The 72,089-nt window shown below is 35.0% G+C and overlaps 1 long non-coding RNA gene across 2 annotated transcripts; it reads right to left on the reverse strand.

Moving 5' to 3' along the window:
* Positions 1-1,466: 1,466 nt before the first annotated feature.
* Positions 1,467-47,890, reverse strand: LOC138820801 (uncharacterized). 2 transcript variants are annotated; one of them, XR_011369986.1, is made up of 4 exons: positions 47,729-47,890; positions 9,773-10,156; positions 6,631-6,721; positions 1,467-1,595 (listed from the first exon to the last, which is right to left on the reverse strand). It is a non-coding gene; the product is annotated as an uncharacterized lncRNA (long non-coding RNA). The 2 variants fall into 2 exon arrangements; XR_011369985.1 differs by lacking the exon at positions 47,729-47,890 and having other exon boundaries at positions 9,773-10,192.
* Positions 47,891-72,089: the final 24,199 nt, after the last annotated feature.

The following is a 72,089-nucleotide window of genomic DNA, read 5'->3' on the forward strand; positions in this document are numbered from 1 at the left end:
GAAAGAATTACAGTTCAAGGCCAGCCTAGGTTAACTGAGGCTAAAGCTTTGAGCTTAATAGGCAATTGCCCTATTGAGCCATACCTTCAGTTCTTTTTCTGTTAGTTGTTGATTTTGTTTTTTATTGTTTGTTTGTTTTTGAGGTAATATCTCCATATATTTTCTGAGTTTTGTCTTAAATTGTCATCCTTTTACTTCTACTTCCTAAGTAGCTGTGATTATAAACACCATACCTTAACTAATTCAATTAAGCTTTTTTTTTTTTTTTTTTTTGGTTTGTCATGGGGCCTGAACTCTGGGCATAGGCACTGTCTCTGAGCTCTTCAGCTCAAGGCTAGTGCTCTACTACTTGAGCCAGAGCACCACTTCCAGCGTTTTCTGCTTATATGGTGCTGAGGAATTGAACCCAGGGCCTCATGCATGCCAGGAAGCACTCTACCACTGAGCCACCTTCCCAGCCCCCAATTAAGCTTTTTAATAGCTAATACACTGCTTAAAATTTTTCTATTTGTGTTTTTTCAAACATAAAGAGCTTTAGACAAGTTACCACTTCATAATAACTATACTTGTTTACTTTTGGTATTTTCTTAGCCTGCCTAGACTCTTCAGAAATTTGATATTTTTGTGACACAGTTATTACTGTCATCACACATTGCATTAGGATGAGTACACTGAGTTCCTCTCATGAAGAAAGAATGGGATGTGTTTTGTTAGACACACAGCTTTTTTAGTATAGGAATCAATCAAAAGCCAAATACAGTCCTGTGAGCCAGGACTGCGAGATGAAGAAGCTTGTTTATTACCAAAAATTATAAACTATATCCTTTAATAAGACATGTTCAAAAATATATTTCAACATGTCAGTAAATTCTTAATGAAAACTGATACAAAGTTTTATTTACTTCCTTAGTTTACTTGGAATTGTAGTGACTATTCTTAAGTCTGAGCAACCTGACAGTGGAATTTCTAGACTGTCATCATTTAGTAGAATCAGATAACCATGTTTCTGCATTTACTAGCTGTTTACTGAAATGTACATAGCAGTTTTTAGGAGTGATTTTTCCTCATTGTCTATATTTGCATAATGTTTATTTTCCAGGGAAGTTATTTAAAAGCAAGGAAGTTTGAAGTTTGGGTGCTTTTTAATCAAGTATGGGGTTATACTTTCGAATCACTGGTTATTCAAAAAAGTCTCAGTGATTTTCTGCGTATTTGTTGTGATTCTGATTTTCTGTTAATTTGCTCCAGCAAATTATTCCCTCCCCCTAAAGAAAAAAAAAGGAAAAAAAGAAAACACTTGAGTATAGGATAATACTCCTTTTAATTTCTAGTGTATAATGCATTATTAGGCAATTGCTTTATTGGAATGAATGATAGTTACATTGTAGAATATGACTTTCTATAGCATGATTATCACATACAGAGGCAGGAAGATATTTGGAACAAAAATAAAAGACATTTCAGTTTGTTTCTTAATTTATTCTCTGGAAAATATCGGCAAAAATACAAATTCCTTTGCCATCTGTAATCCAATATGCAAACAGAATGCTGGTGCTGTTTATCTGATGTAAAAGAGTTGATCATGCCTTGAGTTTCTGAAAATGAAAGCATTATGCAGAGCTTTAAACAAATCCATGCGAGTTCAAATATATTATCTCATATAGAAGGAATTCTAGTGTTTGTCTCCTTTTATCATTTAACAGATTTTCATTTGTTTTTATTTGAAAGGAAACAGAATATTAAATACATTATTATCATTATGCTATATATCATATTGCATGAATAATAAAGGTCTAAAATATAACTATATAATTCATATTCATTAAGTAAAGACTACATATATTTATTGATTGATTAATTTATTTAAATACATCTTGGAGGAGTTCTTCCACAATTTGCAAACTTGTTCCTAAAATCTTTCCTCTGCTAAGGAAAGGGATCTTTTCTTATGCAGCTTTAGCTCCTGTTAGGCCTGACAGGAGGAAAGCCGATTGACTATGTGTGAGAGAATTTTTATGTTGTGGAAATAAAGAAGAGTACTGATTGTGAATAGCAATGTTAAGCTTTATTTTTTAATTTAATTTTATTGTCAAGGTGATGTACAGAGAGTTTACAATTATATACATAAGATACTGAGTACATTTCTTGTAAAACATTGTTACCCCTCCCTCATTTTTTGCCCACTCTCCCTCCTTCCCCAACAACCCCCCAAATTGTAAAGTTCATTTCCAACATGTTGTCTTATGACTATCACTGTTGCATTAGTTCACCCTTTGTCCTTTGTCTCACCATTTTGTTGTTCCCCTTCCCTTCCATAATTCAGATAAATGCATATACAATACACAGGATACTAAAATTAAATACAGTGACAACAAGGGATAAATCATAGGAGGAAAAAAGAAAAAATGCAAGAAAAAAAGAAATAACTTCACATAGTACATTAGAAACAATAAAACAAAGAATTTCTTTGTTTGTACCTTTCAAACTTCCTGCTGACCATAACCTTCAGGATATGTTTTACTAGTGAGTGTTCATGTTGTAGAATGGTTTTGTTCTGTATCTCTTTGCTTTGGTCAAAATGGACCCAAGAAATGATAATTGTATTATTCTCCCTTATTGTTTTCAAGACCCCCACTGGCTGCTTAAAATTGCAGATAGTACTAAGTCCTAAATGTGCTGTATTTTTACCTATATATACCTATGACAGAGTTTAATTTATGCCAGGTAACAACAGTAACAATGAAAATAACAATAATATACTGTAGTGTGTGCGGGAACTGAATGACCCTTAAAGGCTCATTTGCTAAAAGCTTGATTCTCAGAGTATCCCTACTGGAAGTGGGTGGATCCTTTAAGAAGGTGGGACTCAGTGGGAAGTCTTGAGATTACTGAAGCCTGCCCACCAAGAGTACTGTAGCATTCCAGCCCCTCCTCTCTCTTGCTTACTTTTTGGCCATAGGATGAGTGGTTTTGCTCTGCCACATATTCCTCAAGTCTGTGCAATCTCTCCACAGACAAAAAATGATAGGGCATACTAGGCATAGTTTATAATCTCTAGAATGCCTAAAGAAATTATTTCTCTTCATAAACTGATTATCTCAGGTATTTGTATTAGGGTCAGAAAGGTGATGAACACATACTTAATTAAAGTTATTTGATGTTTACCCCTGCCCCTCATTTCCTTTTCTCCTGCTGTCTCCAATATGAGAGAGAGAGAGAAAAAAAGGATGAGTCAAGTCTTGAACAATTGCTTGAACATGCTACTCAAATGATGCATAATTTAAGCAGGGTGCTGGTGCTGACACCTGTAGTCCTAAAATCTTCAGCAAAAACAGTGCTGGGATCATGACTCAACTGTTAGAGTGCCAGCCTAGCAAGCATAAGGTCCTGATATAAAATAACAGAATTACCATAAAAATAGTGCATTTTGAAACTTATTTTTTAGTTTGGCATAGATTGGAGTTGATTGTAATGGAAAACAGGTCAAAAGAAACCATTTCACTATGTCTTGTCCCTGTAATTTTAATTTTTCTTTCCAAAAGCTGAAAACACTAGTGAACCTAAAACAGAAGCCAAACCAACAATACATATGTGTACAGTTTCTTGAGCTACAAAACTACTAAACATTTCAACTTTCTCATAAGTCATCTCATTTTTTCATATAACTCCACCAATAAGCATGTATTTTCTATATTTACATACTCAAGAATTTAGCTAGGTTTGTGATTATATTTACTTTGAATTTAAATAAACAATTTGCTGTCAACTATACTATTTTGTATAAAAAATAACCTCAAATTAAGAAGTAAACAGTTTGAAGTGGCTAGACCTCTTAAAACAAATCCATGGAAATGTCAGGAAATCACTTTTATTAACATGCATTTTATTAGCATACATGGTAACATTTTTTCATGTGTGCATACAATGTATCCTAATTAAACTCATTCCCTCTATCCTTCTCCCTTATCTCCTCCATCTTTAAAGCAATTTCAACAGGCTACTATTTTCATACAATCAAATAAACTACTTTGAACTCTACTTTCTTCTGGACAAGAGAACAAGTCAGAAACTCTACTATGAAACAAATGGAGTATAAAGTGTCCTCACTTAAATCTCACAGTTTCTAAGTAGATACTGTCCAAGTTCTTTTAATTTTCCAAATGAAGGGTAATAATGCCTACATTTGTATTTTTCAACTGTTCTAATTACCTCTGACAATTATAGCTTTCATTTTCAAAGTTTAAACTAATACTAATATAAAACATTAATAAGTATTTCATTTTAATTCCACAATTAACCTAAATGAATAGAAAGGACTTTGCTAAGCAGGTGAATGAGGAGATATGCCAACTAAATACCTTTAAGTCGAGTATCCTCTCCAAAATTGGCATCTATGAAGTATACTTTTATGCTCATTTTCTGGGCTGTCAAATCCAGTTCTTCTCCATCTGAATACTGAATCACCTTGGTTATTCTCAAGGAAATGAGAAGTAAAAGCACTTCCCAGAACTTGTAATCATGTGTGCCTAGCCATAGGTATTATGCACTATACACAGGACAGGGTGACAGGAGGTTTTGACAATAGGGTCATCATTCTTACACCTGCTATTTTTTTGGGGGGGTCCTGTCGTGGGGCCTGAACTCTGGGCCTGAGCGCTGTCCCTCAGCTCTTCAGCTCAAGGCTAGCACTCTACCACTTGAGCCACAGTGCCACTTCCGGCTTTTTTCTTTTTGCTTATGTGGTGCTGAGGAATCGAACCCAGGGCCTCAGGCATGCAAGGCAAGCGCTCTACCACTGAGCCAACTTCTCAGCCCCTACACCTGCTCTTTTTATATACATTCCTTTCCTCTACTTCTGCTGAAGCCCAGTTATGAAAGCTAGCTCTTTGCATCAGATTCCTCCTTTCATTCTCAGACATAATTTTTGCTCTCAGACACCTCATTCTATGTCATTAAAATTTGCTTTAACCAGCATCTCAGGCACATCAGCTGATACATATTTAAAGGCCGAGGAGAATACAACTCAATGATTTAGGCCTTAATTGCACTTGGCTAGATTTTTTTAAAACTTACTAATAAGAATTATTTTTTGTATGTGTACAGCTACAGTTTTCTTTGGAATATTCTGTGGTTATGAATGATTTAGGTCAAACCTAATGTTGACTTATGAGTGCTATCTGAATCTTAACATAATTCTCCAAATAAATCAATGTTATTTTTACCTTTGTTGCTCAATAATATCACCTGCAAATCATAATATCTATTTGTGACTTGGTTCCCAGTCCTTTGGAGATAGGATTGAAAATAAAAAAAATTCCTAGGTGATGCCAAGGTAAAGACAGGGACAAAATACATTAACACAGAAAACTTTCTTGTTGGTATGTTGTGGGAAGGATATCAAACACTGAAATGTCACTCTCCCTTCTGAATGCCCTTACATAAGTTCAATATAAATCAATATCATATTTGTTGACCATTCTCAGTATTAGAGACAAAGATAAACAAGCATGGCCCCTAAGAATAAAGAAGGAACATTCCTGACATTTCTAGACAAGTCATGTCCCAATTTAGCTTGTTCACATCCAACCTCATTGTTGGGTATCCACCACTATGTTAATATAAAATCTTAATAAGTTATTTCCTTTTAATTTCTATAATTAACCCAATGAATAGAAAGGACTTTGCTAAGCAGGTGAGTGAGATATCTCAACTAAATAACCTGAAATCTAATATTGTCTCCTGCCTTCTAAGAGAAAGCAACATTATTTGACATAATTTGTAGCATTCTGAAAGATATTTATCATCAATCATTTTAATAACATTGTTGCAAATAGAATTAAAAAAACTATTTGCAACTCATAAATATAGTATTATGGCTACCAAGAACAAAGCCTAAAAGGTATTGGACTCTGGACTTGCCTTCAGTATTGTTATATATGTTATATAGTATATATATTATACATATATATATATATATATATATATATATATATATATATATATACCACCTTGCCCATTCCAGACAGATTTTCTTTTGAAATGTTCCAACAGTGCACTTCACATTATAGCATATAAAAGAATAGTGGTAAATCTTGACCACCACTTTATTTTATATTCATTTACTTTAACCTAATCTAATTTTATTTTATTAATATTGTACTGGAACCTGAACTCAGTGCTTTATGCTCTCACTTTGCTTTGCTGCACAGAGGACATGCTTTTTATGGATTACTTTTTAGATAGACTCTTATCTGCCTGGGATGGCATCATATCATATCCTCCATATTTCATCCTTCTGAGCAGCTAGAATTATAGGTGTGAGGTTGAAATGACATTGACCACCATTTAATTGCTATAGTTGAAGTTTCTTCTAGTGAAATCTCCTAGAGTCCTTTTCACTCTTCAACCAATGAGAATTGCCCAAATCTGTTGCTCTAAAAGAGATACATATTTAAACTTAACTATATGGCTAAGACCATAGTTATTTTTTGTTTCAATTTTATTACAGCATCTTTCAGAAGATTTGTGGGGAGCCACAATCCACAGCCCAGGTTGTAATAAATAATTTTAGCTAGGTCTAACCCATAAAGAAGAGCTATAGTAACAATTCAAAACCTATTTACATTGTACCTGAAGTTTCCATTTAGTCTGTATACAGCATGTGATATATGACTTCTCTAACCACAGAAGCAGTGTCCTTTTCTTCAGTCTTGCTCAATGGCTAGATTTTAGGTCAGAGAAGGACATTTTTAGAAGATAAACACCAACCTGTTCTATTAGAAGATCAATAAGTTACTTCCTATATCCATAAATGCTTGCAAATGATAAACTCATGAATCTTTATATATTTTTATATTTTTATTGTAAAGATACTGTACAGAGGGATTAATCTCTCTCTCTCTCTCTCTCTCTTTCTCTCTCTCTCTCTCTCTCTCTCTCTCTCTCTCTCTCTCTCTCTCTCTCTCTCTCTCTCTCTCTGTATACATATTTTTTGGTTGGTCATAGGGTTTGAACTCTGGGCTTGGGTGCTCTTTAGCTCAAGGCGAGCACTCTACTGCTTGAGCCATAGCGCCACTTCCGGTTTTCTAGTGGTTTATTGAAGAATCTCACGGACTTTCCTACCCGGGCTGGCTTTGAACCATGATCCTCAGATCTCAGCCTCCTGAGTAGCTAGGATTACAGGCATGAGCCACTGGCACTCGGCTTAATCTCTGTATTTTTAACAGACCTTAATCACACCAAAATTAATGGGTCTACATTCAGCCAAAGAGACTGAGTTTAAAATACACAAAATGACAGCACCTCCTGCCAGGTAATCCTTCCAAAGAAAGCATACACCCACCCTTAAGTAGGTAGGCAGTTGATTATCTGTAGCACAGGGTTGTGACCTTTCTTAGCCAAATACATGGTTGGGAAATTGTCCAATTTGAGTATAAAAATGTAAGTGCAATTGATCATTTTTATCCCTAATTCTTGTGATTCTTCCATCTCACTGAAAAGGCTAGGAGATTAAAACCTAGATGATTCACTGTACAATAAAAGCATGAGGATGGCAGTGGGTGTAAGTTCCATTTTAAAGCAATGAGTGTGAGTAGGCGAGCAGTACAATTTCCCTGAATATGAAGCACCCCCAGAGCCACACCTGTCAATAAAATCTGCTTTAAAATGTGCTTTCAGACGAAGCTTTACTGGTTTAGCCTGTACCAAGAGGGCTGTTATTAACAGTGGATGATGGAAAATAATCTCCATAAAGTATTTGCTTTTCTACTTGATATGTATTTTGTACTTTATCCAACCTGACTGGACATTGCATAATTCTCAGGCCTTCCTAATTTCATTATGTTGTATATATTTACAGGGCTTGCCAAAGGATCTGATGGTATATTCAGATTGTCTTGCAGAGCAGGTAGTCTGATTTATTCTAGTTTATTTTTAGTTAAGAAAAAAAAGTTCATTACAAGTGATTTTCTCTCCAAACCATGAGCAAGAAGCAAATAATGGCCCAGAGCATGCCATGGAAGTGGCAGTGGAGTATGCTTCATTGTGCAAAACAGAAAATGCCCTCTGATGTCCATAGTACAGACAGTATAGACCCATGTCACATGATTATTACTCATGATTATTACTGTCTGTGGTTTTGATTACTGTCATCATCACCTGAGGCTATCACATACATTATGGGGCATCCCACAGGCTACACTGCTGAGCGAAAGGCAAAGGGAAGACCTGGAGTTAAACCAACCATGTGATAACTCAAAAATAAAGTTGGAAATAACACATTAAATTTTATAGTTTATTTGCAAAAGTCAGTGTCATGAACATCTATGAAGTATAAAGGATAGAAAGGGCCTGTAAGAGAAGCAGCACATATTTTGAACAAATAATGCCTTCTTCTCCTTGGATCCACAGCTTTGCTATTAAGATCAGTGAAACCTGAACTCAACACTATGATCTTAAAGGAGATAATATATGCAAAATATAATCAGGCACTTATAAACTCTCAATGTTAGCTATCGTTATAATAAAAATCTGTTTAAAGTCTTTTAATGCATTTGTCTACTTGAACATTATAACAGATTTTTAAATATGCTTTTAATAATAGTTATAGAACTAAATGTTCCCAGAGGCCTAATATAAAACTACAGAATTCAGTTACTATTTGCATACTTTATTGCTCTTCATATTTTAACAAAAATAATGAGAAAGATTCGGAAATAATATACATTATTTTATTTATAATGAGCATAAAAATTAATCACTATAAGCCTAATTCAAAAGTTCTGAATAGGGCTGGGAAGGTGGCTCAGTGGTAGAGTGCTTGCCTTGCATGCCTGAGGCCCTGGGTTCGATTCCTCAGCACCACATAAGCAAAAAGAAAAAAAGTCAGAAGTCGCGCTGTGGCTCAAGTGGTAGAGCGCTAGCCTTGAGCTGAAGAACTGAGGGACAGTACCCAGGCCCAGAGTTCAGGACCCTTGACCAGACTCCCCCCCCCAAAAAAAAGTTCTGAATACATGATTTTCTCACCTCTATGAGAATTCATAGGAGAGCTTCTCCCTATTCTCTTATTCCTTGTAATTTAAGAAGTTTTAAAATCTAGACTCTCTTTTCACTCTAAATCATTCATTTTAGCATAAAATAATTCAATTATTAAAGAAATATTGAATCCAGTGTCAGTGGTTCCTGACTGAAATCTGTAGGATCATAGTTTGAAGATACTTATAAAAAGTCTGTAAGACTCTGTAAGTGGTAGAGCACTAAGAAAACAAGTGATCCAAGTAATAATATTGAAAAAAATTCCAGAATATAACATATGATGATAAACCCATAGATAGCATCTGAAAGTTTTGTTAAATGTCATAGAATTAGTTCCAGAAAATATTTTAGTACTGGTAAAATGGTAAATTTTTAATAATCAATATTCATAAATTTCTTTGGCTGAATTTGACACAAATGATTGAAGAGTTTTTATTTGAAATATTAAAGGTTACAGTTAGAATAAAAGTATAAAGAAACATAATATTTCTCATAACCAAAAAATACCATTGTCATATTTAAAATTCATAAGCAAAATTTTCATAAAAATCTGGCACATCTGCCTGGTGACATTTGAGTTAGATTTGGCCTCATTTCAGGTTCACTGATTAAATATTCAATGTGAAAAGTCCCATGCATCAAAATAAAATAGACTTATCTGAAGCAATTAGTTTTGTGTCCTTTAAACAGTTCCCACAGAAAGTAACAATCAAGTAAACAAAAGAAAGTTTTAGCCTACCTTTTAAAAGCTGGAATTCATAAGCATAATATTTCCAGTTAACATACAATAAATAAAGAAAAGAACACATATGTTCCTGTCTGATTCAAACCATCAGCATTCAGGCACTCAGTCATTAAAAAACATACATATAGGTCTCTTGGTGCTGGATGTTCTTCAGACTGAAAAGTATGAGTTAATTTCTTCTGTTCTATGGTTGACTTCCCTTTGGCAAACCTCTCCAGTACTGTTTCCTATTCCTCAGTTGAAATGTTATCAGTAAGTCTCTCTTTTATTCACTCATTTCCATCTATCTTGGGATATAAGAAGTGACGTCAAGTTGGAAAACCCCATCAACAGAAGAATAGTGAAATGGTAGAGCTGTCAACAGGAGTCATTGGACACCTGGCAGAAAGAAAAGGAACAGTCTTGTCAGGCAGTAGAGAGTATGACCAGCACAGCATCAGAATCTGGCCTTCACTTGAATTCTCTACATTATGGGGTGGTAGAGAACGTTTAGTATTTTCTTAATGTCCACATTCTCTCCCAGAATTAAGAATAAGCAAATAAATGAAATCACAAAGTAGTAGTCCAACCTCAACACATATTACTCGTGAACAATTAGTTCTGAGATCTGGTCACACAAATGTAATACAAGGTCATATTCAGAGCCATCTTATTAGGATAAGAAATAAAAATTTGAGCATAAGTACTCTAATTAATGGAGAATTGAAAGAGGCATCAAGACATACAAAATAAATTATTCATTTTTAAAAATAATGTTGATATAACACTTGTAATAATAGTAATGATACAGGCTATGTCTGAAATGTCCTTTTTTGGATGGTGTGACCTTGTAAGCCATTCATTAGTGTAAAAATAGTTTTCAGTAGTAACCTTGTGGATACTTACCCTTAAGGGAAGAAAGACAATAAACCAGATATTTTGATATATGAGTCCAATGGTGTCAAATGCTATAGGAAAAAAAGAAAAGAGAAGGAAGCTCAGGAACATTTGTGTCAGGAACATATTGTGTTCTTGGGAGTGATTTATCTTAGACTTGCAAAACAAAGTGTGAAGCTATGGTCCTAGGACAAACATTCCTTCAGCAAAAGTGGAGGGAGAGGGAAAGGGAGAGAAGATGGGAGAGGGAAGAGGGTAAAAGGGAGAAAGGAGAGGAGAGTGGGTAGAAGCGGGGAGAAGGGAATAGGGAGAGGGGAGAGGAACAGCAGTGTGTATAAATGACAAAGCACCTACAGTCATAGGGACTCCGTATCATGAGTCTGACCTAGTTCTACGATGAATACTGGAGAAAAATCTTCTCAGACGTCTCATAGTGGTAGACTTTTCTCAGGGCCTAATGGCTCTTCTGCCACTGAGAAAGGGGGATCATGGACGCCAGACATGCCACTAAATCTTTTTGGAGTTTAGAGTTACTCAGGAGACATCCAGAGTGAGTGTCTGTCTGTTTCTGCTTCGTTTGTATGTTTTTCTAGTATCTGGTGATCAATCCATCGGAAACTGAAGAGCTAAGAAGAGCAGATATGCTCAAGAACATCCTTCTACCTCCCACACTGAGGAGGTAAGAAGGCTCTGCCTGGGCCATGGTAGGGTGAGAGACCACTGGCATCTGGCTGTGGTGGTCTGTAGATCAGGCCACCGAACTTGTTTCTGTCTTGTGGATCCTTGTTTTTATTGTTCATTTGGACATCTCTGGGGGAATAAAAGTTCCAGCCTCTGGCTAGGCCTGTTCACAGACCTGCTATGGCCCCCAGTCAAGAGTCGAAGTGGCAGTCAAGAGGTGAGGCATGGACCACTGTGAGCCTGGTTCTGACATCTAACTGATCCTGACACTGTAAAAATTTGCAAAAGTGCTCTTGTCTAAAATTGGATAAAAGACAGTCAGGCTGATTTAGTTTCAGGTGGCTGCCACTCAGCCTTGCTCCAACTGAAGTTATTTAAAGGTCAATTGGTATGTTAATGCCTTGCTAAACAAGCAGGCTCTGGAGAAATGAGGCCCAGCTAAAGTGCTTTGTTAAGAACTTGTAAGAATAAGAGATTCTGCTTGTTTGTTTGTAGATATACATATGTATATATACATATGTATATATGTATATGTATATATGTATACATACATACATATGTATATACTATATGTACAATACATATATATATATATACTCACACATATATATGAATATATACAAACAAGATATATATATCTTGCCACTAAAATTCTGGAAAATGTATGACTCATATTCATTTTTAAATGCTTTGACATCTTTGTGCACAAGCACGCGTGCATGTGTGTGTGTGTGTGTGTGTGTGTGTGTGTGTGTGTGTGTGTGAACATGTTGAAGATCAAAATTATTAACCTGTTTTGAAGATGAAGTGGGCGAGTTTAAACTTAAACCACAAAAGTGAATGGGTGGATTTAAGCTTAAACTCCAAAGTAAGTCATCAGGCTTGGGCATTACCAAATTTCTCAGTGAATTATTACATTGCTTTAAAAAGAAACTTTAGTTAAAACATTTTATAAAAGATTTTTTAATGCAAATTAACAATGAGGAGTGGCTTTGGAAAGGGAATTAAAAAATGGCATACCTAAAGTTGTTAGCACTATAATCAAGAAGTACCTGGCTTACCAAAAATTATAAATCTCTTGAAGACTTAGGGTTTATTTCCCTCCACTGTTAAAACTTTGGGACTAAATGTAGGTATAAATGTAGGTATAAAGGTTTATTTATCACTATTAAAGACATTGTATCTAGATTCATTGTATGTATTATATACCAGGTGCTGTTGACTCAGACCCATAACCCTAGCTACTCAGGAGGGTGAGATCTGAGAATCAAGGCTCAGAGCCATCCCTGATAGACAAATCTGAGACATTCTTATCTCCAATTAATCAGAAAAAAAGTTGAAAGTGAGGGCATGGCTCAAACAGTAGAGTGCAGTCTTGAGTGTAAAAGCCAAGGGAGAGTGAGACCCCTCAATAGGACCTGAGTAAATAAATAAATGTGGATAAATGTGTATTCATATAATACATATTATAGAATATAATTATATTTATAGGATATAGTTTTATATTATTATAGTATGTTAGCATAAAGCAAATATCTCTTACATGAATATTATCCTTAAAAGCTTTATAAGATAATGATATAATGCCCCACTATGTAGACACTACTATAGCTCTATAGTTACATATAACTAAACTGTATAAGTGGGAAAAACTAAGTACTAAGCATCAGAAAATTACATCTTAACTTACTGCAATTATTTTTGTTTATGCACTAAATGTCTTTGTTCTTCATAAATATTACTGAAATTACTCTTTTATGCTGATCATATTTAGAATTTCTGGTTCTAAGTTTACTATATGTCCACATTAGCCTTTGAAGGAATAGAGTTGAGAAAGATACATAGATCCAATACAAGGGTTCATACTTGGCTATATTTTACAATTAAGATATAAAATTTCCTATTCCACCTGTGAAAGGTGTTTAATTGAAATTTAACTGTTAATTTTTTAACCTAAATAATGATGACAAGTTGTTCTTAATTAATTTGGAAGGTGTTACATTTTTCTATTCTTGACCAAATGATTCCAACACCCCAAAAAATCTATATTTGGCTAATTTAAAACTGATTAGAAATTTGTTTTCATATTTTAATATACAGATGAGTTTGTATAAATGACAGTATAAATGTCTCATATTGACAGAAATTTTAATAAATGCATATATTCAAAGGAAGTTCCTTCAAAATAAACTGACTTTCTAATTTATATTAAAATATTTTTATCTTCAAAGGAAAGGAAAGATTGAATTAAATGTAGATATATATTCAGTATTATTAACTATTAACAGCAACTACTCTTTTGTCTCTAAAAATTCAGTGTGCTCTGAATACTTTTAAAGAAAAATGTTTACTTTTAAGATTGGAAACACTTTTAAATACTTTCCTATGAGATAAAAAGTGAAACTTTGGGTGTTACAAACATAAATTATAGTCATACCACGGCTTTGTAAATCCTTAATCCTTTTCCTTTGTCATATAAATCAAGCTAATAAGTATCACATATCTATGAGAATTCAATTTTTGCTAGTAAATAAAGTAAGGATAATACCATTGTAATATTTCCTTCAGCATCTGTTGGTCTTTACATGAGCAATTCCTGGATGAGCTCCAGTTCGAATGAGAGAACTCAGTTTATTTATATATGAATAATGATATAACTATTTTAAAGTAATTTGATAAGAAATAGATGTTCTATATTTTTTCCAATCCAGATTAGTCATGTTCTGTACCATCTAGGGCTGGCTATGCAGTTTGGAGATAACTGCTTTAAATATATATGGTAAGACATGCTGTTTTTCAGGAGGAAAGCATGTTACAGTCCTTATATATCAGTAATGATTCTTCTGCTTTTGGTTAAAAAAAGTCATATTTAGTTTACATAGCCAAGTTGCTAGTGAAGATTTTCAAGAAAGCTAGAAAGAGTTATCTACTATGGCACCTCTACATTAAAACATACAATTAGAAATTTCTAATTAGTTTGAAATTCTCCAAATTCAAAGGACTGGGCTTTGAGTAAATTTCTTTGAAACATAAAAGTATAGATTCTGCAATGTGAAGAGAGGCAACCTATTACCATTAGTTGTTTAGAAAATAAAAAAATTGATCAAATCTTATGAGTGATGGGGCATGGGCTACATAATTGTGAGATTTTGTTTTTTTGTTGTAATGCTCTGAATGTTACTCTGTTATCTGGTAGGACTGGATCTGGTAGATATACCAATCCAAATATTTATAGGTAGAGAAGATAATTATGTAGCAAAAACATTTTATCAGCTAATAGTTTAATAAGTGAAACAGCATGCAAAGTCAGACAAAAGGGGCTTACTATTAAAGTTAGATTATGTTCCCTATATGAAGATATTGATTTGAGAATGCCTGGCACATGTCAGAGGAAGAGTATTACCATCTGTCTGGACAGTAGTATGCATGTAACTAGCCACCAGAATAAAAATCAGGTTGATAAATGACATTTGGATTTGATAAGGTTAAAGATCAAACATGGGAACATGACATTTATATTAGACACATAAGAAGACTTGAGAATACCTGTTTGGGAAGAAACATGGTTGTATTGGGTATTATCAGGAAGTGCTTGGGAAGACTGTTTACAAAGATTGGTGTAGAATTGGGAGAAGCCCTCAAGGACTAACAACAGTAGACCATCAGACACAAGAAGAAAATGTGAGGATAATGTAAGTGTGTCAAGAGGAGAGAGCTAAGTCTGTTGGAAATTGCTATTCTCCAGAGGTTGTTCTTATTCTAGCAAAGCATAGCATCTGCACAACTGTAAGACAACCAGCATCTCAACCAAGAAGAGAGGTGCCAAGGTCTCTGTCTTGCTTGTCAATTCCATGCTAATAACTCATTGCACACTCAGAAGCCAAAAAACAAGAGCAGTGCTCAAAGTTCTGTGCAGAAGTTAACTTCACTGTGCACAAGTAACACTGCAGATGGGATTAAAAAGTGAACAACAAGGCCTTACCAAGTGTCCTAGTTCAACAGTGAAGGCACTATTTCAAAAAGACTTAAATCTCTCACACTGAGTAGGGAATAGTGTGGAGAGAGACTGCAATTTGAGATTACATGGGTATTTCAATAGCCTGGATATGAAGAAATACCTTTGTAGTAGGGGCATGAGTATTACTTTTGTGAAGGATAAAAGAACAAATACCATAAATGACCATTTTCTTTGTTTATATATAGAGTCAGACAAAATGCTTCATTTCTGAGATTGACTTTAAGATTGCTTTAGTATCTGGGAACTAGTGGCTCACACTGGTAATTCTAGCCACTTAGGAGGTTGAGATATGAGAATTGAGGGTCAAAGTCAGCCCATTAAAATAAAACGGAAACATTCTGATGTCCAATTAACCAGCAAATATCTGAAGTGGAGGTATGGACCAAGTGGTAGAGCACCAAACATAAGCATAAAAGCTAAATAAGAACACAAGGCCCTGAATTCAATCCCCATTACTGCACAAAAATGGAGAGAGAGAAAGAGAGAAAGAGAGCAATAAAATAAAATAAAATATTGATTTCTTAGTTTTGGTTGTGCTAATTTCAAGGTTGATTTTGAGTTTTCCTTTTAAGTGTGATATATTCTAGCATGAGATAAATGAGATAAATATTTGTGATGTTTACTAATAGGGCTAGAATTGATGATGGAGCTCTAAATTGTAAACATACTTTATCCAATATCTTATTTCTTTCTTTTATTCTCAAAAGCAATTTTAAGACATTGTCTCACATTTTTTCTCTTTTCCTTAGAATAATACTAAGAGAATTGAGTTCATTGTCCGACTTTCACTTAAACTGCACAATGGCATCTACAAGGTGAAGTTATCTTTCAAAACCATGTAGGTAACAGCTGGGAAAGCAAGGGGATAAACATAGCATTGTTAAATCTGACTAGGGCAGTAGAGGAAGGAGAAACATTTTCATTTTTCTTGAACTTTTGAAATGTGGCTTAAGTTCATTGGAATCTTCCATACAGAACAACATCACATCAAAATTTAAGGCTCCATACATGCCAGTAATAGTTGGTTCAAAATAACCTGCTTGCTAGCTGAAAAGTCCCTCTGAACTGCATGGGCATTGCTGGAAATCTTGTTCCCCAAGCCATTTAAGTTTATGCATTAGAGCACACAGACAGAGGCAGCTGCCTGACATGTCCCATTGTGCTCAAGGACTGGAAAATGATAAGGTTAATGAGACTTTGTATTGATGCTGAACTGTTTAGAATAGAGCCAGTCTGTGTGAGCTCTGTGTGCTTTACAGGTGCTCAATGATTTCCAAGTGTTAATAAGCTTACAAAAATGATTAAGGGAAAATTTTGATAGAAATATCACCCTTCAGGGGATTTACTTAATATATTCAACTTTTAATACTATCAATCATCAACACTCTCTGTTAATGAGACAGCAAATATACAGAGTCCGTAGTTGCTAGGACAACAGGCCAAATCTACTGTCCATAGGCACCAGGGCTACCTTGAGGAAATCCTCAGAAAATCAAAAGGAGCTATAAAAATATTTTTAAAAAGTATTGATAAAATTCCTGGAGCCAGACAAACTAGGGCCAACTCCCAATAAATGAGATGTTTATCCAGTAAAGTGGTTAAACCTCAAAGTGTATAAACCACACCCAGTGTTAATGAGCAATAGACAAGGACAATAACCCTACAATGAACTTTTGGGCCCCTAGACCTGTGTTAAAGACTAACCATTCTCTATAAGGAGCATACACACACCACCCCTGTGAATGTAGGCATAGATAGATGCACAAGTTATATAAGCTGCACATCTGTTATATAAGCTCTATTTGCTGATTACCCTATAAGTCACCTGCCTTTTTTATTCCTCCAATAAAGAAAGGTAGGAAGACTGCCCTCAGTGCTGCAGCATTCCAGATATCCCTAGGTTAATATCCCCTGCTAGATATACTTTCCCTTTACTATCTTTGATGCTGTTTGTCTGCCTTGTTCTTTTCTTTGTTTGAGACTCAAAGGACCTGGAACTAAGATCCTGATAGAGCACCCATTCCTGAGGCTCCAGTAACACTAAGGCTCTTGCACATACCTTAAAAATGGTTGAGGTGCCATATAATACTCTCTCTTTTCTACTTTATATTTTTTCTCTTTCTTTTTTCTTTCTTTTTCCCTCCCTCCTTCCGTCCCTCTTTCCCTCCTTCCCTCCCTCCCTTCCTCCCTCCCTCCCTTCCTCCTTCCCTCCCTCCCTTCCTCCTTTCCTTCTTCCCTCCTTCCTTCCTTCCTGCCTGCCTGCCTGCCTCCCTGCCTCCCTGCCTCCCTGCTTTCCTGCCTCTCTGACTTCCTGCCTTCCTTCTTTCCTTCCTTGCATGTTTTTGTGGGTCTTAGGGCTTGAACTCAGCCTAGGCACTATCCCTGAGCTATTTTGCTCAAGGTGTGCACTCTACTACTTTGAGCCACAGATCCACTTCCAGATTTTTGGAGGTTAATTTTGGAGGCAAGAATCACATGGATCTTCCTGCTCAGACTAGCCTCAAACTGTAATACTCAGATATCAGGATTACAGGCCTGAGCCATGGGTGCCCTCCTCTATTTCTTTCTTATTATTTATTGACCCTATGCCTTGTGTTTATTTGAGTTCTCTTGCCTGTGTGAAGGACCCAGGATGATAGCTGCATTGAGCTTCTTGACAGCAAGCCTATGGGAGTAGTTTTGCTTTCTGATAAAATCTGTCTATGAAGATGGCATAAAGAAACACATTGAAGCCTGGCCCCGGTTGTTAATGCCAGTAATACTAACTATTCAGGAGGCTGAGATCTAAGATCTCAGTCAAAGATGACCTGGACAGAAAAGTCCCCATGAGACACATCTCCAATTAACCACTCAAAAACTGCAAGTGGAGCTGTGGCTCAAAGTGGTAGAGTGCTAGCCTTGAGCAAAAGAGTTAGGGACAGTATCCAGGCTTTGAGATCGAGCCCCATGACTGACAACAAATAAACAGAGAAACAAAAAAATAAAACCAAGAAACTCATTGAGGGCTATTGAACAGAAAGTAGAGATAGGGAAAGAAAGGGTTTAAGATCATGTTGATCTAATTCTAAATGACTAAATTACAACATTTGGATATGTGAATTATCATGGTGGAATCCCTATGAACAATTAATATATGTGAAAAAATAAACAAAATGAAATCACAGAAAATTAAGACAGATTCTTTTGGGGGAGGAAGTCAATGGAAATGAGTGAGGATAAATATGGTCAAAGTATTTTCTATGTACATATGGAACTACAACAATGAAATCTTAGTGAAAATGTTTTTGTAAGAATGGGGGGGGGATATGAGGTGTCAGGGAGAAAGATGGAAGGAGGGAATCTGATCAAGATATTTTGTATTAATGCATGAAAGTGTCACAATGGAACCTCCAATTTGTACAACTAATATATACTTTTTTTTTCAGTCATGGGTCTTAACTCTGGGCCTGGGCACTGTCCCACTGACCCTTAGCTCTTCAGCTCAAGGTGAGCACTCTGCCACTTGAGTCACAGTGCCACTTCTGGTTTTCTGGTGGTTAATTGGAGATAAGAGTCTCATGGATTTTCCTGCTCAGACTGGCTTTGAACTGAGTTTCTCATATCTCAGCCTCCTGAGTAGCTAGTATTACAGGCATGAACCATCAGCGCCTGGCTTACACTTATAAAATCTTTAAAAAATATGACTATTGAGTAGATATTCCTTCTCTCCAAAGGTGGAGGCAACTATATGTAAAATCTGCTTACTACTTATTTTATGTACAAACATGTCTCGTCCATTTCTGAATTAGTGTATTAAACACAGTCACAACAGCTTCAAATTTTCATTGCTTTTTATTCTCTTAAATAAATGATGATTGGAACATTACAAAGACTGATTTGGGGAGACAGGTTATAGTAGCTCCTTGTTCAAGGAAACTGACACTCATTATTTAATTTATACCCCTAATAAACACTGTACTTTTATGACTATCTGCCTTTTCCAAGTCTGCTGTGCATCAAAATTTTTTGCTCAGTTTTTAAAATAATTTAATTTATAATATCTGGGCCTCATTCTTTGAGGCTGAGCAGGTCCAGGCATCTGCATTTGCATTTGTGATATGTTTTATTATTAATAATATGAACAAAAATATTGATGAGTGTAAATATATTGATTTGCTTTAAGCTAGAGGAAGAATTAGAATTCAACCCAAGCATAAGATATTCCAAAGCCTATGTGATTCCATCATACTCTGGTTTCTTCCTGTGCTGTCAACTCCTAAGAATATAGACAAATTAGAGGGAAATCTCATGGGCTAAGCATCAAACTTTGTTATAAAGAAGGCAGATAAAACTGAAATTGTAATTAATTAAACTGAGCATGTAACTTTCTTGGTTAATGGCATATGCACTCCTCCAGAGACCTCTGCAAGAAGCAAGAAGCACCCAGTTAAAGCTCTTAATTTCTAGCACTCTACATTTTGAGTCACATTATAAGGTGGTAATTGAAATTGTATTAATTCCATAGATGGACACATAAGTTTAGAAACACACCTATTTAGTAGACCTGGATCCAAACACAAGCCAGACATGTAACTAGCCTGGGTACTGACCAATTTTTTGTAAAGGGACTTCAGAAAGATAATTTAGTTATTGTCACAAGTGACTTACTAACTTGTTCTTATAGTGTACAAACATTCAGAAAGAGTAAATGAATGAATGTGGTGCTACTCCAATATCATGCTGTATAATGTCCATTGCTTTGTAAATTTCACATCATAAAATATTACTCTTACTTTGACTTTTTCAGCCATGTAAAAATATAATAACCATTCATAGTTAGTGGGACGTATAAGTACAAGAAGCAGGCAGCATTTAACCCCAGGAGTACAGCTCGCCAATATGAGGGCTGTTCTCTATTACCATTTCTCATTAGGAAGGCTTGGGGCAACTCACATACGGAGAGAATAGTCACATCTACTGTGGTTTTGTTCAATATTTAATTTATCAAACTTATAAATCACTAAGCAAATCTCTATATTTCTATACTACCTATCTTTTTCATAAGTAACATACACATTTATAAACTCAATTGTCTGAATGTCAATGAAAATGAGAATCTAGTATACAGGACCATCTCAATATTTCAAAACCTTAAAATAGATCAAATATACACAGTCTCAGTGGCAATGACTCCTCTTAATGTTAAAAAGTACGAAATGAAGACATTCTATTTTTGGTTTTCCAGACTTAGCATTTATTCCATTGCCTTTTAGAATACTATCTCAAACCAGGGTACTAAGTTATGATTTCTTGGCTTTACCCAGATCAATTCCAAGGCTGAACTAATAGATCAAACTGCTTCCTTTTAGTACAGTCATCTTTAAATTTGTACCTTTTCTAACTAATTTCTGGATGTTTAAAGCTTTTAGCTAATTCTTAGTGTTTCTACTTCTAAGTATAAACCTAACAAAAACAGCAATAACCATGCAAGAGCCCAAATCCTATGCTGTCTTGAAATTGCCACCAACAAATGAATATGTCTATTTACTCTATATGAAGCCTCACTCAAAGCCTCAGGATATGCAGAAAATACAGAAAAATTGTTTGTCAGAATGTAATACGAATGACCAATCGTCTAACACCAAATTGAATCCTCCTTCTGGAAGCTTTTGAGTATACTCCCATGTATTCCAGGCTTCTGAAAACACACCAGATTTCACCCATTAATCTCTGCTTTGTAGACTTTCTCTAGCTGAAGTCTCCAAATTCTTCAAAATTTCTCCCACAAACAAATTTCAAAAGTTGAATAGTGACTGCCAGATATTCATGGCAAGGACCCATGTCTGGTACCAATTTTCTAAATTACCTTTGTTATAGCTGCAACAAAATCTTGTATATATACTTCTCTAGCTTGGAGAAGGGAAAGGAAAAAAACAAAATGCTTAAACAGGGATACAGGTTGACCCATTGTAACAAGGAGATGTACAAGACATGATGTTGAAAAATGAACTTCACAATTTAGGCAGGGAGGAGGGGAGGGGGAAAGTGAAGGTAGTATAGTTGGGTAGGGAAGGGAGGGGAGGGGAAAAACAAAGGAGGAGGTAACAATGCTGGATAGGAAGTGGACTCATTACCTTGCTCATGTAACTGTGACCCCTCTGTACAGTATCTTTGCAATAAAAAAAAGTATTTAAAAAAAATCTTGTGAAAGAACAGCTTAGAAGGGGGAAAGATTCTGCTCCTTCAAGAGATGAAGTGATAAGCATGTATCTAGAATTCCTCCAGTGATAAACACTGAGATAATGTCCACAAGCCCATGCCTGTTTACTGAGAGTGTTTAGTCATTAAACACATAGGCTGAAATTTAACAATTTCAGCTTATAATTTATGTCTGTACCCCAAAGACTGTTGGAGACGTACTAGGGTGCTATCTTCCCATGGTTGCCACATAACAAATTCTTCATGTGACCTTTGTCATGTCTCTTTATTTAGCATATAGGGTCAAGTGGTTGAATCTGACATTTAGAATCCCTGGAGTTTAGGCCTTGGTGTTTCAGAGCTTGGCTCTAGTGACCCTCTTTATCTAGCTAAACCCCCCTGCATCCTGAAATTTCCAGAATCTTCCAAAACAGTCCTACCACCTGAAACCCAAGCATTCCTCACATAAGACAACAAAAGATATTTCATTAAAAATCATGGCAACTGTTCATTGTTTTAGTAAGAGCAAATAAAACTCGGAAAACAGCCTAACTAGATAAAAAAAATCCAGTAAGTGTAAATTCTTTGTCATAGGTGCTGGTCTGTGTAATGTAGGATGTTTAACAGTGTTCCCAGCCTCTACTCATTAGATACCAAAAGCACTTTACCCAGCTGTGACAATCAAAGGTGTCTCCTATTGCCAGTTTCTCTGTAGGGATGAAATTTTCTCTACTTAATAACCATTGTAATTGACTATCATTTTTCTTTTTTTGATGCTCAATATATCAGACGATGGCTAATAGTCCTTATATTTGGATCCATTATTCTTTTAGCACAATCACGACATTTTAAAAAATTACACCTGCTCTTTGGAAGCAATGAGATAGTTTGTCTTCCCACTTCACTGGCCTTTTCCCATAATGAGTTTCCAAAACAGGATATTTAACAGCATGCATGTCAGATGATGGGAGTAGCTTGAATTCATGCAACAAGTTACTTGGATAACCAAATAGGAAACTACACTTAATATCATAAATCCACAATGATATTTACAAAATAAATTTTTTGGAAGTTATTATGTCAAATTTTTCATTTATTATTTTCCTTTTTTATTGTGAAAATACCATACAGAGGGGTTACAATTACATGGGCAAGGTAATGAGTACATTTCTTATCAAGCATTGTTACCTCCTCCTTTGTTTCCCCTTACCATCCCTTCCCATCTCCCCCCCCCGCACCCCCACCCCTCGGTTGTCCCCTCCCCGTGCCAAAGTTGTAAAGTTCATTTTTCGACATAATGTCTCTAAATGTCTAGTTGTATTTTAACCCTTCTCCAACCAAATTTGTACAGCTGGTTAAATTAAAATATTACCAGATGGTCTACCATCTAATTAAAGCAATTGCTGAAATGAACAAGGGTTCTTAACTTTGGCTCTCTGTTTTGGGATGGCTGGTTGCTGAAGCACAAGCTTTTCTATTTCAAAAATGCTATTTATCTATTAAGCAGGGTAGCTCCTCAGTTATAATAATTAGCAGACAATTAGCATCGTTTTCCTTTGGAACCAGTTTAATATTCTTCATAAGTTTGCTGCCTTTCACTTTTCTATAAGGGAAATAGAGATTGAAAAATAATGGTGACTACTTTCTGAAGTTCTCAGTAGGGCTTGTAAAAGTGAACATATCATGTTTTAATGAGAAATTCTATCACGTTACCATATTAATAACTGTAGTCAAACCAAACTTTTATGTATGTAAGACTAGATGGGAAGCTTTTAAAAATGCATTGCATGGGTTTCTACCTCATTAATATTTTAGTTGAGTTTATTAGTGACCCAAATTTTCCAGGCATATTTAATGTAGATAGCCTAGGATGTGGGAAACACAGGAAAACAGAGGCATTGAAAAGCTGAATGTAAGTGCATGATCATGCTAATTTTCCTAGAGATGAATGGCAGGTGGGTTGCTCTCATCAGGTCAATAAGATCTAAGTGATGCTGAAAGTTCTTTGATCAATTAATACCAGTGAGGTTACTGAACCTCGACAAAGAAAGGAATATTAAATGATGGAATCACATCAGCAGGTCATAAACTGGCCTATATTAACCCCCAGAAATAATTGGTGCTTCTATTTTCTTTCTTTTGTTCACATTTGAAAAGCATAGGAAGTAAAGAGAAAAGCACAAAAAAGGGAAATATGTGGCTCAACTGATTAAAATCATGAAAGAAACCTAAAGTCACCTACCAGCTTGAGAAGTGGAATATTGGGGTTCAGCTAAGAGCCTCCCTCCATCCCTCCCAATCACTTTGTCTGTCTACCTTCAGATGCACTATGCAGATTTTTTTGGTATTTATTCTTTAGTATTTCAATAGCTTTCCAGCATAATCATGCATCCATATGTACTCAATACTTGGCTGCCACAACAAAACACCGGAAGTCCAGTGGCTCAAACAACTAATATTGATTTCTATGATGCTGGATTCTGGAAATTCAAGAGTAGTGTACAAGCAGAGCCAATGGCTGTGAGGGTCCTTTTCTGAGATTTCTCCCTCTGCCCTCACATGGCCTTTCATGGGTCTTTACTCACAGAGAGAGCATTTCTTGTGTCACTCCTCACAAGTCCACAAACCCCATCATAAAGGTGCCTCTCTCTTATGATCAAGGGCCCATCTCCAAATATCATATTGTGGACAAGAGATTCACCATATAAATTTGGAGAGGCCAGAATTCAACACATAAACATGTGCTAGCTTATTTTTTGAAATTTATATAAGTGAATTTAAATAGAACATGTGTGTCTAGTTTTTATCCAGCATCATGCTTCACATTGTTGATTTCATTAATTTATTTTCAATGTGGTATAACAGTTCAGTACTGAGTTGTACTTGTTTAATGAAGTATGATTCTTTAAATAGGCCAACAAGAGATAATAGAGCATTGAATTAAAAAAATACCCATTAAGAAGTCGAATTCAAGCAGCTGGGCAAAGACAAATAGTCAGATCCATTTTATAATATTCAGTGACTCAAGGTCCAAGAATGTGAAGTAATATTATGGCTTTGTCTCAGAAACTTTTCCTAGTCCCTGACTCCTCAAACATATAGCATCTCTACATAAAGAAAACAGTTGAGTTTTATTAGATGAATTGGGTCATTAGGGCTAAACAGCCCCTCTTGGGAAACTTTGTAATAGTGTTGAGAAGAACAAATTTATCTTCAGGTTAGAAAAGGGGAAATTTATGAAGTCCAATATTTCAAACAGGATCTGTAGATGTGATATAGCAACCCACAAGTAGCTGCATCTCCAGGCAGCCACCTAACCACATTCAGAGGAGAGAAACCTATGCAGACAACAGGACCACAGAGCAGAACTGCCTTGCCTTCAGACACTCCAGGAGGACAAGGTAGGAATGCATATCAAAGGAAACCCAGGTTGCAAGTGTTATGAGTGGTGTTCAAAGCACTTTGCACATATTACTCTTGTGCCCTTGAGTGAGGACAATCTAGACTCTTCCTCCTCAATTTTGAGGAACTGTTTTCAACATTGCTATGCCACTTTTTTTTTCAGCACTATTGGAAGAAGTTTTAAAGAGCACAGAATATTTTTACATTACAGGAAAGGAAACAAACTCAGGTGTTAAATGACTTTCTGTGTTAGATAACACAGTAAAAAATAATGTTTTGAACAAAATTTTGTGAATTATTCAATCCAATACCTCCTCTCTATCTCACGTAGTGGGCATTATAATAATAGTTACAAGTTCCTAGATAAGGGGAAAAAGTTAAATGAGAATCTTGTTTACAGATGTACGTGCTTGATGTTTAGAAGTGGCTATAATGATATAGGTTAACAATTACTAGTTCAAAGCAAGACATTGGACACACCGAGAAAGGGACTGCCTATCAAACTAATTACAACTAACATGTTTAAAACACATCTAATAAAGTTAGTCAGGGTAGTGCATCCCTGTAACCTGTAATCCTAGACATGCCAGAGATGGGGGCAAATGGATTGGGAGTTCAAGGTGAGTACAGGTAAATTAGTGGGCTCTTGTCTCAAAGATTAAACTGAAACATAAGGACTGGGAAAATAGCTGAAGTGGTAGAATGCTTGTCTCTGAGAGAGAGAGAGAGAGAGAAAGAGAGAGAGAGAGAGAGAGAGAGAGAGAGAGAGAGAGAGAGAGAGAGAGAGAGAGAGAGAGAGAGAGAGAGAGAGAGAGAGAGAATGAATGCAAAGGAAATTATTAGCATCTACTTACAATGTTCCATCATGCTAGTCAAAGATTTCTCTATCAGGTTATGCTTTATGTAAAACTTTTTCATCATGCTAGCTTGTTAGCTGTTTCTTAAGTACATTGCATTATAATCAAAGTATTCCTGCTCCTGCATTGATATAGATTTATTAGATAAGTATCAGATTTAAATGGTAGTAGTAGCTTTCTAGATTAAGAACATCAATTAATTGAAAAGTACCTTTAAATTTAAGGATTAATTATAGAACATATTTTTAAAATATGTATGTCTATATAAATAGAGCAATGATTAAAATGGTATCAGTTCCTTATGGGAACCATAAAAATAAATTTCATTATTTTAGACATCTCCCCTTTTAACACCAGCTGTTAAAAATACACCAGCTGGGTGCTGGTGGCTCATGCCTGTAATCCTAGCTACTCAGGAGGCTAAGATCTGAGGATCATGGTTCAAAGGGGCAAGAAAGTCCATGAGATTCTTATCTCCAATGAACTATTCAGAAAAGACTAGAAGTAGTGCTCTGTCTCAGGTGTTAGAGTAATAGCCTTGAGCACAAAGAGGCTCAGAGAGAATTCCTAGGTCTTGAGTTCAAGCTCCAGGACTGACAAAAAAAAGCAAGAAAGGAAAGAAAGGAAGAAAGGAAGAAAGGAAGAAAGAAAGAAAGAAAGAAAGAAAGAAAGAAAGAAAGAAAGAAAGAAAGAAAAAGAAAGAAAGAAAGAAAGAAAGAGAGAAAGAAAGAAAGAAAGAAAGAAAAGAAAGAAAGAGAGAAAGAAAGAAAGAAAGAAAGAAAGAAAAGAAAGAAAGGAAAGAAAGAAGAAAGAAAGAAGGATAGAAAGAAAAGAAGGAAGGAAGGAAGGAAGGAAGGAAGGAAGGAAGGAAAGAAAGAAAGAAAGGAAGGAAGGAAAGGAAGAAAAGAAAGAAAGGAAGAAAGAAAGAAAGAAAGAAAGAAAGAAAGAAAGAAAGAAAGAAAGAAAGAAAGAAAGAAAGAAAGGAAGGAAGGAAGGAAGGAAGGAAGGAAGAAAGGAAGGAAGGAAGGAAGGGAAGAAAGAAAGGAAGGGAAGAAAGAAAGAAGAGAAAAGAAAAAAAGAAATGAAAAGTACTTAGTTATTCATTTTAAGTTACAACTCTTGAGCTGGAAGCAAGGGTCCATTTAGTTTTGGTATAGACAAAAGGTGTAGCCTACCTATTCTACTGTGGCTGATGATGCACATAAATCATCTTCCTAGTACTCTCTTTATGAAGTTCTATGGCTTAGACTTAGTGTAGTCTAATAGAAAACCTGCATTCGATAGTGCACAAGTGTGTTGTACAATTTGCAGTCTGTCAGATTTTCCAGGAAAGAACAGAGAAGCCACCATACAAGAGGTGGAACACACAATACATAGCTAGTGGATATGATCAATTACTCCACAAGCTAGAGATTTATGTTCTAAATGGGAAATGGTAGTAGTAGTAGGTATAGCAACATGTTTAAGATAATTATTGGATTTTTAGTCTTTATTAAGTGGCAATACTGAAGAACCTATTTTCCAAAAATGTAAATTAAATTTAGGAGCAGTAGGTCATTTACAAACTTCAAATATTTCCAAAGAGTTGTTGTTGATCATAGAACTAGATATAAATGATACCTTCATGACTAAAACTCAGCATACAGTGTAGTGTTTACAGTATGATAAGCAACATCAATTTCTTTTATAAACAAAGGAAAAATCATTTCACTGAGTTCAGTTAATAGAATAGATATGAGATTCCTACCTCATCTTCTGGCTGAACCCGTTTATATACTGAGAGACCATGGGAAAGTGTTTAGATGGCAAAGAAGAAACACTCTCATGTGGCCTGAACTCTGGGCCTGGGAACTGTCCCTCAGTTCTTGAGCTCAAGGCTAGCACTCTACCACTTGAGCCATGGCGCCACTTCCGGCTTTTTCTGCTGTGGTGCTGAGGAATGGAACCCAGAGCCTCATGCATGCAAGGCAAGCATTCTACCACTGAGCCACCTTCCAAGCCCAAAAGAAACTCTCATAGGACTCACTCACAGGGTTGTATCTCCTAAGTCCTCTGAGCAAGGGGCTTCCCTTTTTGTTTCCCTCTCCACTGCCATACCCAGGCTCTCAGTTTCAAAAAGCATAATGACTCTACAGAGATCAATGGAGAATTAGTATGTTGTGTGAAAGATTTTTAATGCAATATTAAAATGCACATGATATTTTACAGTGGCACATGGGAAGTTTGTTGATGTTTATTTTGTGAGAGCCCTGGTAGATTAGAATACAGTATGGGTTCAGACATTTCTCCTTTCTTCTGTTCTACATTGACTTAGGAATTCCTCACAATGCCCTGGATTTCTAAGTTTATCTACTCTTCCTAGGAAAGAACAAGTCCTCGATGAACCCCTGTTGGGTGTTCCAGTCAGTGATTCCTACTGCAATGGCACCAATTTGTTTTTTTTTGTTTTTTTGTCGGTCGTGGGGCTTGAACTCTGGGCCTGAGCGCTGTCCCTCAGCTCTTCAGCTCAAGGCGAGCGCTCTACCACTTGAGCTACAGCGCCACTTCCGGTTTTCTGGTGGTTTATTGGAGATAGGAGTCTCACGGTGTTTCCTGCCCGGGCTGGCTTTGAACCGAGATCCTCAGATCTCAGTCTCCTGAGTAGCTAGGATTACAGGTGTGAGCCACCAGCGCCCGGCTACCAATTTGTTTTTTGAAAAATTGCTCTACTAAAAGTTTGTATTATATTTTTATTTGGTACATACTTAGTTACTAGGACATTGGTAAGAGACCAGATATTTGCTTCAATTATTTTGATGGTATTGGGGTTCAAACTCAGGGCCCTCACCCTTGCTAGGCTGACACTTTACAATTTGAGCCACGCCCCAGCCCTGATTTTATTGTTTATTACAGAGATGGAATCTAACAAACTTTTCTTCAAACCTCAAAGCCTCCAAAACCTTCAAGACTCAAACTTCCATTCTCCAGATCTCAGTCTCCTTACTAGCTATGATTAAGGGCCACTTGACTTACTTCTTTTTTCAAAGAAAAGGTCTTAATTATATACAATTTACTATAGCAGTCTTTATGAGAACATTCATGGTTTGTGAAATTTCACATTGTTTAGCATGTCAGTATTATTTAAATGTGAATTTCCTATGGTGTTGTGATCATTTCCCTTAATTCTTAGCTAATCATATCATCAGGACAGTAGACAGTTCTATCAGTAATAGTCAGTGTTGACTCTGAGTTATGAAAGTCTCTGGGATATTTTACTGAGGAGCAAAGTTTGTAGAGGTGTAAAGTAATAAAGAAATATGAAGGCAAAGATTGTGATTCCATAGTGACATCATATGAGTTTTTATGAGTGACACATATGAGTGACACATATAAGTGTCATATAAGAGTATCTTGAATTCATAAACCATTACGAAAAGCATTGCGGAGAAATGGAGAAAATACACATAGACTATAAAAAACCATTCTGTTGTACCATCCTGAAATGCATTTGAAGAGTTGACATCTATTATTCAGATGTGATTCTCACATAGTCAACCCCAAGTCAGAAAGACTTGTGGTGAATCCTGGTGATCTGTCTTCAGCAGGCCTCAAAGACTTTTCTTTTCTTTTTCTTTTTTCTTTTTTCTTTTGGTCAGTCACGAGGCTGAACTCTCTGTCTGGGCAGTATCCCTGAGCTCTTCAGCTCAAGGCAAGTGCTCTACCACTTGAGCTACAGCACCACTTCCAGTTTTCTGGTGATCATTTGGAGATAAGAGTCTCACAACTACTTTCCTGCCTGGGCTGGCTTTGAACTGTGATCCTCAGCCACTGGTTCCCACCTTTCAAAGACTTTTCTTATAATGACAATGTTAGTAACATAGAATAAATCAGAGCAGTACTAGAATATTGAAGTGGGGAAAAAACACATGCATAGGGTCCAATAACATTTATTGTTCTTATTTTCAGAAAAAGACACCCAGGAACCTATATATAATTTACACATTGGAACATTCAGAATTCTCCTTCTGACTGAAGTTCACACATGGGTCCTTAGACATGAATTTGTTGTGTCCACACTAAAAGTATCTTTTCCTGATGAATGTGGTAGTGCACACAGGCCAGCTACTCAGAATGGGATGATGGTGGCTGAGGCCAGCTGAGACAAAATGTGAGACTTTATCTCCACAAATAAACCAGGCATAGTGGTCTATGCTTGTAATCTAGTAAAATAGAGGTAAAATACTAGAGTCTGAGGTTAGCTTAAGAAAAAAAGTGAGATACATCATCTGAAAAAATAAAGTCAACAAGTTTAGGGGAATCAATTAGGTTCCTGGGGTCTAACTCCATGACTGCCAAAAGCAAAACCAAACAAAATAACAACCTTTTTTTAAGCCCCATCATTTTCAACAAATACTATATGTATTCTTTAAAGAAAGACATTGTATTTAGGGAGTTAATATATTGACCAAATTCACAGGGACTGCATGCATTTTTCACTTTTCAAGAACTTATAGGTAAGCCAGGAGCTGATGGGTCAAACCTGTGATCCTAGCTACTTAATTGAAGTTTGACGCTTCATCTGACAAGAAAAATGAAAGAAGTCACTTCTAAACCTACATCTGGGCATGCTGGTTTACTTCTGTCTTCCCAAGCTATGTGGGAGACTAAGATTAGGAGGATCAAGGTACCTGATCAGGTTGTGTAGAAAAGACTACAAGATGCTATCTCCACTCATTTATGATCATAGCAACAAGTGGAAACATGAAAGCAGAGAGGCTGTGGCTCAGGTGTATGCAGGATGAGAAATAAGACCCTATTCTAAAAATAACCAGTTAAAAGACAGCTGGAGGTCAGACACAGGGGTATCATGACAGCCTAGCATGTACAAAGTCCGGAGTTCACAACCATGGGGGTGGAAAAAAACAAAACAAAAATAAAAAAACAAATATAAAATTGATGGCTCACTCCTGTAATCCTAGCTACTTAGGAGGCTGAGATCTGAGGATTGCAGTTTGAAGCCAGCCCAGGTAGGATGAGGATTTCATTGTTGTCTCAAAAGATGTCTATATAGTAATTATAGGAAAAGCAGAAGAGCAAAAGAGAAAGACAGTCTACAAAAATCAGTCTATAATGCAAGGAGAATCCAAAAACAAAACAGAAACAACAGAACATACTTGAGTTATAAATTCTGCTTCTATGTCCACAATGCAACACTCTTCAACCTGTGAACTTAGATGTTCTCTATTTCCTCTATTTATTTTAATAAATATTTGAGACTAGGAGAGCTTGACTGGCCCAAGATGACCATCAAGGAAGCTGAGGTCAAAGTTGAAGACTGAGTGATCTTGTCACAGAACCTCACACCATCTCATTGGTTCTGGAAATGGACCTGTGATGGCCAGTTGAGACAAAAATCAGCAGTGTGAGAAATAGTATCAGTGACAGCTTGAAGGCCAAATTTTGACTCTGGTCATTCTAAATGAGGAGGATGCACTAGGAGATAAAGAGGAAGTCTAGTATAGAACACATTGGTGAGTCAGAAGACTAGGCAGTTTGTAGTGCTAGGAGAAAAGGAGACTGGGGAGTGAGGAGACATGTTGGAGAAACAATGTCATAGAGTAGATAGTTCCACTTTGCACTGCAGATTCTTTGATTGGGAGGGCCTCACATACCTGCCTTTTCCCATAATTTAACTTAAATTATGGTCCAAATTTGAACGATGCTAAATATTGGTAGTAACTGTGTACACCTGCGGTTTACTGTTGGGTGTTCTGCCTTGATGCACACTCTAAGTATTTACAGCTTTAATGAGGCTGCATATTTGTAATTGGTCCCTACAGGGATCCTGCTTCAGCATTCCTTCCAATTTGAGTTATTTTCAGCTATTCCCTGGAGCAATCACTTGAACTAATATGGAGAGGAAATTACTAGTGAGCCTAGAGAAACACAGAAGACATCTTTAAATGGCAGATAAATGACCAGAGTCGAAATTTGGCCTTCAAGCTGTCACTGTTACTACTTCTCACACTGTTGCTTGTTGTCTCAACTGGCTACCACAGGCCCATTTCCAGAACCAATGAGATGTATGAGGTTCCATGACAAGACCACTCAATCTTCAACTTTGACCTCAGTTTCCTTGATGGTCATCTTGGGCCAGTCAAGCTCTCCTAGTCTCAAATATTTATTAAAATAAATAGAGGAAATAGAGAACATCTAAATTCACGGGTTGAAGAGTGTTGCATTGTGGACATAGAAGCAGAATTTATAACTCAAGTATGTTCTGTTGTTTCTGTTTTGTTTTTAGATTCTCCTTGCATTATAGACTGATTTTTGTAGACTGTCTTTCTCTTTTGCTCTTCTGCTTTTCCTATAATTACTATATAGACATCTTTTGAGACAACAATGAAATCCTCATCCATGTTTGTTATAATGTGATTCTTTCCTGAGGCTCTTTTGAATCTTACTTTATTCTTTATCTCCATTTTAAAAGATACTCTTCAATCAAGATATTCACTGTTAGCCAGGTACCGGTGGCTCATACCTGTAATCTGAGGATTGTGATTCAAAACCAACCTGGGCAGGAAAATCTGTGAGGTTCTATATCTTCAATTAACCACTAAAAAACCAGAAGTGGAGGTTTTGACTCAAATGGCTTTGAACATAAAACATCCCAGGTACAGTCATGAATTCAAGCCTCCCCGCCCCCCCCCCACCAATAAAGATGCAATACTGTGGCTGTGGTTGTACATTTTGTAACTTGGTGCTCTAATTTTACTGTCTCTTAGGGTTTTTTTTTGCCAATCCCATCTATTTTCTTCCAAAATCATAGCTTATTTTTTCTTATGTTTTGTGTACTGCATCCTTTCTTTTCTTTTCTTTTTAATAAGTTTTTTTATTGTGAAAATACTGTACAGAGAGGTTGCAGTTACATGAGCAAGGTAATGAGTACATTTCTTATCCAGCATTGTTGCCTCCTCCTTTTGTTTTTCCCCTACCATCCTGTCCCTCCCACCTCCTCAACTACAGCCCTCACTTCCCCCCTCCCCTGCCTAAATTGTAAAGTTTGTTTTTCAACATAGTGTCTTGTACATCTCATTATTTCAGTGGGTCAATCTGTATCCCTATTTAAACAATTTGTTTTCTATAAGCTATAGTTTCTATTAATAGCAGGCTGTTGGGCAATGTTGTTTCCTTATATGCAACATTGGCCAACTTTCTATTTAAAAGTATCTTGTAAGGAAGTTTTAAACAAGTCTAAATTGATCTGTGATTATCCATTTCTCCTATATAACTGGGTTAGAGGGGTGCATCATCCATTCTGTTCTGTGATTATTGAAAGTATAGAAAAATCTCAGTCATGCCTTTTTTTCTTCTAATATTCAGGTACTAGGAATTTACATAGCCATTTCTAGGCAAAGAATAATTTTGGGATTTAAATCTCAACACGTATCTGCAAGGAATACTGTAAATACAGTGATTTAAAGGTTTCTTTCTTCATAGTGAAATCCTGTCATCTCTAACAGATCCAGTTTTGATCACATCATTTTTTACTCCTCCTCAGAGTGACCCCTTGATTTTTTTCAGATTGATTTTCAAATTGCATAATCACAGTAGTTCTGTTGGTATGTCTCACAGTACATTATCCTTTACTTTCTTAGTTTTGATTTGGGGGATAAGGTGTGTGTGTGTGTGTGTGTGTGTGTGTGTGTATGTGTGTGTGTGTGTGCGTGTGTGCGCGCGCGCGCATGTGCACATGTGCTGAGCATGTGTTGGCATGGTAGGTAGCTTGAGGTAAGATGCCTGAAGTAAAGTGATATTGTGTCCTTTTCCTATTAATTACCATGAGGAATTCCCCATTTATGTTTTTATTTTATATTTATTGTATTAGAGACTGGGAAAAATAAATTTATAATCTTACAACTCTTTTAGTATCTAAACTACTGAGGAAAATGTAAGATGTTTGTTTTTGTTATCTGTATTTCATGCCTGTTGTTAACTAGCTTCTTAGATGCTGGTACACATTCTTTGACTATGTAATCCAACATAAAATAGTTACAACAAAAGAGAAGCATTGCATTAGACATTGCATTGGTTTTCCATACCTGTGGGTTCAACATCCAGATTCAACTAAACGTGTAATAAACTTTTGAAAATCCTTACTCTAAACATTATAGTAATATAACTATGTTCACAGCATTTATCATTATTGTATGTTATCTACAAGTAATCTAGGAATGATTTAAAGAATATAGGTAGGTTATATGAAAATGTCATAAAATGGACTTCATCATCTATATAGGACAACTATACTTTTTATTTATTTTGAAGAATAGTTAATGGAATTTTTTAAATGGTACATTATGAAAAATAATTCAATTGTCCTTGGCAGTATTGTTGCTATGCATGGCTGAAGGCTCTTTTGAAGACTGTGCTGTGTATTTTGGTGCCATTTATTCTTCTTCCAAAGGCGGAATGTAAATGCAGGATGCTAGTCAGTGGCCTAAGGAAAATTATTAAAAAATGATCTTTCCTTACTAGTTGTTTCTTTCCTTTTTCTACCTTCTTTACAGCCTCCAATAAAAGGGACATCATACACTGGTCTAGTCTTGAACTTACTGCTGTGAGGTCCACTGTATTGGCTCACTCACTGTCTTAGCAGAGCATGGGAGTCACCAAAAGTTTCCTACTTCAGCCCCTGGTTTTCAGACATGTTCTGCCCTGATCTTCAGCAACATTTTTAGCTCCTCGTGGTAATAAAGTTTGGCTTTCCAAGTATAGTAACTTTTATTCTTTTTTTCTACCAAAAGAAGTCTCCACAGTGATCTAATGATGGACAAAGTTACAGCTTGCTGATCCCTTCTTGGATAATGCAGCACAAAGTACAATCTTGAAACCATGTAGCTTCTACATTGTTGTCAAGTGATTCCCTTGTTATGGGGCAATGAGAATGGGCAACATGTTCATAGCCCAGTAACTGCCGTGCTGGAATGCAGAAGTACTCTGCAGTCAGGAAGAACAAAAATCTAAACTAGTCAGTGACAATTTCAGTGACATGAAGCACAGCCTCTCCAGGGTAGAAGTGGCTTAGTGTAATCCACTAGCTAGTAAGTGGCTGGCTTGAGAGATTTTTGTCATATTGAAGATTCAGTCTAAGTCTGCTATTAGCAAGTGTGACATTTCACTGTGGCTTTACCTAATTGAGCTGTTAAATTTATGTATAGCCACTATCCATGGGCTTCCATTTATGGCTGATTCTCTATGATGAAGGATTGCAAGGAAAATTAATAGTCATAACAAGCATCCCATCTACCTAATGTTGGATTTCTTCTGTTGAGGATGTTCTTACATTAGACAAGTTGGTTATGAACAATGCCACTTCTGAAAGTTCACACAACTCCTTCTTCAGCTTTCCTTATCTTTCTTCATCCATTAGTGTTTAGAATTTTTGTATCTTTGCATGTCTTAGAGGCAACTCTCTCTCCAAACAATAAAACAGCTAGAAGCACACTTTGTTGCTTTACCAGTCGTAGGTTTTTTCAATTACTGCTTTCTTTTTGGTCAGAAGTGATGATTAGCCCATCCTGAAACAGCAACATCTTGTTTTTTGCAGATTCTGGGGGTTGAACTCAGGGCCCAAGCACTGTCCCTGGACTTCTCTTTTTTTAAGAATAGTTCTTTACCATTTGAGCCACAGCATCTCTTCTGAGCTTTTCCTTAGTTTATTGGAGATAAGAGTCTCAAGGACATCACTGCCCTGGGGCTGGCTTTAAACAGCAAACCTTAGATCTCAGACTCCTGATTAGCTAGGATTATAGCTGTGAGCCAGTCACTCTTGCTAGCAATTACTTTTTAACTTATCTCCATATTGTGACTTAAAATATCATCATAAGGCTCCCCTTCTTTCAAGCAGTGGAGGAAGGAACTACACCTCTATAGGGTCATAGTATGAGTTGGAGTACAGGTTTTATCACAAGAAACACAGATGGCAAGAGTGTCTAGTCACCTCCTTGTGTAAATTTCTTAACTTATGTGCCTAAGGTGAGATCCAAAATACACTTATTTTATCACAGCATAAGTAATACTGCCCCACTCAATCAACCCCACAATTATGTACTGCTAGATGCCGAATAGGCATATCCAGTCATAGAATTACACTATCTTCCATGATGATGTACACTGGCATGCCAACCTTTGCCTGGATGAATAGGTTTGGCCCAATTTCTAGAGCACTTGCATAGCCTTCTTTTGCACCACAGATACAGGAAACATCAGGGGCTACCCTGGATTATATGAACAGAGTAGCTTCCCTGTAGTCTGGGTCCCATAGCAAAGTCTTCTCCTGTTCCAGGTTTCACATGCAATTGATAATTTTGCAAGTGCATTAATAAGGGATTTTGCTACCTGTGGTCTATATTGCCTCCAAAATCCACAGAGGACTTCCAAGCACTGTTAGACTCAATGTAAGGAACTCAGGTGTGACAAGTGTCCTTTAGATAGACATGGTGTCCTGGCTTGCAACACACCAGAGGTAACTGAAGAACTTTACAAATTCGGTAAGCTCCTGGTCTGCACTTCTCTCTTCCCTCTCTTCCACATGCATGTATTTTGAAAGTATTCAGAAAATGTGCCAATTCTTGCTCATTTGGTCTTTTCATATCATCATATGGAGGATAAATGTGGTCCTTAAACAATAAAACTGTTGGGAACTATCTTGTAAATAACTGGCTATTTGTCTTCAATACTAATAAGAGGTTTCCCAAATAGATTTTATTTTAAAGTAATTTTTATAATTATATTATTTTCTTGATAATAGATCTCTTGAGCATAAACTAACATACCTACTTTGCTCTTTGTATAGCCACAGTCATTTTAAGATGTCTCAATTATAATTGGTGTAAAAACTATGGGTTGGATTGAATGAACCTAGTTCAGTAAATTTAAAGGTATAACAAGGGTTTATAATCTGGGTACAGTGTTTTCAAAATTGAATTAAAGGAAATACAAAGTAATAACTGACAATGAAAACATAATCTTTGAAGAGTGAAAAAGGATCAGGAAATAAATAAACATTAAATATTTTTAATATGTCTATTACATATTTTTCTAGGCAAGAATAAGGTTTGTGATGCATTTACTTAAGAAGCAAACATGATGGCTTAAATTCTGCATGAGATCTAGGCATTGATTTGTGGACAAGTCTTCATTCTGTGGTAATTTTCTTTTGGCAGGAAAATGTATGAGCTATCACTTTTGCATGTGGACAGGTGAGAGTGTTCTATCCTTCAAATGGTAAATGAGAAACATTTCTGAAACACTTTCCTAATAGCTGGTTATAAGTTGTGGGTTTATTCAGCTGACGTGGAAAAAACTAAACTTCTGTGTCTGAGTTACATATTCATTTCTTTTCATTGACTTAAAATTTTTCTTCTCGTTAAGTGCTCTCACGTTAGTGCTACTTATAATGGGAAAGTAGAGGATTAAAATTGTATAAATAGATGTTTATTTTCCTAATGTTCAATGAAATAATGTGGACTTCAGTGATGGTTAAAGTATGATGCTCACTCTTTTACACCATTGAAGGCAATTGATTAATCCTTGTAGGCGTAGCAAGGTAGAAGTATAATAGCTAACAACTACTTCCATTTATATGGTACTCTATGCTCAGTAAATATTAGCTTGAACTTAATGAGGCAAAGAGAACAAATATTGCATTTAATATGGTTGGAAATTGCCTCTCCCCAAAGGCTATAAGGCTGGAAACTACTTTGTTAATTTGGTCTGTCAATCAAAGTCAGAAAAAAGTTTGAAAGGCCATCAAATTTAATATTTTGGCATTCAGTCCTGAAAAATTTGAAAATACTTCAAATGGCAGCAGAAAAATATGCCAGGAGTGATGCAATATTTCAAAGAAAATGCACAATGTGTCTCATGTCTTCTTTGGATCTTGTAGAAGAAAGGAGCTTTGGTTAATAAATTTCTCAGAGGGCTGGGAAGTTGGCTCAGTGGTAGAGCGCTTGCCTTGCATGCCTGAGGCCCTGGGTTCGATTCCTCAGCACCACATAAGCAAAAAGAAAAAAAGCCAGAAGTGGCGCTGTGGCTCAAGTGGTAGAGCGCTAGCCTTGAGCTGAAGAGCTGAGGGACAGTGCCCAGGCCCAGAGTTCAGGCCCCACGACTGGAACCCCCCCCCAAAAAAAATTTCTCAGATCAGGAAGGTGGGTGAGAGATAATTGAAAATAATGGCTGAAAATTCATAGAAAATAGAAATGAGTTTACAGATGATAAAAAAAAATCATTCTAGGAAATAAGAATTGAAATAGTAAAATGGGATGAAGTTTCTGAGGAAGAAAGTGAGGTAGTTTAGGACTAGTTGTGATTTGTACATCTGTAATCTCAGTTAATTGAGAGGCAGAGATTGAGCAATTTGATGCCAGCCTAAGCAAAAAGTTGGTGAGACCCTTGTCTTGGCAAATCAGCCTGGTGTGTATCACATCTGTAATCCTAGTTTGCAAAAAGTACAATAGGAAGATTGTGGTCCCAGACTAAACCTGGGATACAAAGGACTTGTGATGTAACTTAAATGGAGGAGTGCCTTCTTCTGGAGAGTGATGCCCCAAGTTTAAGCCCCCAAATTGCTAGGTAGTCGTGGCTTATGCATGTGATTGTAGCTACTCAAGAGGTTTAAATAAGAGGATCCTGGGGGTGGGAGGGCAGACAAAACTGGTGAGTCTTTTATCTCCAATTAACCAGCAAAATGGTAGACTGGAGGCCTGGCTCAAGTGATAGAGTGAGAGCTTGAAGTTATCAGCTAAACCTATGATACTGGATCCCCATAAAACAAATAAGAATGGAAATGGAAATGAAATGAAAGGCAAAGTGAGGAGAGGAGAGAGGAGGGGGCGGGGAGGTGAGAAAAATATGTAGTGCCTCAACCTTGGAAAAAGGACTTATGTTTGGCTACTTAATATTCAAATTATCTTATCCATTTGGGTACCTGTTTATTGCAGGCCATTTAAGAGTTAGGTATCAGAGTTTATTGTTCCTGCCAACTTCTCTACACATGTTTCTCCTCTTCTGTATAACTCTTCCACCATCTTTATTCAACATTCACTGAGTTGACAGGGGTGGTGTCTCTTAAGCAGAGATGGAAGCAATTCCTCAAAACTCTGTTCTCATTTTACAGTAATTAATAATAATAATATAAGTTTATATACAAATACATGAATACAATACATAATAAATAGCACAGAACATAACATCGGAGTCTTTCTGGATGAGAGGAGAACTGTGGTGGCCTCACTGATGGCTTGAAAGATTGTTTCCTTCAAGCTGTTCCCCTCCAGCTTGTGTATGCAGATGAGCACACATTTCCAGCTGATCATCTGTACTTTCCTTCTCAGGAGAGACTCCCAAAAGGTTCAAGATTTCTCTTTATGTATTTCTTCTTCCTTTGCATACTACATAATCACACTTGTTCTACACTAATTTCTGGGAATGGGTTCTGGAAGGGTGTACATGATCTTATATTAGGGCTTATGTATTCACAAGAATACAAAGAGGCAACCAGGGGGACAACCAGGTGATGTGCATTGATGCAAGACCAATTTTATTGCTTTCCTCAGTCTTTGGAATGCATAGAATGTTTATATGGTCATTTTTATTAACAAAGTGGTAGAATTACAACCTGTTTGGCACAAAGTAGACTTTTGCTCAGCTGTACCATCACTAATTGTATTATAGGGTACCTGGGAGGTATCAACAGATGCAAATACAGGGCATTATGGAAATGAAGCATCACTCTTGTTAACTCCTACCGGGTGTTTATGAAGGGCCTCACACCTTTCATTTGGCACCTATGCAAGTTTTGACTCTCTCAGAGGTGGTGCAAATTGATTTTCCATAATTTTTTTCTTTATTCACAATCTGGCTTTTTGAAACCTTCCCAAGTGAATGTGAGAAAAACAAACATGGTTTCTTAAAGATTAGTAAATGAAAAATTAGGACACAATAATTTCTGATAGGTATAATGTGAATGGTACTTATGATATATTCTCATTATTGTGTATTAACAATTATATGGTATTACTTAGATAGTTTAGGAGCCAATTCTACTGTATGTAGATAACGTATAATTAAATTCACATTCATAAAGAGTATTTATTGAAGGGCATTATATCTTGACCTATAATTCTCAAAAATCAAATAATTTAATACTGTTTCAAGTTTATCTATTTAGAAAAATGTATAGAGAGATCCTCTTAAAATCTAAGTCAGGAACTAAGTGTGGTAGTATATATGTGTAATCTCTGCATGCAGGAGTTTCAATAGGATGACTACAAATCATACTGGACTTCAAATGAAAACCTGTTTCACCATCTCCCAATCAATCAGTGAGCCAATAATCCACCAATAAGAATCAATAATGTTATGTGATTAGTCAGAGAAAACCTCAGTTATCTTTTCATCACTGGTAGAAATTAAAATTTTGAAATTCACAGATTATGGAAGTAGAACATTTTCAAAATTCCAAAGGACATTAGGTTACTTTAAAGATTTTTGGTGTTCTAATCTGCAAATGGTATGTGACCTAACATGCATGCTATTAGCTTGAGTTAGACTACTGGCAAGGTACATATACTAAAACATATTAGAAGCTAAGCACTTGGGGTTCAAGCCTGTAATCCTAGCTATTCAGAAGGCTGAAATCTAAGTTTCAAAGCCATCCTGGGTAGGAAAGTCCATAAAACTCTTTCAATTAACCAAACAAAAAGCCAGAAATAGAGCTCTGGCTCAAATCATATAACACTAACCTTGAGAATAAAAGCTCATGAAGAGCACCCAGGCTCTAAGTTCAAGCCCTAGGACAAGCACAGAAAGAAGGATAAAAACATTGTGCATCATAAAGATTTATATCAATTAAAAATAAGTAAAGAGATAAAGAGAGCTGTAATTTGGTTGAATAGTGCTGACTTAACACATGCAATGCTCTGAGCTTTATCCATAGACGTTAAAAAACTATGGAAAGAATGAAAAACAACTAAAGTATTTTAATGTAGTACAGGTTAAACAGGTGTCTTTTTGGGACAGCTATTCTTATGCAATGCAAAAATAATACAAATGCATAGATAATCACTTGTAAGCAGCAGAATGATTAACAATAACATTTTTCTAATGCTGGTGAGGATACTGCTTTTATAAGCTTTATTTTCAAATACTAACTTTGATATTTATACATGTGAGACAACTTGGATGCTTTACAATTCCAGTAGGGTTAAAAGGGCACATACTTATTGTAATAGTCTTTTCTATAGCATAATCTTATAAGACAAAGTCTTATAAGACAAAGTCTTATAAGTCCTATAAGACCTATAAGACAAAGTCTAGCACTTTCTATCTTTGAGAAAATAAAATGTATAAATTTGAGTCTTTTGTAAGCAATGGTATTTTCTAGTATCATCAAATTCTGATCTTGGTCCCAGAAGAAATTATGCTCCAACTACGTTCTTGTATTAATTATTCTATATTACATGTTAGCATTTATTTCAGGCATTTTCGCAATGTGTAAGGTTGATAATAGATCCTTTATTTTTGATGTTGACTTGTAAAAGGGAAAGTAAACAATACACATATTGACAATAGAATTTATCAGAATTACACGAAATAGAATCCAGTTATTCAAACAATTTAAGTAGCTCACTCCATAAGGATGGAGCTCCAAGAGGTAAAGAAAGGATTCCTGGGTGTGATTTATATCTTGACTATAGGCTGAAAACAGTATTCCAAAACACAATTCAAAAAGTATAATATCTAAACTAAAATAATAGCTCTCATGTACACCATTCAATGTTAGTCTATATTGATTAAACATTGATCATGGAGAGCTTTATATCCTCATGTAAAATATAATGTGTATGTATAGATGCACATACATAGTGAAATAACTTCCTAAGCCCTTGGCATGTGAGAGGGTCTCTGACATTCTCTGCTCTTTTTCAAAATAGCATTTAGTATTTAGAAAGGAGCCAGGAATTGCTAAATTTATTTATTGACCCACGATGACTTGTAACCTATGAATTAAATTATGTAGATTTGAATTTCATACTCTCTATTATATTTCTTACAATACAATTCAATAGATATTGGTTTTTAGTTCCAAAAATAGTAGTTGGGAACATTGATATTACATTTTTGTGATTAAATGGAAATAGCCTTTTCCAGCTAAGAAAAAGTAGGGATTCTAGAGAGAAGTTATTTCCTTGTGTAGGTTCAGAGGGCTGAGAAGACTCCTTGATAGGATGTCAGTCCAGCTCCACTGCAAAGTTGCAGAAGGGTACAAATACCAGAGGGACTGTGTCTGAAAACCAAAGCTATCTCACAACAATATCTGAATATATGAACCATAAAGACCCCAGGTTTTAGGTATGCATATATCATCAAATATTTTAGCATACTGACCAAAATGTCACAAAGAACCTAGTACATATCAAATCTTTAAACAATGACATTTCTTTGCAAAAGCTGAAAGATAACTAGAATTGTAATATTAAATCTTCTGAAATTATGGCATAACTATTATATTTTTACAATTCTACATACATTTTAACTAGTAAATAAGTAAGTGCTATAGGCAGCCATCCCAGAGGACCATGTGGAGAGTCACATAAAGGAGAAGGAGGTTTATTTTATAAGGAGGTTTATTGGGGGAGCATCTTTCCTATGGCAGAGGAAGCAATATGAAGCCTGCCCCTATCCAGGTGAATCCTTATAACTTCTAGAGCTAAGGGTGGGAGGTAGCTGGGTCTGGGAGAAGGGTGGGAATGCCAACCAATTCCAGGAGAGTTCTAGGGCAGGGAGGAGTTCAGGTCTGAGGGTGGGGGGAATTCTGCTGATGTACCTGGGGGCTGTAAGCTGCTTCAGGGAGTGAAGTGGGAAGGGCTGAGGACCTGATATGGAGGGAATGCTAACAAGTACTACTCCTGAGTTCTGTTAAAATTCTGTCTGTATTGTATACATTTTCCTTTCCTCTCCATAGCTCAATACTATGAATAAATAATATAAATGATAGAAAGGAATGTTAATACACTTTGAATTATCAGTATAAATATAAAACACACATTTACCTGGAGTGGAACAAAGCTTACTTATGATATATGAGGATCCATAGAGAAATCTGCTTCCTTTTTTTAGCACAGGAGGCATTGAGGTTTTTCAGGCAAGTTATCATTGTCTTCTGTTTTTGTGTAGAAAAGAATCTGAGAACAATATATATATATATATATATATATATATATATAAATAACCTTTTGCTATCTTATATCAACTACTATATATGACTTAATATACTTTAAGTATAAATGAATAAAATGTAATTTTACTCTGCTTTATTAGTTCACTTCATTAAAATTTGGGTAGGGTAAAATTTTCCAGTATTAAGCATTCAATAATACATCCATGCATAGATATATTGACAAGTCAATTATAAAAAGTAAAATTATGTTTAAACCTATAGCCATTTTAATGAGCTAATTTTGGTACCAGTACTTTCAGACATGACATTAAATAGAAGGAACAATAAACTATGTGCATCAGTGTTAACAAAGAAAAATTACACATCTAGATGTAATTTTAAAGAATAATAAATGTCAGATTTTGTAATGTGCTTCTAGCATAGGAAAATATTGTCATTTTGTGTTTAGAATATAATTAATGAAAAATTCTGATAGCAAATTATAGAGAATAATCTGTGGACTCCAATACTTATCTATGTAGATTAGAATAAATCATTTAAATCATTTATGCTGAACATTTTCTTTAATTTCTAATTTACCTCTTAGCCTTGGTTAAATATAGAAATATTGACATCTGCCAAGCTCATAGGAATAGCTATGCCTAGCAGTCATTTCCATCTGATCTCAGTCCCAGCCATAGTGATATAGATATAGATATAGATATAGATATAAAATCACTATTTATATATATATATATAAATTCTCGTTGGAAATAGCACTGTGGCTCAAATGGTAGAACACTTACTATGAGCTGAAGAGCTCAGGGACAGCACCCAGACCCAGAGTTCATAGCCGAGGACTACAAAAAAACCACCACCACAACAAAAACAAAACAAAAAATACAATTCTTTTAATGTGATCTCTATTTTTTTCCTTTATAAGTCTGAGATCCTCTTTCATTTCAGTGATATGCTTTAAGGATAATCACTGAATTCTTCTACTTGGTTCAATAAATTGGTCTTAATCCCTTTTTTCTTAGACTTGGCAACCAACAACAGAGGACTTGTGTTAGAGAAAATAAAGAAACAGGAAAGATTTGCAGATGGGGAGACTAGAAACTTGCTGTATAAATTCTGGCACCATTTTAATTTAAGTATTGTCTTATTATTTGCTTTTTAAATTTTTTTCATTGTTTGCTTTTAAAGTAATGAAATGTGTAACAGTTCTACTGATGGGCTTGAATACAGTGAAGATGCCTGCATATTCAAGTTTTGCTAAAGCTTACTAAATGTTAGGGATTATACTTTATGACAACAAGTGGTATGAATATAATTTTTTTCTCTAAATCTCACCAACCATTTACCTTCACTTTGTCATTCTCACTTTTCTCACTTGAATGCTCTTAACATTTGCTTACAAGATAAAGGTACCATTCATCCTTTCACGCACTCTCCCTTAACTCTATACTATTTTGAGTATATGAGTATTTGTGTTATTCTTAGACAAAGTTGCAATTAAAACTCAGCCCCGTAAGCACGGGACTCACGTTTTTGCAAAGGACAAATAAGAAAAGTTATTAGCTGAAGTAAACATGCTGTCTTAGAAAGAAACTAAAGCAAGGACCCATCCAAGAGACATACTTCCCTTACTTACACCATGGACTACAGTGAAGCAAACACTTCTTTAGTACTCTGCATGTAACATTTTTTGTATTAGAAATCTTCCTTTTGCCTGTCCTCTTCAGGAATTAACTTAGAAACTATCTTCTATAAAAGCTTGCTTTGGGGGAGGGCGGGGGGAGGATGGGAAGGGATGGGAAGGGGAAACAAAGGAGGAGGCTACAATGCTTGATAAGAAATGTACTCATTATCTTGCCCATGTAATTGTAACCCCTCTGTTCAGTATTTTCACAATAAAAATTAAAAAAAATTTTAAAAAGCTTGCTTTGATAGCCTGAGGATAGCCAGGCTATACTACTCTGATCCCACTCTCATCCCATTTCTGCCTCTACCAAAGCAGAGTTAACACAGTGTTTCCAGTTACTTTTGTTGTTGTTTTAATTGTAAAGGTGATGTACAGAGGGGTTACAGTTATTTAAGTCAGGTATCGAGTGCATTTCTTATGAACAGTGTCACCTCTTCCCTCATTTTCTCCCAGTTTTTCCTTCTTGACTCCCCCTGCTCCACCAAATTTGTACAGTTCATTTCAAACAGTGTCTAGTGTCATTGTTGAATTAGTTCACCCTTTGTCCCACCATTTGTGTGCTTCCATTTCCCCTCCCCAAATCACATGAACTTACATACAAGGCAAAAGGTACAGAAATAAAAAAAACAGCAATTAAAAAGGAACAGTAGAAGGGAAAAAAAAACAAAAAGTAAAATAAAAAACCCTCTCCTTTCCATTTCTTGGAGTTCATTTTGATAAATATCATTTTATATGATCATTTGCACATAGCTATTGAGTCCTTGTGATCTTTTCCTATGAATATCTTCTTTTGATTTCACTGTGTGAATGCTTAGAATCCTGTTTAACATATCATGTCCAAGTGTAATTTTTTTTTATCTTTTACTATCTGAGTTTACTTCTAGATTTATAGGTACATTCTAATTATTAAAAATGAAGAAAATCATGCAACCTATGTTTCTTTGGGTCTGACTTACTTTGCTTACTTACTTTACTTTCCAAGCCTTTCTATTTCCTTATAAATGGAGCAATGTTATTCTTTCTGATGGACGTATAGAATTTCATTATGTATATATATATATATATGCATAAACATATATACATATATACCTATATACATATATACAAAAACAAAAAACAAAACTGTGATATATATCACAGTATATATACATATATATATATCTCACAGTTGAGGGGCTTGAACTATGGGCCTGGGTGCTATCCCTCAGCTCTTCAGTTCAAGGCGTGTGCTCTAACACTTGAGCCACAGCATCACTTCCTACCACATTTTCTTGATCCATTTGTCCCCTGAAGGGGATCTAGAGGATTCCATATCTTAGCTATGGTATATAATTCTTCAATGAGCATAGTTGGGCTGGTGGCTTTAGTGTGGCCTGGTTTGTGGTCTGTTGGATAAATACAAAGGATTGGGATTGCTGGGTCATATGGAAGCTCTTCAGAAACTGTCTCTTCTCTAGCCTATGTCCATGAAAAATTTTGGTCTTTACACTATTGTATTCATAGTAATTACTGAAGAGTTGTTTAATTGGCTGAATCAATATATTAAATAGAATAGAATAAATATAAATCTTCTTTCCTTTCTGATTAAAGGCAATAAGTCAATTACTGACTAGCATGCAAAAAAAAACCACTTTGAGCTTTGTGTTAGCTTCATTTTACCATAAACAAATAGTTGATACAATCAACTTGAAGATGAGAGTTATCTTGATTCAGTTTTTTAAAGTGTCTGTGTGTGACTAATTGCTGTTCTTGTTTTGAAATTGTGGCAGCATAGTATACATCATGGTGAAATCATGTGGTGGGTGAGGTCTATTCATCTAAATGACCAGAAAGCAAAATAGAAAAAGATGAGGGGTTAAGGTGCCAATATTCCTACAGGTGATGGCTGGTAGGATTCCAACAAGGCTTCACTTCTTACTGATTTCACCACCCTACAATGGTGCCAGAGGCTGGGCATCAACCTCCTGACCAATGGATTAGAAGATATTCAAGAGATATGCAAACCATAATAGATTTGTGGAGGAGGATCTTTTATACATTATTCAACTTTTGATGCAATATATAGCAACAAACAAAACAAAATTAGTAAACTTGTTAGTAAATCTTTTCAATTTCAAATGAAAAAAAACTGTGTTGGAGTGAAAATATCTATGGGCATTAAAGTTTTGCTCAACTTAATTAAAAGATGGGCAATAATGAAAAATTCTTGTATGTGCCCTGCAATATTTAGTGCGGCCTTTTATATTAAATATTTTACAAACATTCAAACTGGATAAATTTGGAATATATTAAGTGTGTTATTTCGTCTCAGCTACTCATAATTTGCATAGTGCAGTAAAACCTCTGAAAAGTCTTACAATAGACATATGGCTTTTAAAATATATTTGATAAATATATGTGGCAATATTAATGTCTCCCTATGTAGAGTTTCCAGGCAACTCCTTTGAGACATTAATCTAGTCACCTGTATATAACATTTATATGCACATCTTGAGTAAGGAGAATTAAAAGAGAGTTCTTATGTGGGACATAGTGCTCTTTTCTAAGACCTCTTGTTCGAGAAATATTAAAACTGAACTTGCAACACAAAATGGCCCAAGAATTTGTTGTCTGAAGAGTTAGGAATCTGAGTAAATAAAAATGGTCTGAAAGTATCTTGCCAGTTAAAGGATATGAGAAGAAAGAACTTAAGAATGATTGTTCTAGTTGTTTTTGGATAGTTTATTGTAGAAAAATGTTCTCACAGACTTTCCTGGATTAGCTTCGAATATGATCCTCAGATCTAGCCTCCTGCAGAGGTAGGATTAGAAGCTAGATCCATCCAAGGCAAGGTGATAATTGTTAAATAAAGGAGAGCTGTAGGGAAAAAAAAGAAAAAAAAAGAAGAGCCGGGATGAAGAGTAATAAGAATGATATTCTCCCTTTGACTAAAAATTATAGATTTTTTAACCCCAGCAAAAGAGGATGAATCTGAACTCTTGTTCTTTTTCACCTACTTTCTGACTCACATATATGGAGCTTTTTTCCTTACCTTTCTCCTGTAGTTTGGGGGGAGTCCTGGAGGCATGCTAGGGCACAACAAATAAGCAGTGTATTCACATGATTGTATCCTAAATTTCTAGCTATTTTTGAGACAGACTTAAGATCTCTGTTGAGTCTGCAAGATAAAAGTCTTAAGCATAGAAGTCCCTTATCTTTGTCCAATTTTTATAAACTGTCATCCCCTCAGTACTATGGAAACTTTAGAATTTTAATGTGTAGCATTCCAAACACATAAGTTTTTTTTTTAAACCAAATTCTATATCACACACTAAGCATCTCTAAATCCCAATGAGAGTATATTTTGTTGGAGATATTTTTGAAAATATTTAGGAGGTATTTTACTTTATTAAAGAAAATAATGTTACTATTAAGAAAATAATGTTAAAATTGTAACCTACAAGAAGTAATCAGAATATAGCAAAAGAATTCAGAAACAATGTCAGAAATCTGTAATAATTGGTTATTGTGAGATTCTGCTTTGAAAAACAAAACAAAAAAATGGAGTTTTGTAGCTTCCATGGAAGGGACTTAAGATTTCTGGATATCCTTTAAAAAAAACAGACTAAATTGAGAGTTTTTATGTCTTATGAGTAATTGGTATATTGTATATAAAGTGAAGTGGTTCATGTATTTATTTGTTCATTCAAAAACTGGGTGGAAAGTTATAATCATCAGACTGGATCAGACCTAGATTTGGAACCAAAAATTCTAGAATCCAGTAGAGATACAGGAAAGAAAGAAGACAGTGCTGGAGGAGATGATGAAGAAGACTGATGTAGTGGATGAGTTTGATCTTGGTACGTTGCTTGCATGTATAGAAATATGAAAATAAAACTACTCATACAAGAAAAAAATGCTAAAATACATTTACAAAAAAAGTCAGAAAGGTAAAAGAACATGGAATATGACATTAAAGTATCCTATTCGAGGTCAGAATTGGATTTTCAGAGAAATTGATGTCTTATTTACAATCCAAGATACTTTTAGTATATGGAAAAAGATTAGGAGGAGAAGAGAATGTGAATTTACACAGAGATAAGAATATTGGCTGCAAAGACTTGACTTATACATGGTAACTTTTTTTTTTTGTCCATCGTGGGTCTTGAACTCTGGGCCTGGGCACTGTCCCTGCACGCTTCAGCTCAAGGTTAGCGCTGTACCGCTTGAGCCACAATGCCACTTCTGGTTTTCTAGTGGTTTATTAGAGATAAGAGTTTCACGGACTTTCCTGCCGAGCTGGCTCTGAACTGCAATCCTCAGATCTCAGCCTCCTGAGTAGCTAGGATTACAGGTGTGAGCCATCGGCGCCTGGCTACATGGTAACTTTGAAAGACATAAACATGACATAGAGTATCACATTTTGCAGGTGTCCAGAATAAGGATGAGTTGGAATAAATTCTAGAAGTATCAGAGAAAAAGAATGGATGTATGATTTATAAACATATTTAATAATGTTAATAATACATTTAAAATAGCTAACATATATTGAATATTGCCTGCTAGACACTGTACTAATTTCTTTTTATGCATTATCATATTTATTCCTCTTAATTTTTTATTAAATAGATATTTAAATAAGGAATTTTATTTTAAATCATTTAAAAATATTGTACACTTAAATGAACATTGTAACCCCAGCTACAACCTTTTCAACTTCATAAAATTAAAAAAAATTAGAGAACGGAGACTTGAGAAACTCAAGGGTAAACCTCTCTAACAGAAATGGAGACTTATTGTGTATGGAATTCTATGCCTCCATCAGAAAGAATGACATTGCCCCATTTGTTAGGAAATGGAAAGACTTGGAAAAAAATTATATTAAGTGAAGTAAGCCAGGCCCAAAGAAACATAGGTCCCATGGTTTCCCTTATTTGCAATAACTAGTATATGTCCGAGTCAAGCAGAAAAGGTCAGATAAGTTGATGTTAGGGGAATGAACCCCAAGATAAGTATTCAAATGTTTTTTTTCTTTCATGCAATTGTTTCTAACATATTTATAAGATGATTTCTATGTTGCTTTGTATGTCCCTCCCCCACGGTATAACTCCTGCTTTCACTGTATTTGATATTGGTATAATTTGTGGAGGAGAAGGGCAAAAACAAATCATTTAACTAGGGATACATGTGGACCCATTGCAACAATGAGATGTACAAGTCGTTATGTCAAAAAACAAACTTTATAACTTTGGTGGGGGGGGGGGGGGGAGTATGGGAAGGGATGGAAAGAAGAAACAAAGAGAAAAAGAGGAGGCAATAATGCTTGATAAGAAATGTACTCGAGGGGCTGGGAAGGTGGCTCAGTGGTAGAGCGCTTGCCTTGCATGCCTGAGGCCCTGGGTTCGATTCCTCAGCACCACATAAGCAAAAAGAAAAAATAATCCGGAAGTGGCACTGTGGCTCAAGAGGAAGAGCACTAGCCTTGATCTGAAGAGCTGAGGGACAGCACCCAGGCCCAGAGTTCAGGCCCCACGACCAGACCCCCCCACACACACACACAAAAAAAAAAGAAATGTACTCGATATCTTGTCCATGTAATTGTAACTCCTTTGTACGGTATTCTCACAATAAAAAAAAAAAAAAAGAAAAGTTGTACAGGAGAAGAAAAAAAAAGAAATGGAGACTTATTTCTATTCATCCTTACTGTCTCTTTCTGAAGTCAACTTATTTCTCCTCTGTAAATGAATGGCAGAAAAGAGAATGCAACCATAAATGTAAATTTGGTGATCAGCAGTATAAATTGAAGGAGAAAAAATTATTTCCATTATTACTATTAAATTACTACCATCATATAAAAATAGTCAGATTATTAGAAGTATATCATTACTGATGATGATTACATAAAACTGTCATGAACAGCACCTCCAAGTGTTCTGATAAGAGAAAAAAGATAGGCTGGAGTTTTACCTTTCTTTTTTATTGAGTTTGTAGCTAATGCAGAATTATTTTTACAGCTGTTGCCTGGGTATAATTTATGTCTTCTATTTCCTCTTATGCTCATAAATAAAACACAACTTTAAAACATCTAAAATTACAATGACATTACAGGATAATTCCATTTTCTTGTAACTAAATTTTAATGACAATTCAAAAATAATAATTTTTCTTTTACTATTCTTTGTGTGTATTTTCTTTTTTTAATTTAATTTAATTTTCAAGGTGAGCTACAGAGGTGTTACAGTTACATATGTAAGGTAGTGAGTACATTTCTTGTTGAGCATTGTTATACCTCCCTTGTTTTTCTCTCACTTTCCCTCCCCTCATTCCAGCCCCCACAAATTGTAAAGTTCATTTCCAACATATTGTCTTCTGAGTATCACTGTTGCATTTGTTTGCCCTTTGTCCTTTGTCTCACCATTTTGTTGTTCCCCTTTCTTCCCTAATGCAGATAATGTATATACAATACACAGGGTTCCAAAATGAAATACTGTGACATCAGGAGATTAACCAGTGGAAAAAAAGAGAACGGAAAAAAAGAAATATCTTCATATAGTACATTAAAAACAACAATAACAAAGAAAAAACTTGTTTCCATATCTTGGAATTCATTTCACTTAGAATTATCTTATATAGTCTTATGTTCATAGCTATTGAGCTATTGAATGCTTCCATCAGAAAGAAATACATTGTCTCATGCGCAAGGAAATGGAAGGACTTGGAAAAAATCATATTAAGTGAAGTAAGCCAGACCCAAAGAAACATAGACACCATGGTTTCTCTCATTTCTAGGATAGCCCTAGAAGAGGATTACAATATCTCAAAATTAATAATTTAATGACTATTTTCTCCATTAATATATTTGTTTCTTTCTTACTTCACATTGTATATTACTTAACTGAAGAATCTGATCACAGCATTTGACTTTCCTTTTACCAAGCACTCATATCAATGTTTTATTTTTCCTTGCATATATATGTATATATATACATATATATATGAAAATTTTGCTCAGCCTCTATTTACTTATATTTTCATGCATAATATCTTCAAGTGATGGTTGTACATGCACCTAACTTTGTTCTAAACCAATATGGACAAAGTTCAAACTTAGTTAAAATTTTTGGAATTGTTTCTCCAAATATCTTTTTTTCGTTTTTGAAATCTTCCAATATTTACTTGCATTTAAAAAAATTCTAGATTGTTCTACAATAATTTTAAGTACTTGGTTTGCCTGGTAATATTTTTCTATTTGCATTAGTGGTAGTTCTGGGCAGAGCCTTACTTGGCGTTTTGTACATGTTACATGTTAACAGGCAGAGCAGACATCGTGATTACTAATCTGAAGAATAATATGTCAATGATAGTAATTTCTTAGTTGTCTTTGGTCTTAGAAGTCTACTAGCAGGAAACACAGAAGTGGAACATGCCTTCTGAGTGCAGATATCCAAACATGCATGGGAACAAGCTGCCTCCTTTTGTCCAATCTCTTTAATAATGGAGTTCAGTTTTTTTAAATACAAAAAGAATACTGAACTACATTCTAAAATGTATATGTATTCTAAGATGTATAAATAAGATGCATAACAAAGATGACAGCTTTTCCTATGACTTTTTTTCATTTCTCAAAACTTATGTGAATAGTTTTATCTATGGAAATTATTTAAATTCTACAACAAAAGTAAAATCATTCAATGGAAATGTGTGAGAGTTTATATGTTCACTACTACCCTTGATCATGTGGGGAACCATATAGTATGTTGTGGTTTTAACCTCAGAGAATTTATAAGTTGATGGAATAAATGCTTATGTGCATGAAATAGATGAATACTCGAGGATTATGAAAGCAAGTAGAATTTAAAGAAGAGTGACGCAGCTTGAGCAGAAGCAATTTTGAGTAGCACTTTGAAAGCTCCTGCAGACAGAGGAAAAATGTATATTCCAGGTAGGAAGAAGTTATGGAATCAGAATCAGTTACAGAAGAGAAAATACTGACTGAGGCAAGATGAACAACCCTACTTCAATGCAATTTCATAAGGCTTTAATTCCTGGCCAAAGATGCTTATCATAATTGAGAATTATGTTTATTTGGATATGAAGTGAAAGCATGATTTATATACATAAGTAATCTCTTTTTAATATAATTTGATATGTTGCCTTATAATTTCACATTATTTATATTTATTTTTATCATATATTATTTGACTGTAAATAAGCTTTCCTCACATTACCTTTGCAAAAATACCTAGGGCATTTTTGTAAAGTCAGGTTGGGTAAAAATGCACAAAGTACAACTTACTGAAAATATTGTTTTCTGTACATCAATTACATTCTACTTAATGATATGTATGTCCCCCTAATGGAAATATATGAGAGCATCAATGAATGAGAATTCTTTGAGATTACTGTAATGTTATTTTCAAACTGGAACAAATTCATTCTAATTTGTACACCTTATTGTTTGTCATAGCTTCATTGGGCAGGCATGGAGCTACTACATTTTCATCTAAGTAAATTTTAATTTTGATAACTGCAGGCAAGAGCACGTATATGATGAAGTGTTATCACAGATGACATGATGGTGATAAATACAAAATTAAAGCAGCCTTCTAATTTTGGAGACAGTTTTCTATTATGCTTACTTGGCGCACAGTGCTGTAAGCTCATGGAACAAGTGGCAGCTAGTTAATCATGAGCATCATGGGGTAATTTGTTATGACAGAACACCATGTGTGCTCATTAAAAGCAGTGACTCTTTCATCCCTCTAATCTTTCTTACTTCCTTTTATGATTCTTGTCTTCTAACTCTAAAGACTATACAGCAATTGAGATCAAGAATTATTAAAGAGCCATATCTAACTTTGCATAAAAACATCATAAAGACTTTTCTTCATTAAGATTTTAGGAAACACATAATTTCAAAAATGACACTGTAACCATCTACATTTATAAACCATGAAATGATACCCAATACATTTAATTTCCCCACTGATAGTATGATAAGGATAAACTTGTGTGACTATATATTCTTATCACTTTCACTGAAACAATGATTTTTTTTTGCTCAATATTAAATGAATCTAGGAAAGTTTGCATAAAAACATCATAGATGTAGATTCATTAGTAGGTGCTTTGTGTTGTTTTAATATAATTTTATATATGACACAAAGTAATTTTAGTTTCTAATACTATTTCTATACTTGCATTGATATATAATTATATAATATATTATATATATTGACATCCTGGAAGACACAGCCTTCTGTGTTTTCTTTCCTTTTGCTTCCTTTGTGCCATGGTAAGACCTGTAGGATAAAAACAATAAACAAAAATGTTGCCATGTTTCAAATCTCTAAGGGCTAGAATGTAAAAGGCCATTCTTCACAGAGTTTAGAGAAACACCCAAGAGCTTTTGTAAATTTCAGATGTACTTAAAAGAAACCTAATTATTTACATTTTGATTTTGTTCTAACATATCCACTGTTTGAATAGATTCAATACCTCTACAATGACTTTCATGGATTAATATAATTTTAAACTCAGCCTAATATAGTAGTAGATATGGACAGATGAGTTTCATACACCTGCTTCTGAGCCCTGGCTCTATTACTTATGTATTTGTTACCTATGGGACATTACAAATGTGTGATATCTAAATATTAAGGCAAAGCTATAACATCTAGTACAACCAAACTTAAAACCATAGCATTTAGTAAGACCAAATACTTGGTCTTTGCAAATATTTGCAAGTGAATGAGGATTTTGTAGGTTAAAAAACTCTTAAGGAATTTTTTTTTGGTTCCCACAAACAGAAAACCAGAAGGAATAATTAAACATTTCAAAACTTATTTGATTCCATTCAATTAGGTCCATAATAGGTATATCAGTACTGGTACATCAAGACAAATGTAAAAAATGAAATAAATACAATTTTTAGGAAACTATGCTTTTATTTTAGAAGCTGAGACAGAGGGCTAATAAGAAGATATATTGAAAATTATTGCAGTACATATATCAGTTCATTTAAATAAAATTAACAATTTACAAGAAAATTAAATGATACAAAATGACTCTTAAAAATAGGCCTTAAGAATTATGTTAGTAACCAAAAAATCTTACCATAATGAGAATTGAAGGCTCTTTTTAAGCAAATATTTATGTAATAGAAAAACTGACATGACAGCAATAAAATTATGTTTCCTTACATGGTTAATAAGAGTCAGCTTTTGAATGATGGTGATAAATATATGAGAGTGTCCAATTATAGCTAATTCTTAATAATAAGCATTTCTGTAAATACCATTAGTGTTACATTTAGAAAGTCACCCTACACATGTATAAATTTTGTAATATATTTCAATGTCTAATTTTGAAATAAACCTGTCTCAGAAAACAATTGCATGGACTCACTGAAATGTAATAGATAAAAATGTGGCTCTTACAAAAGTTAAAAGCAAAATATTGATTTCCAGAAGTTGGGAGGAGGGGAAAGAAGAGGTTGTTGAGAGGTTGCCCAGTGAATACAGTTTGTAGTTATCTAAGATAAATGATTTTTGATGTTTCTATAAAAGAATAGAGCAATTCTAATGAACAATAATGTATATTTCAAAATAGTGAGAAAAGCTTATTTGAATGTCCTCAACACAAATATATGATAAATGTTTAAGAAAGCAAATATGCTGATGATCCTGGTTTGATCACTACACAAAGCACACACTGTACGAAAACATCATGGTATATTTCATAAATATGTACTTTTATATGTCACTTAAAAATAAAAATAAAAGTTAAGGAGAGCTTATGGTTATTTTAATAGAGAAAATGGGCAAAATTAAATATTCATGATAAATGATGATAAAGAAAAAAAACTCCTTTCTCAAATAAAAAGTATCAATAGCAACGTTTATATCATCACTCTTAGGAAAATGTTGAAAACCAGCCCTTACAGATCTGAAACATGACAAAAATTCCATTTATTGTCACTTTAATACTAGAGGCCTTTGCCATAGCAAAAAGAAAGCAAAAAGAAAGAACATACGGAAGGCTCTGTTTCCCATGATGGTATATGCAAGTATAGAAATAGTTTTAGAATCTAAAATTACTATGTGTCACATATAACATGATATTAAAACAACAGGAACCATTTACTAATGAATCTAGAACAATTTTTAATTACCTAAAGGACAGAATTTGAAACTTTATTTGGATAAATTATAATTCCCAATATGAGAGATATCACTTGTTTTTGTATTGGAAGATTCAATATTATAATCTTAAATCAGTTTTATACAAATTCATTGACAAATTCAACATTTTAGTCAATTCTATTAAGGTTGTTTGCTCCACAGTGGAACTTGATAAGCTTGATAAGGAAATCAAAACAGAACTTAGAAAGTAGAAAAATCTCCCATGCTCCTGGATTAGAAGGATCAACATCGTGAAAATGGCAATATTTCCCAAGGCTATCTACAAATACAATGCAATACCTTTCAATATTCCAACCTCATTCTTCAAGGAAATAGAATAGGCAATCCAAACATTCATATGGAACAATAAAAGACCCGAATAGCAAAAACGATCCTTAACAGAAAGAACAGTGCTGAAGGAATATCAATACCAAATTTCAAACTCTACTATAAAGTCATAGTAATCAAAACAGCTTGGTACTGGCACAAGAACAAACCTCAGGACCAATGGAATAGAATTGAAAACCCAGAAATGAACCTACAGACCAATAGCCATCTAATCTTCGATAAGGGAGCTAAAACAATAGAATGGAAGAAAGACAGCCTCTTCAGTAAATGGTGCTGGCAAAATTGGTTAATCACTTGTAGAAAACTAAAGCTAGATTCTTATATATCACCCTGCACCAGAATCAACTCCAAATGGATCAAAGACCTCAGAGTCAAAGCAGACACTCAGAAAACATTTACAGGATGGAATAGGAGAAACCCTAAGTCTACTTGGCACAGGCCAAAATTTTCTTACTAGAGACCCAGAAACACAACAAATCAAAGAAAGGTGGGACAAATAGGATTGCATGAAATTGCAGAGCTTTGGCATGGCAAAGGACATAGCTAGCAAGATCAATAGAAAGGCCATGGATTGGGAGAAGATCTTCACTAGCCATACAACAGGCAAGGGTCTCATATCTAAAATATACCTGGAACTCAAAAAAATTAAACCCCCCAACAACAAATCCTCAAAGAAACAACTGCCCAATAAAGAATGGGCTAAAGACTTAAAGAGAAACTTCTCTGAAGAGTAAAGAAGGATGGCCAATAGACACATGAATATATGCTCAACATCTCTAGCCATAAAAGAAATGCAAATCAAAACAACATTGAGATAAAATCTCACCCCCAGTTAGAATGGCTTTAATCAAGAACTCTAATAACAACAGATGCTGGAGGGGATGTGGACAGAAGGGAACCTTACTGCATTGTTGGTGGTAGTGTAAACTTGTTCAACCACTTTGGAAAGCAGTATGGAGGTTCCTCAAAAGACTCCACATAAGAGCTCCCCTATGACCCAGCAATCCCACTTTTGGGCATTTACCCAAATGATCACAAACAAGACCATACTAAAGCTACCAGCAAAACTATGCTTATTGAATCATTATTTCCATAGCTAAGATATGGAACTAACCCAGATGCCCCTCAGCAGATGAATGGATCAAGAAAATGTGGTATATATACACAATGGAATTCTATGCCTCCATCAGAAAGAATGACATTGCCCCATTTGTTAGGAAATGGAAAGACTTGGAAAAATTATATTAAGTGAAGTAAGCGAGGCCCAAAGAAACAAAGGTCCGATGGTTTCCCTTATTTGCAATAACTAGTATATGTCTGAGACAAGCAAATATCAGATAAGTTGATGTTAGGCGAAATGAACCCCAATATAAGGATTCAAATGTTTTTTTTTCTTTTTTGTGATTGTTTCTAACATATTTATAAAATGATTTCTTTGTTGCTTTGTATGTTCCTCCCCCACGGTATGCTTTCACTGTATTTGATGTTGGTATAATTTGTGGAGGGGAAGGGCAAAAACAAATCGTTTAACTAGGGATACATGTGGACCCATTGCAACAATGAGATGTACAAGTCGCTGTGTTGAAAAATGAACTTTACAACTTTGGCGGGGGTTTGGGGTGGCTTGTGGGGGGAGGGAGATGGGAAGGGATGGGAAGGGGAAACAAAAGAGGAGACAACAATGCTTCATAAGAAATGTACTCATTACCTTGTCCATGTAATTGTAACCCCTCTGTACGGTATTTTCAAAATAAAAAAATGTCTATGTAAAAAAATAAAAAGTTCATAGAGAAGTAAAACCTGCTGAGAACAACTTTCAAAAATTAAAACAAGTTATGAAGAGGTGCTTTATAGAACTTAAGATAGTATCTTAGTAAGAGAGAAAAAAACAACTGATAAATGCTACAAAATTGATAGGCACCAAAAAATGCATTCCCTTGTCAATAGCATGAGATGAAAATTTCAATTTCATTAATAATAAGGAAATTACATATTACAAACAAACTTTCAGGAAGAACACAAGAAGTTTAAAAAGATGTCCAGGGCGAACAGTGATAATTTCGTGCAATGTTCTAGAACAGTTATAAGCAGAAGTTATCATATTTTTATATTTCATTCATAGTAAATATGAAAGAAACAGATTAAACAGCAAAGAACATACTTATAATAGAATTGTGCATGAACTCTACAAGTTAGAACAGCAGGTATTTATTAATATTGAAACAAAGATCCCAAAAGGGGGATATAAATTCTAGTGTTTATAAATGAACAATAACTATGGGCGCTCATATGAATGAATTCCACAGGTAATATTGATTAGACAGAAGCAAATCATGGGCAATATACAAGCAATGATTCAATTCGTATATGACTAATAAACTTGCAAAAATAAAGAGGGGATGTGTGTATGAAGTAAATTTTTATGAAATAAGAAACAATGACCTCTCAGTATGTGTACACACACACACCACATACTTTTGGTGATAAAGTAGCATTCTTTTGTTCTGGAAACAATGTCCTGCTTCTTAAAATGAAACCTAAATGCATAAACATTTATGCTGTTACTATTCATCACAATGATTATATTTGTATATTTTTTGTTTCTGTGTAAGTTGCATATGTATATTTGAAGTATGTTTTGCTAGCTTCAGGTTTTCTCTAAGAAACAGCCATCTAGGCTGTATGGTGGTGCACACATATTTTTCTTCTTGCAGAATAAGTTCTTTAAGGTTTATTTTATTCTAAAGCATTTATTCCATCTACAACAAACAAAATACACAAATTTTTGTGAAAAACCTAAGATACGAATCAAATAATAACATTTTGGCAATTATTTATAAAAAATTTAGTTACAGAAATGAAGCAAATACAACAATTCTCATGGTACAGGAGTCTGAGGGTAATGTACATGAACCCAGTCTAACAAATTCCAATGATTTCATCTGCCAAAAAAAAAATCAAACTATGCTTAATTAAAAAGAAATTCACTGTGACCAATAGTCATTTAGTGGTGGATTCATACATAACATTAATCCTACTTTAACATAATGGAAGATAGCCAGGTGCTTATGGCTCACATCTATAATCTTAACTACTCAAGAGGCTGAGATCTTCAGATCCTAATTCAAAGCGAGCCTGGGCAGCTTCCACAGTGGAGCTGTAAGTCCACTTCTGTGTGGAGAACACTAGCTTAGTGCAATGTGCTCAGGGACAGTACCTTGGAATGAATTTAAGCACCAGGATAGACACACGCACACACACACACACACACACACACACACACACACACACACTAAGGAGAAATAATATTTAATGCCTTTTTCTATAAAGAATATAACGAAAAGGCTTTAATCATTTTTGAAATGCAATCCTATCATAGATTCATGAATTTACAAATAGGAAGAAGGTAGGATAACTTGGTACTATACTATTCCACAAATGAGAAAATTAAGAACCTGAATAGGATCCTGATTTCTCCAAGGTCACCTTGAAAATGAATGCCAACATTAGTATTAGATATTGAAATTAATTTCTCTGTATTTTCACTTCTGCTTATTTTATACCTCAAAATTTTGTATTTTATTAGAATCCTACTTAACATTCTTAAGATAATAAAACCTGAAGTAATGAAATTAGGATTGTATTGAGTGAATATTAATGATTTTTACAGTAGGCTAGAAGGTCTATAAGTATTAGAAGAGAATCTATTCATTTAACTTGAATCAACACACTGTAAAGTAGACAGTTTAGTAATCTACAATTATAAAACAAGAGTCTCCAAGTCATGTAATTTAAAATTATGACTAATTATGTCCTTCTTTCCTTCTTTTCTCTCTCCCTTCTTTCCTTCCTTCCTTCCTTCCTAATTTCTTTCCTTCTTTCCTTCCTAACTTTTTTCCTTCCTTCTTTTCCCACCACATTCTCTAACTTTTTAGTTTTAAAGTTACCCTGAATACATCACAATATATCTACTTCATTAGGCAAAAATCTAACAACAAAATGTTCAGTCTGTAAATTAGTTCCTGTTTGTGTTCTTTCAGGGAAGAAGAGATACATTTCTGAGTCCAGGAGTGTCTGCTATAATAAAAAGTAAACAAGACTCAAGTAGGAGAGAAAAACATTGTGTTAGCTGCTAGGCTTTTAAAATTTGCCCTGCTCTCCAATTTAATGTCCAAATTTAGAACACTGATTAGTGACCACTATCATCTTTACCTAAAGCTCTTTTCTTTGTAAGAATTTCTAACACAAATTATAATCAACTGTAACACATCATGATAATTCACAGAGGAACTTTTAACCATTAAATTGCATGAATGATATGTCAATTTAACACCCTGATTCTAATTGATCAAGACATTTAGTGTAGATAATTTTAGTCCAATTGGATTCAACATTATGTAACCTGGAGAGGACTAACAGAAGACAAATTGCCTCTAAATTTTGCCTTTGTTATGAATATGACTTAAAATTTTTTAGTAATTATAACAGAGTAAAGTTAATTTGTTTGTGATGTTAATATGTTTGTAAAGTTAATATGCTTGTGATAATAATGAAAATGGAGCACAACTTATAAGTGCTATTGAAAAGTAGACAGCTGTATAAAATGATTTTATGGGAATTATTAGTTTAAATGAGCTAGACTTTAATATTGTCTAAAATAATAAACTGATACATAATCTACTATTATTAAAATATTCCAGTATTTCTTAACTTGTATGTTTCTTTTGTGATTTTTGCTATTTTATTATCTCAACATGAATATTTTCCTCTCTTTCCCTACTTCTCTAAAAATTCAATCTCATCTACAAAATCCAATAAACTCTGTTGTCAAGTTTCTTCTTCCTGAGTGTGTCATGTAGAGAATTTCCTCCTCTGTTAGATAATTTGCACAGAATGCCAAATGAGAATGAACTCATCAGTTTTATTATTAGGAAAGATGGACTTGTGAATGCAGACTGGACCTTGTGAGGGATGGTCCTATGCATTTTTCCTTAAAATAAACATGGCATATAGAATGTCACACATGGAGGCATCAAAATAATGTTTTCAGAAAAGACTATGGTTCTGGAAGCCAGAAATCTGACAAGAGCTCTCATTCTAGTTTTATTGCACAATAAGTAGTCAAAGAAAAAGCAAGCCACACAGGTGCTGGTGACACACCTGTAATCTTTGCTACTCAGGAGGCTGAAATCTGTGGATAGTGCTTCAATGCCAACCTGGGTGAAAAGGTCACTAAGACTCCAATTAACCATCAAAAATCTGAAAGGGAGAGGTGTGGCTCAAGGGGTAGAGTGTCAGCTTTGAGCAAAAAGAAGTCCCAGTACCACTTCCCCAAACAATAAAAAGTAAAAATAAAGCAGCCAAAAGCCACAGCTCAACCACCACTGCCTTAGCTTTTATTTTCCCAACCTCTTCATCAACTAGTCAAGCATCTTAGCAATCATTAACATGTTGCTATCTTGTGGCTGGTATTGTTCTAAGTACAAGGGATTCTATAGTGAAGAAGACTGTTCTCCAAAAGTTTATAGTACAAGCATCAGAGATAATAAACAACTTGTAGTAATAAAAATTATAATCAAAACAGAGGCAGAAGAAAACTAAATCATAGTGATGAAATTAGCAGAGACTTTGCCAATCTCTTATATGTTTATGAAGATAATGTTTAAGATATGTTTAAGAAGATAATGTTCTACTAGTGGGTCAGAAATTTTGAGCAATTTCTCAAATATGGGACAAATGGGATAAGATAGAAGATAAAACTATAGTCAGAATACTTAAAATACAAATCTGTTGCTGAAGTAAGAAATTTTCCAATGCAGAACTTCATAGGAATGCAAAGAACAAGGGTAATTTCAAGAGCAGGAGGGATCAATAGGGAATCCTTAGAGTAAGGAATTAAAAGAGTGTACTCTGGACAGCTGAGCCCATTGGGATATTCCTTTGTGAAATCTGGGAGGTGTAGCAAAGGCACTTACTCCAAAACTGTAGCCCTAAGAATAAGTTTGCAAATAAAACAATTGTTTGGATGGGATTTGTGGCAACATAGTATTTGGAAGAGATGCCAACGGAACCTAGAATATAATTCACAATATTTGCAAAGGTAAAATAAGTAAATATCAGCAGTGGTTCACACTGACATTTGGCCTGAGAGCATATCTGCAAGTTACAATTGCAAAGTTGGAGTTCCAGTGCAGGAGACAGTCAGAGGAGGTAATATAGTGTGAGAAGTGTAGGTGAATTTAGGGTTATACATTTCTTAGGTGGATGAGCCTAAAGATTCAGACAAATTATCAGCACAAGCTCCCCATGCAGGCCAGGACTACCTGCCACACTCTCCCCAGGCAAACACTGCAACAGGCTCATATCATTTGTTGGTGTGGAATTCTAAAGATAGATCCTGCTTTTAAAAATAAGAGAATAGAGTTATTAATATTTGTTGAAGAAACAATTGTCTCTCAATTTTTGTTATGAATTATCTCCAGGAGACCAGAAAGCAGAAAAGAGAGACAGCATAAACTAAGCAGCCAAAAAAGACAGCAAGCGGAAAGGAAATGTGAAAAACCATTATGAGGAGACAGACAGACTCTCATAATAAAAACTATGTGAATGAACTTTTGCTATTTATTTTTTAAACATTAATTCAAAACTTAAATTTAAGAAGATATTGGCCTTATAAATATTCTATAGTTCCTTCTTATAGTACTTATAGTTTACTTGGTGGTTTTATATTTTGTATATATGTGAATTTATTTTTTATAGTTTAGGGATAGTATTATGCTAAGAAAATAGTTTCCATCTAATACTATGAAAGTGTTCATAAGCCCATTTTCTATGTTACATCTTATATTTAAACCCGTCATCCAAGGAGAAATATTTTTATTTTTGACATTTTATACAATAAAGATTTAGCTTTGAAAAGTTAGTAAACAAATACCTTGAGATCAGTTGCTATTTTTTTCTTTGTTTCTAATATGAAATATCTCATTTAACATTTTTTTTTTGTTTTTTGGGTTTTTTTTTTTGTTTTCTTTTTGGTCGGTCGTGGGGCTTGAACTCTGGGCTTGGGCGCTCTCCCTGGTGCTCTTCAGCTCAAGACGAGTGCTCTACCACTTGAGACACAGAGCCACTTTCATTTAACATATATATATATGTATATATATATATATATATATATATATATATATATATATATATATTGGGGGGGGGTCTGGTCGTGGGGCCTGGACCTGGGCTCTGTCCCTCAGCTCTTTAGCTCAAGGCTAGAGCTCTACCACTTGAGCCACAGTGCCGCTTCCGGCTTTTTTCTTTTTGCTTATATGGTGCTGAGGAATCGAACCCAGAGCCTCAGGCATGCAAGGCAAGTGCTCTACCACTGAGCCACCTTCCTATCCCCTCATTTAACATATTTTAAACTTGACTTCTGAATGTATATGTTTTCTATTCATTTATACTTTAGTTTCCTTTCTAGAGCATTTTGATATCTGGGTGGTTTAATATAATTTCAATATATACTTACTTTATATTTTTCATACTTTGCAAAATTTCATATTTATGCATATTAAACATTTTTCTTTATTATATGAACTATTATTCGATTGGTTGGCTATGAAATGATATATTATCTATCTAATTCCTTCTCTTAATGTGTTAAAATGTTTTAACAGACACAACTTTAGATTCTAGTTTTAATAGTAGATGTATATATTTTATAACAAAGCATTTTATTATAAAGCATTCAGATAATTTGTACTTTGCTTTTCTTAAAGGGTAAATTTTCTCTTTATCAGTAGTGGATGTTGAATATTTCTCAGAAGACATTTTTGCATTAAAATGAGGCAATCATATATTTTCTCTTTAGTTTTTTAATAGAGTGAATTGCATAAATGGCTTTCCTAATATGAAATCACTGTTGCATGCTTGCTAAACTAAAACCAATTTGGTCAGGGGATATTAGTCTTTAATAACACACATGGATTCCAGTTGCTAATATTTTATTTAGGATTTATGCATTTAGAACTGAGGTTCATGTTTTGGTGTTGTTTCCAAAGATATATTCTTGGCATACTAATTTTTCTCTGAATGTATGTCTTGGTTATATTCCCTCTCTCCCATTCCCTTTCCTCCCCACATTCCTCTAATCTTATTTTCTACTCACAATTCTCCCTAAATGTATTAATTTCTGGTCTGCTGGCTTCTTCTTTGATTTTCTTAGTCCATTGATCCCTAGTTGTGTGTTGTTGAACTAGATTGTATCTGTTGAACTAGATTGTACATGTACTCATTTTGACTGTGTCAAACAATCTTTGCAACCACAGAGCTCTGGTTGATGCTTGCCCCAAATACAATACTGGTAAACATGCTGAATGAAAAGATTGAAAACATACAAAGGACTCTGTGTGAGTGTGATAGGGACATGTGTAAGCATGATGAGGCTAACCAAAGATTATCACAGGAATTTCGTGAGCATGAGGAGGCTAATCAAAGTTTAAAAGAGGAAATGCATGAGCAGGATGAGAATAAACAAAAAATAATACAGGCATTCATGAAATCTACAAGCAGAAAGTTGGAGGAATTCATGGAGGCCAAAGGGATTGCTGAATGAAGACCAACAGAAGGAAAGGGAGTCCAATGAAACTATAACCAATCAATTAAGGGATTGGAGAATGAACACTGAAAAGAAGTACATACAAGTTTTAAAACAAAGCTCCAACAAAGAATTTGAAGCCATCAAATCTCACAATTAGAAGAAAAGGAAATAAAAAAAGTAGAAAGTCTTGACAGTAGGTTAGACCATACAGAAGATCCAATATCTGGGATTGAAGACAGCCTAAACATTATAGAGAAAGAACATACAACTTTCCAAGACAAATCCAAGAAATATGATAGATATATTCAACATTTAGAAGACAACATTAAAAGGCCTACTTTAAGGCTAATAGGTGTATAGGAGAGAGAAGTTAAAGGTCTAGGAAATTTATTTAAATTATCTTAAAAATGCAAAAAGATAGGCCTATTCAGATACAAGAAGCCTTTAGAACCCCAAATAGAACAGACCAGAACAGGACATCCCACCATCACATTGTGATCCACACAGGATCAATTGAGTCCAAGGAAAGGATCCTTAAAGTTGTCAGACAGAAAAGATCACCTATAAAGGGAAACTAATCAGAATAATTTCAGATTTCTCAGCAGAGACAATGAAAGCAAGAAGAGCATGGAATTGGCCTAGGAAGGTGGCTCAGTGGTAGAGTGCTTACTTTGCATTCATGAGGCCCTGGGTTCGATTCCTCAGTACCACATGAGAGAAAAAAATGGTAGTGGTGCTGTGGCTCAAGTGGTAGAGCACTAGCCTTGACCTGAAGAGCTGAGGGACAACTCCCAGGCCCAGAGTTCAAGCCCTACAACTGGGGGGAGAGTGGGAAGAAGAGCCTGGGATTATATATGCCATGTCCTAAAGACAAACAACCATTAACTAAGAATACTGTACTCAGTTCAACTCTCCTTCATAATAGAAGGTCAAATAAAAGCCTTCCATAGCAAAAAAAAAAAAAACTTGAAAGACTATATCTCCACCAAGCCAGCTGTACAAAAGATACTCAAAGATGTCCTACACATAGAAAACCAACAAGAACATGATAAAGGCCAAGAAACAGCCCCCAAACAGAGAATACAAGAATCATAGGAAGAACAGTGGGCACAGTCCCCAAGAAGGTGGATAATATGTCTGGAACTTCCGAAACATCTCAGTCCTAACTCTCAATATTAATTAACTTAACTCTCCATTTAAACAACATAGATTGTCTAGTTGGATCAAAAAGCAAGATCCTTCTATCTGCTACCTTCAAGAGACAGCTTGCCCACAAAAACAAAAATCTTCTGAAAGTGAGAGACTGGAATAAAATCTACCAAGCAAATGCTCCCCATCCCCCAAACAGGCAATCCTAATATCAGATAAAATGGACTTCAAATTAAAATTAGGAAGTAGAGATTAAAAAAAGGTAATTACATACTAATTAAGGGATCTATCCTTCAGGAAAATATTACAAGTCTAAGTATCTATTCACCAAATAACAGAGCACCCAAAGTTAACCAAGAACCACTACTTTCCTTAAAATCTCACACAGATCCAAAGACATTAATTGTTGGGGACTTTAACACACCACTATCCCTGCTGGATAGCTCAAACTGGCAAAAACTCAACAGAGAAAACTTAGACCTAAACAACTGCATAGATCAACTAGACTGAACAGACATCTACCAAATATTTCACCCAGCAGCATCAGAATACATGTCCTTCTCAGCAGCTCGTGGAACATTCTCCAAAATAGACCACATTTTAGGTCACCCTGACATAATATGTGACATATCACAAACCCAAGGTCAACATCATAGTGAATGGTCAAAACCTGAAACTATTTTCTCTGCAAATAGAAATAAGATAGGGATGTCTTTTTTACAGTGTTTAATTCCATATAGTACAAAAAGTTTTAGGCATAGAATATGAGAGTTAAACACTTAAAAGACATACAATCAGAAAAAGAATCAAATTGCCCATGCTTGCAAATATGATTTTATGTAAGGTAAAGCCTGAAAACTCCACCAAAAGACTACTTGAAGCATTAAAAAGTCCAGTAAAATAGGGTACAAAATCGACATATTTAAATATTATATAACATTGTACATAAATTATGTAAATTTATGTTTTATATAAATTTTTCACATGTCAATAACAGATTTTCTGAGAAATCATAAAGAGATCCTATTCATAATCTCTACAAGAAAATAAAATAATAGACTAATCTTTTGTAAAGAAGTGATGAAAAATCATTCTTACACCTTCTAAAACACAAGATCCTAAAACATGATGAGATTCTAAAACATGATAAGATTCTAAAACATTATAAGATTCTTAAATAACTATAAAACACATGTAGTAATGGAAATTTTAATATTCATAATAAAGTTTAAATTTATCTCAAAAGATAGAGAAAAGCAAATTATATAAAAAGTTAAAGATGTTGATATTTTTACTGTTTCTTAAATAAGCATCTCTTTTATATTAGGAAAATAAGTTTTAACACTGTAGTAGTCCGCAAAAATTGCTCCCAAAGTACTAGGACACTGTTATTCCAAAGGTGGACTCTAAACAAATCCTATTATACTCATATATGTGATATATACAATTATATTTTATTTTCACAGGGCCATGTCCAACTAAGATAAATGGAAATTTATATCCACAGTACTTAAATAAAAATCTCCTTTGGGAGAAAATGAGAGAGGGCGTAACACTGTTCAAAAAGAAATATACTTAATATCTAGCCTATTTAACTTTAGCACCTTTATTGTAACATCACTTTACAATAAATTTTTTTAAAACTTCCTTATATGAATAACAAAGAATTTTAAAGAACACACAAAGAAAGCAAGGAGAAATTTACCATATGTTATATATGTCGCTAATGTTTTCATGATTACTTCTATGTTAATGATAATGTTCTTTCTAACCTTGTACAAATTGCTTCTTGAGTTCAATGTTTTCATAATTTGTACATGATAATAGATGTAAAGATATTTGTATTAGTTTTAACTGAAAGTATGAAGAAATATTTTGAATACTCATATTCTGTCTCTCTCTTTCTTCCTTCCTTCCTTTCTTTCTTCCTTTCTTTCTTTCTCTTTCTTTCTTTCTTTCTTTCTTTCTTTCTTTCTTTCTTTCTTTCTTTCTTTCTTTCTCTTTCTTTCTTTCTTTCTTTCTTTCTTTCTTTCTTTCTTTCTTTCTTTCTTTCTTTCTTTCTTTCTTTCTTTCTTTCTTTCTTTCTTTCTTTCTTTCTTTCTTTCTTTCTTTTTATGAGTCTCATAGGCTGGGTGTCAGTGGCTCATGCCTGCAATCCTAGCTACTCAGGAGGCTGAGATCTGAGAATTGCGATTCAGAGCCAGCCTGGGGAGGAAAGTCCATGAGACTCTTTTTCTTTTTTTTTCTTTTTTTGTCAGTTGTGGGGTCTGAACTCTGGGCCTGAGTGCTGTCCCTCAGCTCATCAGCTGTAGACCACTTGAGCCTCAGCCTCACTTCCGGCTTTTTCTGCTTATGTGGTCCTGAGGAATCGAACCTAGGGCCTCATGTGGGCCAGGCAAGCAATCTATAACTAAGCCACATTCCCAGCCCAATGCTGCTAATCTTTCTAGTACTTGAACTAACTAAAATAGTAGCAACATTCCTTCTTCCAAATCTCAGATTGCCAAATATTAGTGTTTGGGTTCACCAAATACTGAATGATTATAAATAGTAGAGACATACTCAGCTGGTAATATTGAAAACTATTAAACATATTTTGAAGAGCATTTTCATAATGTTTGATATGCTTTTCAGGTGCAATTAGCAATTTCGCTTTAAAATGTTTACCATTTAGACACTTCTCAAGTGGTTAAGATCTAAGGTTAAGATCTTAGCAGGAATTGTAATAGTAAAAATACAGAATAAATATAAACTTCCCAGAGAATATGAGTATTCAAAATATTTCTTCATAGTTTCAGTTAAAACTAATAAAAATATCCTTACATATATTATCATGTACAAATTATGAAAACATTGAACTCAAGAAGCAATTTGTACAAGGTTAGAAAGAACATTATCATTAACATAGAAGTAATCATGAAAACATTATATGTATATTTATATATATCTATATATGTTACTTATAATACAACAAGTTGGCAGGTTTTGTATTTCATTTATCTAGTTATTGGGAGGAAACTTATGTTGCTATTATTATAAAATTGTTCTCTTAAAGTTGAAAAAAAGTTTAAAGAAAACATTGAAAAGTATTAACATATTTAAATATCTCTGGAAGTATTTTTCAGCATGCATGATATATTCTGTAGTTAAAATAGACAAATGTAGTATTATATCGTTTTTCTGAAACCTTATATTTAGAGATATGTTTTTATTTTTATGCCTTAAAAATTAATTCTTGTTTACTATGCCATAAATTAACATTTATACAATATTGCAAATCTAGAGTACAGCATCATCCCATATTTCTGCCTACTGAGATTTTTATTCTATAAATTATTAACATAAGGTTTTGCAAGTTCTTTTCAAGCTGTGAAATAGTGGCAATCATTGGGTATGGGAATTCCTACAGTAACAGAACATTTTTTGGCTCCAAGTTGTGACTCAAGGTGTGAGAAAAGAGTGTACCTTGAGTCTTAGAAGTGTCAGTATGAGAAAATAAAAAGGCAATTATAAGAGCAGGCTGCAACTCATAAGTGTCAAATATATGGAAAAAGTATGGAAAAAGTACAATAGAACTCATTTCATCAATATAGTCTAAAGTCTTTCCAAATATTGTCTCCCCTTATAAATAGTAGACCAAAATTATTGCTACTTTAACCTTACCAAGGATGTAATTTAGTTCATTCTATAAGCATGAATTAAAGATGTTTTTCAAAGTGGTTTGAATTTTCTCTTTAATTTGAAGCTTAAAGGATAGGAACTAGATATGGTATAAGTTGCTTCCTGTGAGCCTCTTAGGTTATCTTACTGTGAGTCAGGCTCTTGGTAAAAGTGAATAACCAAAGATAACTAAATTATTTTTGGCAAAGACTTTGTCTTTAGCAAAATAAAATATATGATTCTTAAATCAACTCTGTGCCACTAAATCTTTTGCATCGTTTGTATTTGTATGTTTACTAAAAATTATCAGCACATGTCTTATACAGAGAATATAGGAGTTAGACTATAAACCACAAATATTTGAAAAAGGCTTTAGTATTCACAATGGGACTTGGTCTAAAAATAAATTAAGCAGATGTTGGAAAATGAATGTTTACAGTACTATGATTTCCTTCAGAAGAAGAAGAGTCAAAAAGGGTAAAAGGAAACTGTACATTGTCATTAATATAGAACTGATCATGTTCATGAAATAGAATTCTATTTAATGATTTTATTATTGATTCGATGATTTTATTATCAGAAATCTTGAAAACAATTTTCTGTCAGATTAGGAGTTACTTTTCCCTTCTTTCTGCAGGGTCGAGAGCCCAGGGACTCATAATAGGAATATGGAAACAGCCCTATTGTTGGTTTCCCATTAGCAGTGTAGTAACAGTGCGATTGGGGAAGCACCCTAGAGAAAAAATGAAAAGTAACTGATAAGGTGAATGTCAGACAATTGTGAACAGGAAACATGTTAAGGAATCCCAGTGTTTGATATTGCCTTGCATCAATGTATGATATGTTTGATATTGCTCTACATTGTATGATAACTTGTACCTTTTAATAGAATTGATATGACAAATAGATGTGGAAGTGAAAATTAAATGTTAAGAAGAATTTCACTCATACACAATGCTCCCATCATTCCTAACTGACATTGAGGAAGAATGCAAAAACCATAACAATCCAACTTTTTCTTTGTTCTCATTACAAATGTGATTAGGATAACCAAGAGGTTAGAAGTCTAGGTGTCTTAACTTGCAGGTTTCTTAACCTGCAGCTTTATGAAAGGACAGTAGGGGCAGACTATATCCCCTTGAAGAGAATGGAAGAAAAGGGTTCCAGCCACCATTGAGAGAGTCAGGACAAGACAGCTAAAGTTTCATGTCAGCCTAGAGGCTTCCTGAGGGAAACACAGTAAGCAGGAACCATTGAGGCCTTCACATTTTTGTGAAATTTTGCACTAACTGGCTGCCTGTTTTCAACTAACCTTATGTGGTAAAGGGCTGGAGGGTGGGGTAGAGTATTTGATCAAACTGCCTTCATTGTCACAGCTGTGCAGGAGAGGAAAGGCCACTGCTGCAGCAAAGCACAAAACCCTGCCCCTGCCCTACACCATTCTCAAATACAGAACTAAAATTCAGGCTATTGGATAGAACAACCAATTCACTCATCTCTATGTCATGGTGAATACCCATGTTGTGGAGTGCCCTTGGGAGGAGGAAAATAGCACTGAATCTAGGACCTTATGCAAGGTCCTAGATCTGTGCCCAGATTACACACTGCCAGCACATGACAGATCCTGGCTGTCATAAATGTGGCAAATACACTGGGAAATTTTACCACCAAAGTTCAGACTGCCAACCACTGGTGCTAGATTGAGAGAAGAGAATATTCCCCTTTCCATCAGCTCAGCGTGATAAAAGTAAAACTTCCACCATCCCAACAAAAGTGATAAAAGTAAAACTTCCACCATCCCAACAAAACTAAGCAACAACAATTTATATTAAGAATGAATACAAGCAGTTGTCCAACAATCTCTCTGGCACAGATATGTAGGAGAATTGAGGGTAGACAAGGGACATGGATGGCACATCTGTAATCCAGCATTCATAACACAATGGCGGGAGATTGATGAGTTCCAGACTATCCTGCTCTGCAAAGCAGGATCCTTTCCCAGACAAAATATTTTCAACTGCTCCCTAGCCAAAACATAACAAAAGTTAGTGTTACGTGACTTAAAAGTTTGTGGAGTGGGGCTGGGAATGTGGCTCAGTGGTAGAGCACTTGCCTTGCATGCCTGAGGCCCTGGGTTCGATTCCTCAGCACCACATAAGCAAAAAGAAAAAATCCGGAAGTGGCGCTGTGGCTCAAGTGGTAGAGCGCTAGCCTTGAGCTGAAGAGCTGAGGGACAGTGCCCAGGCCCAGAGTTCAGGCCCCACGACCGGACCAAAAAAGAAAAAAGTTTGTGGAGTATTGGTAGTAACCACAGTACATTAGCCAGATTTCTTTCTTTGTGATACTAATATTAATATTTTAATGAAGGAAGACTGTCTTGCACATAGAGTCAGAGGTTTCTGTCTATTAAGTTGCATTGTGCCACTGAGGCAAAGCTGAAAACCATAATAGGGAGCATGGTCTAGAACAAAGCTGCTTACTTCATG

Source organism: Dipodomys merriami, unplaced genomic scaffold (assembly GCF_024711535.1).
Source record: "Dipodomys merriami isolate MVZ:Mamm:240054 unplaced genomic scaffold, mDipMer1.0.p SCAF_9, whole genome shotgun sequence".
NCBI lineage: Eukaryota > Metazoa > Chordata > Mammalia > Rodentia > Heteromyidae > Dipodomys > Dipodomys merriami.